Source organism: Populus alba, chromosome 18 (assembly GCF_005239225.2).
Source record: "Populus alba chromosome 18, ASM523922v2, whole genome shotgun sequence".
Taxonomy (NCBI): domain Eukaryota; kingdom Viridiplantae; phylum Streptophyta; class Magnoliopsida; order Malpighiales; family Salicaceae; genus Populus; species Populus alba.
The window spans coordinates 2,054,099-2,122,080 of NC_133301.1; the positions used below are offsets into that span (position 1 = coordinate 2,054,099).

General features: G+C 32.2%; 9 protein-coding genes across 13 annotated transcripts; 4 read left to right on the top strand and 5 right to left on the bottom strand.

The window, feature by feature from the left end:
- The first annotated feature begins 579 nt into the window (after positions 1–579).
- LOC118051265 (uncharacterized) lies at positions 580–2,417 on the top strand. The gene is made up of 3 exons (XM_073406116.1): positions 580–892; positions 1,744–1,802; positions 1,885–2,417. Exons 1-3 carry the CDS (start codon positions 770–772, stop codon positions 2,219–2,221), a joined length of 519 nt encoding a protein of 172 aa, XP_073262217.1. The 5' UTR covers positions 580–769; the 3' UTR covers positions 2,222–2,417.
- A 4,026-nt stretch (positions 2,418–6,443) lies between these two features.
- On the top strand, positions 6,444–10,047 carry LOC118051264 (heparanase-like protein 3). Its single transcript, XM_035061895.2, has 9 exons — positions 6,444–7,018; positions 7,829–7,865; positions 7,937–8,114; positions 8,243–8,391; positions 8,549–8,779; positions 8,925–9,114; positions 9,213–9,338; positions 9,418–9,517; positions 9,599–10,047. The coding sequence occupies exons 1-9, from the start codon at positions 6,716–6,718 to the stop codon at positions 9,974–9,976; spliced, it is 1,692 nt and encodes a 563-aa protein (XP_034917786.1). The 5' UTR covers positions 6,444–6,715; the 3' UTR covers positions 9,977–10,047.
- LOC118051262 (cysteine--tRNA ligase, chloroplastic/mitochondrial) lies at positions 9,537–14,318 on the bottom strand. Of its 3 annotated transcripts, none has more exons than XM_035061892.2 (10): positions 13,910–14,318; positions 13,750–13,813; positions 13,214–13,375; positions 12,859–13,029; positions 12,102–12,383; positions 11,851–11,976; positions 11,304–11,507; positions 11,027–11,128; positions 10,426–10,665; positions 9,537–9,953 (listed from the first exon to the last, which is right to left on the bottom strand). In XM_035061892.2, the coding sequence occupies exons 1-9, from the start codon at positions 14,278–14,280 to the stop codon at positions 10,429–10,431; spliced, it is 1,719 nt and encodes a 572-aa protein (XP_034917783.1). In that variant the 5' UTR covers positions 14,281–14,318; the 3' UTR covers positions 9,537–9,953; positions 10,426–10,428. The 3 variants fall into 3 exon arrangements, with proteins under 3 accessions (XP_034917783.1, XP_034917784.1, XP_034917785.1); XM_035061893.2 differs by having other exon boundaries at positions 13,750–13,817; positions 13,910–14,049; XM_035061894.2 differs by having other exon boundaries at positions 13,214–13,408; positions 13,750–13,817; positions 13,910–14,049.
- A 5,754-nt stretch (positions 14,319–20,072) lies between these two features.
- LOC118051261 (uncharacterized) lies at positions 20,073–25,918 on the top strand. Of its 2 annotated transcripts, none has more exons than XM_035061890.2 (13): positions 20,073–20,475; positions 21,334–21,431; positions 21,537–21,623; positions 21,731–21,878; positions 21,985–22,824; positions 22,957–23,099; positions 23,191–23,385; positions 23,505–23,595; positions 23,696–23,858; positions 24,238–24,348; positions 24,427–24,523; positions 25,270–25,337; positions 25,458–25,918. In XM_035061890.2, exons 1-12 carry the CDS (start codon positions 20,341–20,343, stop codon positions 25,328–25,330), a joined length of 2,169 nt encoding a protein of 722 aa, XP_034917781.2. In that variant the 5' UTR covers positions 20,073–20,340; the 3' UTR covers positions 25,331–25,337; positions 25,458–25,918. The 2 variants fall into 2 exon arrangements, with proteins under 2 accessions (XP_034917781.2, XP_034917782.2); XM_035061891.2 differs by having other exon boundaries at positions 25,462–25,918.
- A 391-nt stretch (positions 25,919–26,309) lies between these two features.
- LOC118051260 (hydroxyproline O-galactosyltransferase HPGT2) lies at positions 26,310–31,377 on the bottom strand. Its single transcript, XM_035061888.2, has 12 exons — positions 30,935–31,377; positions 30,527–30,590; positions 30,376–30,425; positions 30,070–30,260; positions 29,233–29,293; positions 29,002–29,074; positions 28,544–28,667; positions 28,350–28,437; positions 27,732–27,782; positions 27,505–27,576; positions 26,964–27,076; positions 26,310–26,652 (listed from the first exon to the last, which is right to left on the bottom strand). Exons 1-12 carry the CDS (start codon positions 31,060–31,062, stop codon positions 26,630–26,632), a joined length of 1,038 nt encoding a protein of 345 aa, XP_034917779.1. The 5' UTR covers positions 31,063–31,377; the 3' UTR covers positions 26,310–26,629.
- Positions 31,378–34,148: 2,771 nt separating this feature from the next.
- Positions 34,149–37,275, bottom strand: LOC118051259 (ER membrane protein complex subunit 7 homolog). Its single transcript, XM_035061887.2, has 7 exons — positions 37,105–37,275; positions 36,981–37,027; positions 36,106–36,214; positions 35,742–35,805; positions 35,539–35,655; positions 35,342–35,450; positions 34,149–34,497 (listed from the first exon to the last, which is right to left on the bottom strand). Exons 1-7 carry the CDS (start codon positions 37,197–37,199, stop codon positions 34,400–34,402), a joined length of 639 nt encoding a protein of 212 aa, XP_034917778.1. The 5' UTR covers positions 37,200–37,275; the 3' UTR covers positions 34,149–34,399.
- Positions 37,276–38,416: 1,141 nt separating this feature from the next.
- Positions 38,417–42,739, bottom strand: LOC118051258 (uncharacterized vacuolar membrane protein YML018C). The gene is made up of 8 exons (XM_035061886.2): positions 42,232–42,739; positions 41,084–41,473; positions 40,609–40,826; positions 40,093–40,163; positions 39,885–39,986; positions 39,301–39,418; positions 39,080–39,215; positions 38,417–38,710 (listed from the first exon to the last, which is right to left on the bottom strand). Exons 1-8 carry the CDS (start codon positions 42,310–42,312, stop codon positions 38,648–38,650), a joined length of 1,179 nt encoding a protein of 392 aa, XP_034917777.1. The 5' UTR covers positions 42,313–42,739; the 3' UTR covers positions 38,417–38,647.
- A 9,423-nt stretch (positions 42,740–52,162) lies between these two features.
- On the top strand, positions 52,163–56,517 carry LOC118051256 (bifunctional purple acid phosphatase 26). Of its 2 annotated transcripts, none has more exons than XM_035061883.2 (10): positions 52,163–52,345; positions 52,824–53,052; positions 53,143–53,343; positions 53,426–53,537; positions 53,765–53,991; positions 54,175–54,313; positions 54,544–54,764; positions 55,233–55,354; positions 55,441–55,602; positions 56,136–56,517. In XM_035061883.2, the coding sequence occupies exons 2-10, from the start codon at positions 52,858–52,860 to the stop codon at positions 56,191–56,193; spliced, it is 1,437 nt and encodes a 478-aa protein (XP_034917774.1). In that variant the 5' UTR covers positions 52,163–52,345; positions 52,824–52,857; the 3' UTR covers positions 56,194–56,517. The 2 variants fall into 2 exon arrangements, with proteins under 2 accessions (XP_034917774.1, XP_034917776.1); XM_035061885.2 differs by having other exon boundaries at positions 52,838–53,052.
- A 2,797-nt stretch (positions 56,518–59,314) lies between these two features.
- On the bottom strand, positions 59,315–64,903 carry LOC118051255 (synaptotagmin-4). Its single transcript, XM_073406199.1, has 13 exons — positions 64,575–64,903; positions 64,376–64,484; positions 64,180–64,226; positions 63,947–64,067; positions 63,603–63,730; positions 62,679–62,780; positions 62,312–62,386; positions 61,914–61,993; positions 61,217–61,367; positions 60,911–61,141; positions 60,329–60,619; positions 59,978–60,091; positions 59,315–59,767 (listed from the first exon to the last, which is right to left on the bottom strand). The coding sequence occupies exons 1-13, from the start codon at positions 64,677–64,679 to the stop codon at positions 59,621–59,623; spliced, it is 1,701 nt and encodes a 566-aa protein (XP_073262300.1). The 5' UTR covers positions 64,680–64,903; the 3' UTR covers positions 59,315–59,620.
- Positions 64,904–67,982: the final 3,079 nt, after the last annotated feature.

The window sequence follows — 67,982 nt, forward strand, 5'->3', positions numbered from 1 at the left end:
AAATGATGATAATTAGATTTTTTACAAATAATAATATTAAATTTTAGCATTACATTTATATCTATAAATATAACTAATAGAAACTCTTGTTTTGTGATTATGATATTTTAGTTTTTGTCTTTTTACCTAACACCAAAATCAATATCTTCAAAATAGTTTTAGCCATACTACATTTCTTTTCTAGTTAAAGATTTTTTCTTCTTCCAAATATTATCTGCCAATAAAAATATTTATTACAAAAAATATAATATTGTATTAAAACTCTGAAAGCTTCAATTAATATATTTTTTATTTTTTATTTGAATTAAGTTGGAGTTTAACAATTTAAAAGTAATATTTCAATAAATTCCCATCATGTCAAGATAACGTATTTCATAATTATACTAAAAATAAAGAAGAACTAATCTACAAATAAAACTTGCACAAATTTTGTAATAAAATTAATAATTCATAGAGTAACACTATCCAAAAAACTTCAAATTAATCCTGACCATGAAAAAATTAGAAAATAAAACAGTCTAGATTGTCCTGTCCTTTCCTAGATCCAGAAAAGTCAAAGGTTCTGTTTGTCCTTCATTTTTACTACACCACCAAACAGTCAAACAATCCATATCCAACCAACTCCAGAAAATCTCCACGGCTATAGTAAATAACCCTGACTTAAACCCCATTTCAAAACCCTAATTCTCTTTCCTCTTTTTTAATCTCCCACAAATTCTCCCAACTGGGTTTCTTTTACTCTATTTTTTCGTGTTCTTTTTTGCAGAAAATGGAGGGTCTTGTTTGCTCAAACGCTGTCGTTTTGGAGGGCTTCCTCTCTTCTATCATTGAAGCCGTGGTACTTGAAGCAGCCATTGCTGCTTGGAAGGCACTTGCCTTGTCACATTTCATGGTACAATGTCGCTGTTACTCTGCATAGTTTAAGCATTGCAGCTTAAGCTTTTCAAAAGCTTGAAGCTTTCTTTGGTTTTGTGCATGTTTATGATGTTAATTTGTGGATCTGTTTTGTACTGTATTTATTTTTTTATGAGAAAGTTAGGGTTTTACTATTTTTTGTACTGTGTGTGTGTGTGTGTGTGTTCTTGTTTGTCCAGTTTTTTTTTATATAGTAAAATTGGGGTAATTATGATGTGGGTTTTGTTTGTTGTGTTTAAAGGAGTTTATTTTATTTTATTTTTTGGCTGTGGGGTTTGTGTTATGTTGCACTTTAGAGGTGCTATTTTTGCTAGGGTTTGGAGTGAGTTTTTGTTCTTTGTTTATTTTGCTTTCGTGGTATTTGTCTGATTAGTGCCTCTTTTGCTCTTCCTCTGTGCATTTCGCTTGCTTGCTGTTTTGCCTTGTAGAGCGTTGGTTAAATAAATCTTGACATGGAATTTTCTTTTTTCTCCTTCAGAAAAGTAAACCACAACTTTGTTAAACTGGCGAGCATGATATATATAGGAATAGAATTAGAGCAGAAGCCCTTCTAAAGTAAATGATCTAACTTGAGGAGATTGATGGCTAAGAGTGATTCTCATACACATTTTGAGAATGCTACTCTCTTTCGTGCATATCACTTATCATTGGAATGAATTCAACCTTCCTCATTCATGGCTCGGCAGATTTGTTTGTTTTAAAAAGTATGTGCTGCATGAGAAACTCCTGGGTTCCATTGATTTTTTCTCATGGTGCTTGTGGGAGGCAATTTGTTTCTTCCAACTGGTCTCGTAATTGAGCAGAAATTTGGCCTTCTTTTGTTACCAGATAGGTTCTTTGCCTAACAGATCTGGTGACTTCCCAGAAGAGTCAGGCACAAGTCAAGGGTTAGTGATCTGATCTATTTGCCCCGGTTGTTGTTTATGTACTGTAGTATTGGATAAGTTAATAACTTTCTTTGAGCTGCAGGTTTCCATTTACCGGGCTTCACATGAGGAAGAAACCTGATCCTGATAATCAAGATGCCAGTGATACCGAGGATGATGAAGACGATGAGGATGGCCAAGATGATCAGGATGATGATGAGGAAGGCGATGATGAGGATGTGCCTGACAAAGAAGAGGACGGTGAGGATCCGGAGGATGAGCCTGAAGCCAATGGTGATGGTGGCAGTGATGATGATGACGAGGAAGACGATGATGACGAGGAAGATGAAGACGACGATGATGACGAGGAGGATGAAGATGGGGATGAAGAGGAGGATGAGGAAGATATTCCCCAGCCACCATCTAAGAAGAGGAAATGAGGCCAAAATCATTTTCCTCTTTTTTTCTGATCTTGTTTTGTTTTCTCTTGTTAGAGTAGGAGTTTGGGTTAACAGGGAGCGTAAGCTGGGAGGATTGGGTGTCTTATCTGCATCCTGGTCGAAAAGATTGTGGCAAGTGTGCTGACACGTATTGGTATTTCTAATGTTTAAGAACTCTGTTCTTTTTACTGTTGCATATTTCCCTGTTATACTGTGATTCACCCACGTTCAAGAGTAGAATCTTGGGATCCTGCAGGCTGCAAGTGCTTCAGAATCGCCCTCAGCTACAATTGTAGCCGGATTCACTGTGCACTGTTCAATTAATCTTCATTTTAATCAATGAACGCCCATTCAAGCATACCAGATCAAGAAGCTAAAATAATCGATGATTAGATCTATCAAAATATAAGAATGTTAGACAATGGCGCCAATAGTATGGTTCAAGAATCAAAGACATGTGATCGCATTGACAGCAAACACAAATGGTTGAAATAGCATTCCTTGAGCTAGTACTAAATACAGAGCATACCTCACCACACAGCCACAGGCCTCCAAGCTCTGAAAGCCAGTCCTCACGAACACGCGATTTCAGAGTAAATTGGCAAGAAAGGATGTTCTGTACACTGGCTGCTCATGGTTAATGTGACATCCATCATCCCCTATTGACAAGATGGAAGAGGCAATATCTTCAACAGCTTGGAATCCATCACAGACCAGTTTGATTTGGAATCGAGTGCATGAACAATCTTTTAAGATATAGTTACTTTCCATCATGGCTTGTTTTGCACTAGAACTTCTGTTTTAGAGTGTGGTAGCTGTTGTGGTTGTGATTTGAAAAAAATTATTTTATAAAAAGTATTTTTAGTTGAGGTTGGTTTGAAAAAATATATTTGATTAAAACTATAATTGAAATTGAGGTTGAATAAAAAGTTGTTTAATGTATTTGGTTAAAACTGTTTTTGAAATTGAGGTTATAAAATAATTTTAAAAAATATATATTAATATTGATTGTTTTTAATTTAAATATTGTAGATTTAACTATTACTATTATATCATGGAATAAATAATATTTTATATAAAATATTTTTTTAAAGCTAGTTTTTCTAATAAAAAACAATTAAAATTTAAAAATATATTTTTTTATTTTGTTAGGTAAGACCCAGTTCAATTATTTTTAGCTTTGAACCGAACCGGTCTGGCTGGAACAGTGGATCATGCTCTACTGTTTATAGAAAAAAAACCCATGAACATGCTCCACTGTTCAAGAAAAAAAACCATGAACAACATTGTTCATGAGTTTTCCGGTATAAGAAGCAACTTTATGTTACTTATTGTAAACATGTAGTTGTGCCACAATTAATGATAAGCCCCATTATTATAAATCTGTTGTTAAAGTATAACCGACGATTGAGTTGTTGTGGTTGTTTTAAATACAAAAACAACCACGTAATCAAACATAATCTTAAACTGGAAAATTTCTTCAACAGCTTGGAATCCATCACATGCCAGTTTTATCATTAGACTGGAAAATTTTGTGGTCGATTATAGGACTTGGATTTGAGCCTTTTCATCTTAACAAAAAGAGAAAACATACGAGGCTAAGATTATCATCACATGATTCTTGGAAGAAATTTTTTATCATAACCTCTTAAAACCTCGATGAATTTAGGATCAAGGTTAAGGTTCAAACCCCTGCAACAACTAGACAAATCACTGTCAACGTAATTTAACAAAATACACACCCAGATTGCTTCCATGATCACTGGTTAATTAGCCTTGTACGAAGAAAATTAAGCAAGCATTGCAAGTTTACAGTGTCTTTCTAAATAAAATATAAAAAAACATTGTTAAGATTGCATAGTAAGTTAAAAAAGTGAAAAGCATCATTGGATTATAGTGCAATCTCAAAATAAAACGATTACTTAATATTTCTTTCTAGAATTTAATTATTATTTTGGGATTGAAAAGATGAAGATAGTAAGGAATTTTATTTTAAAAATATAAAGACTTCCTTTAAAATTATTCCAAATATTTATTTATTTTTATTTTTATTAACTAAACATGTTTTTATCTTTTCTGTATCCCACCCCCCCTCTAATTTTATGTAATTCATATGAATTTTCTCACCGAAATTAAGTTTATGATCCAATTTTATATAAATTTAAAGTTACAAAACGAGCCAAGCTTTCAAGACTTCAATATTCTCATTGTGGATGAGTCACGAAGAGTTCAAGTAGTCGAGAGAATATGACGAACGGTGGTAGGTCGGATGAGATATGCTCTTGCCCTCCTCCATCTTCGAGTGGAGAACCTTGTCCCCTAGAGTGGTATTTAATTATTTATGGAGCACTCAGCCTGATTTATTAAAAAAAAATAAAAATGATCAGCAGAAAAATAAGATTACATGCTAAATAACTTTTTTAAAAAAAAATTGGACAAGTATTCATCCATAAATTACAAAAACTACAAAACAAAATCCTTAAATAAAACTATAAGAACACAGAATTAAAGAGAAAAAAAGATTATATATTTTTATTGTAAAAACAAATACAATATAATAAAATATTAAGTCAGGTCAACCTTGATAAGAGTATTTGAGTCAATCATGCTCGGTAGAATAATTTTGGTCGAAATTCAACGCAATTATTATAAATATAGGTAGCATTTGTTATTGGGTTAGTTGTTGTTTTTTAATTTTTTTATTTAAAAATATATTAAAATATTTTTTTTTAAAAAAATAATTTTAATATTAACATATTAAAAAATTAAAACGATCAAAATACATAAAAATTATTAATTTTTAATAAAAAAATAAATTTATTTTTTTATTAAATAGTGTTTGGATCGCGTTTTCAAATTCTTTAATACTTCACTTTTAAAAAGAATAGAGGCAATCAAGAGAGTAAAATATTTTAGATTTAACGTGGGAGTTAATGATGATTCCTACTAATCTAATAGTTATGAGTAATTTTGAAGTTTTCTCATCATTTTTACCCATAGCTTCTAAAGAAATTAGCATAAGATGTTTGTTAAATGCCAAAATTAAAATTAGGGATATTAATTAAATTTAAAACTAATAGATAATCATGGGAATAGATTAAGAAAATATAATTTTTTTTTAATAATTATTATTTTGGGTTAAATATTGATATCTTATATTATAATCTAAATAATTGATTATGTATGAATATATATAACATTTACAATATAGTTATTTAACATATGTATTACAATTTTATTTTATATTAAACGATAAATAGTATCACGTCTAAATGGATATTCGAGAAGGATAAATATCTAAATTTATTATTTGATGATAATGAATAAAATAGAAATATTTATTTTAAATATAAATATAAGAGGTTAAAGATATTCCACAAGTTAAAGGGGTAGCAATTATCTAGAGAATGAAAGACTTTTCAAGAAAAGGCAAAACGTAATCCACACTTCATTAATTAAATGCTCCACATCCGCCCTTCCCTATGTTTTCCTAAAAATCCTACCTTCCTCGTAATTTGCTTATTGAATATTCTTCTTTTTCTTCCTTTTTGGGCTTGGAGTCAATATCAGGCGCGTGGTGAGGTCTCATGAGCTCCGAGTCAACTATGATGAGAGATGAGAGAGAAGTTTTGATATTCTTTTTGGCATATGCCAACATCTGTAACCAAACACGAGATAAAGAAAAAAAGGAAGCTTTTTGACGGGTATTCCATACCCAGTACCCACCCAGGCAGGGTCGAAGGAAAACTCCATGAACTGAAGTGCAATTGCGTTAGCCAAATATTTTATCATTTTTTTCCCGGTGAAAAATGATAATGTGCATGATCACAGACAACAATATTGGTCAGAGGGGACACCTTAAACCACTAATCTTGTATTAATTTCTCGTGGATGCACTAGTGGGGACACCTTAAACCACTAATCTTGTATTAAACCACTAATCTTGTATTAATTTCTCGTGGATGCACTAGTGGGGACACCTTAAACCACTAATCTTGTATAAATTCACTAATCTTGTATTAATTTCTCGTGGATGCACTAGTGGGGACACCTTAAACCACTAATCTTGTATAAATTCACTAATCTTGTATTAATTTCTCGTGGATGCACTAGTGGGGACACCTTAAACCACTAATCTTGTATAAATTTCTCGTGGATGCGATGGTCTAATTATTGATGTATCCTCCTTGTATATTCAGAAACCATGTATATGTCCATGGTTGACCTTGGTGGGGATGGCAGTCAGTGTCTGATCCCTATAAAAACAAAGGTGAAGGTTTTTTGGGACCTTACCTTTTTCTCGCTATAATGAAATGGTTTGGTGGAGGTTTATTCCTGCTCTAGTTTCCAAGCCAAAACTAGCGAATATTTTATCTGGTTTGATAGTTTCATTTGGCCTGACCCGATCTGTTTCTGGCGACTCTTTTTTGTCAGATACTGCTCTGTCAAACCAGCGATAGTTTCCTTTTATATTTGCTTAGTTCTTACACTTGCATGGCGGCCTTAAATGCTCATACAGAGACAAACACGAGGCATTGTTTTTATCAGATGGCCTCTCTGTTTACTGTTTGCGTTTTCTGTGCTTGTTTCTACTGGCTGAGTGAAAGCTCAAAATCTGTGGCTTCACAGAGAACAGGAGGACCTAGAAATATTGTTGAAGGCTCTGTTTTTATCAATGGAACAGCTCCGATTGGGACAACAGACCATGATTTTATTTGTGCTACTTTGGACTGGTGGCCTCCTGATAAATGTGACTATGGAACTTGTAGCTGGGGCAAAGCTTCTTTTCTTAACCTGGTAAGCTCGTCAAGTAGTTTGTGAGAATTGCAGCGTAGCTTGAGTTTTTACTGTTCCTTTCTTCTTCTTTTTTGTCAAATATTCTCTTTGTTCTCTGTTCCATGTCAACTTATCTGCTTTCTAGATATCCTTCAGACAATTATAACTGAGAATCCAACTAGCAGATAAAACTATGGTCCATCAATTAATTCTTTCCTAAATCCATTTCTAAGTTCATAATCCATCACAGTAATCAAGTTTAACGCCCTCATAGATGTGCTAGCTGTGCTTTACTTGTAGCTTGCACGAGAGGTTCGTGGTTGCAGCTATACAACCACAACTTCATTCAAAAGCGAATCACTGTGTGTGTGTGTGTGTGTATTTATCATTAATATATGGTTCTTCTCAGTTTTTTTTTGGCAATTACTGTCCTATAAATCCTTCACACATACAATCACCTTACGGGAAGCTGCATATTCTCAAATCTGTCATGGCAAGCTGAAAGTAAAGCACAATAGCACCACTATTTTACATAAAAAATTGACTCTCTAAGCCTTCCAAAAAGAACCGGTCAAATAGAAGTTGACATTTATTAGAAGAGGCTAAATATTAGTGGTGACAGTAAAATATGAAAGAATGTGATAAGGAAATCAATTGTTAATAAAGAGTAAGGTAGGCTATGGACTTTCTCTCTGTCTGTGTGTGTGTGTTATTTTCCTTGTCTCTTTTACTTTTCCTTTTTTTTTTTTTTTTTTTTCAAGTAAGATCATCAGATATGGACTTAATATATTTCTTTTTGCTTCTCTTTCTTTCTTTTCCAATTTTTTTCAGGATCTTAGCAACCCAATATTGTTGAATGCAATCAAAGGTGAGACTCGTTTACCAAGTTTTACTCATAATTCATGGATAAGTTATAACATAGTCTTGATTGAGTTGCAGCCTTTTCTCCTCTGAAAATCAGAATGGGAGGCACTTTACAAGATAAAGTGACTTATGAAAGACTAGGTAAACCTTGTCCAACATTTGTCAAAAGTAGATCAGAAATGTTCGGCTTTTCCCAAGGTTGCTTGCCAATGTCTCGGTGGGATGAATTGAACACCTTCTTCAAACAAGCCGGGTAACTAGCTGTAGTGTTCTCATGAAATTAGTTAAAAATGTGTTTAGTTTATGTTCTTAGTTTCCACAATAGTTGGATTAATATGATGAATCAATATTGAAGTGTTATATTTTGATTTTGAAATACAGGGCTGTTGTTCTTTTCGGGTTAAATACGTTGAGTGGCAGGACAAAAGCTGCAGATGGTTCTGCTGTGGGTGCTTGGAATTCAAGTGATGCTGAATTTCTGATGCGATACTCTGTTAACAAGGGGTACACCATTCACGGTTGGGAGCTTGGTAAGAACTATATGTTTCCTTTTAGCAACTTGAAATATCCTAAATTGAACTCTTAACGGTAGTTCTTAACTTCTTATAAATGTATGCTGTAGCTGCCGGTGGCATTAGTAATGGAAGTAACTTCTTTTTCGTACATGAAACTCTTCGTAACTTTCAGGAAATGAAGTAAGTGGGAGTGGAGTTGGAACAAGAATTGCAGCAGATCAATATGCATCTGACATAAACAATCTGCAGATGATAGTGCAAACTATTTATGCAGGTTTTGAAGTTAAGCCACTAGTCCTAGCACCAGGAGGGTTCTTTGATGCAAACTGGTTCACACAATTTATAGACAAAACACCTAGATCTCTTCAAGTAGTCACCCACCACATTTATAACCTTGGTCAAGGTAAATAAACCAGCAATCTAGAGAAATATTCTGGTGTTGCAGCAATCTAGTTCTAATATTTTTTGGTTTTGGAACTATTCTGTTCCTTGCAGCCCCCATACTGCTTACTGGAGAAGCATGTTTTTTACTTTTTTCTTGCGTATAGGTGTTGATGATCACCTAATTGATAAGATATTGAATCCATCATACCTCGACGGAGGTTCCAAACCATTTAGAAGTCTTCAAGGGATTTTGAAGACTTCAGGGACTCAAGCTGTTGCTTGGGTTGGTGAGGCAGGAGGTGCTTCCAACAGTGGCCATAATCTTGTCACAAATGCATTTGTGTTTAGTTTCTGGTAAGCTAGTTCACACATTTGCTGTATTTTATTTGGTTTTCTTTGTTTGGACTTGAAAGCGTGGACATCGATTGAACTGGTTTTCCATTTACCAACAGGTACTTGGACCAGCTAGGTATGGCATCGTCATACGACACAAAAACATATTGTAGACAGACATTGATTGGTGGAAATTATGGCCTTCTTAACACTGGCACCTTTGTCCCTAATCCTGATTATTACAGGTAAATCTTGAACCCAAGAAGTATACTAAATGAATTTGCTGTTAATATTACTGTTAATATTATTACTTTAATCCATCAGTGCTCTTCTGTGGCACCGTTTGATGGGAAGAAATGTTCTGGCAACAACTTTCTCTGGGACTGACAACATACGCGCTTATGCTCACTGTGCAAAAGCATCTGTAAGAAGATTCGTAAAACTTGATTAGTAACAAAATTTCATATATCTGCTTGGCCAACGCAATCTGTTCTTGCCATCACAGAAAGGAATTACATTGCTGTTAATCAACCTCGACAGAAACACTACTGTTAAAGTCCATGTTTCAACTGGAAATATTACCGGCAATGGAGCTTTGGTAACGCAACAGCAAAATCATACAAAGTTTTCCGCGATGTCTAGGGGTTCAAGCATCGATGTCAGTACAAGAGAGGAATATCATTTAACGGCCCTGAATGGTGATTTACACAGTCAAACAGTGCTCCTAAATGGGAACATACTTTCTGTAAATTCATCTGGGAGTATCCCTCCTTTGGAACCAATTGAAACAAGCCACTCCGACCCAATAACCGTTGCCCCTTTCTCTATTGTATTTGCTCACATTGCTAATTCCACTGTTCCTGCTTGTGAGCATGTAGAATGAAAATTGATCACTTGTTCTTTTTTCATGTATAGTAATAAGATTCAACATATTGGAGCAAAAAGTTTGAGCTCAATGATGTGGAAATGCAACTAACATGGGATTTGAAAAAATAAAATACGCATAATCTTGTTAATACATGAGCAAGCATATGTACCAGGGCCATTATTGACAGATACAGACTTCAACGATTCTACAAGACTATAACTGTTTTAAAGAATGTATATTACACGTATGGTTGCCAAAATTTTTGATTCATGGACTGAAATTTCTAGCCAATCTTTTGTCCATGCCCACATCATAGCATAGAATAGCCATGTCATAAGGCTTTATCCCTCGTTCCAATATCCCAAAACAAATTTCCTGATGTTGGTAGACAGGGAAAGCAAGAAAAAAACTAATTCTTGGAAACTATCATGGCAGAAAAGACAAGAGAGTGAAATTCCACGAACCATTCAAGTTGAAGCAACTTGCTGCTCTTGCAAAGCAAGCGGAATGGCTGGTCTCCAACTTGTGCCATCTGGACTATCCATAAGAGCAATGCCCAAAGCAGCTAAATCCTTCCTAATAGCATCTGATTTTTCATAGTCTTTGTCCTTTCTTGCTACAGTCCTTTCCTTGATTTTTTGCAATATTTGATCTTCTGTCAGCTTTGCACGCCTCAGTGCCTTCTCCCTCAATTGCTGCAGAGCCTGCAGCAGGAAACGGTTTAGCAAATCATAGCTAGAAGGGGAAAGATAAAAGATTAAAAAAAAAAAAAAATCCGAAGAGCTTTTATTGGCACGCACAAAACTAAGCTGAGAGACACTAGACAGCTAAAAGAAAAACTGATGGGGATAATTGCATAAATGGGCAGGCCAGCATTCAAAAAGCTTTCTGGGAGTTAAAGAAGTACAGATGAAAAACAATATTGGAGGAAAATAAATGCATGTTGGTGCAGCAATTTGAGAGTGACATGGATCTTATCTGTGTTATAATTGGGAGAGGGGAAGGGTATTGTAGTCTGCATATCTAAATCAGCAATGCATTAGTGATATTCTAGCAGTAAGCTACCTCATTGTAAGTTGGGGGCATCAACCCTAAGACCAGAAGAGCATTTCTGACCATCTTTTCCAGAGCAGCAATTGACTCTATTCGCTTTGTTTGTTTCTTTCCCTGAATGGATCATTTATTCAATAATAAACAACAAAGGGGTTAGAGGGAGTGAGATAACCAAATTTAAACCCCAAAAAACTTATAACAGCTACTAAGCTATCTACAGCTGACACACCTATGTACAATAAAAGTAACTAGTATCCATAAAAATAAACATTTGTCTGAATCTCATTACCTTTCGAGTGTGTAGCATATCATTAATGATTTTTAATGGATCAGACAGTGCAGACAAAAGAACAGGAGTGTGAAGATCATCTGACATCGAGGTGACAAATGTATCATGAAACTTATTGATGTCATTTTTAGTGTCAGGTGGGATAGCATCCTTCTCAAATGCCACACGATGCTGGCTGAGAATATTTTCACAATCATGTAGCGTCTGCAACCAAATAATCACATGAAATAAAAAAACTGAAAATATTTCTTCAATGAAATAAAATACAAAGACTTCTAGGTTAAAAACTTCTCCTTTTTTGTCTAGGATGTAAAACCATGAGCAAATATATTAAGAAGTAGAAACCAAAAGTTGATGGAAAAATTTATATGCTTGCCATTTATTAAAGAGCTGAAAGTATCCTGTCTCCAGATTGTAGCATCTTTCTATCATAGAAGCAAAGATAAAAAAAAAAAAAAAATAACAAGATTGCACATGAAACCAGAGCAAACAAATGCCACCACAAGGTCTGACTGGTTATGGGGGCGGTGTTTGCTTATTGTAGTACCTGATAGATGTAAAATATACGTTCTGAAGCGCTTTCAAGCTGCACATCAGAGTAGTTGACTGAGGATCTATAGTGGGTCCCCAACAGGAAAAGTCTCAAAGCTAATGGATGGTAAAGATCTATAACCTGGATAAAGATAAAATGCTAGTAAGAATCATGTAGACTTGGATGATAGTTCCAGTACTAGAGTACAGGCAGTAGAATCATAAACTACAACAACACAAAATATCATCCAATATGGAATCCTTTACCTGCCTAATTGTGAAGAAGTTTCCTAAGGATTTGGACATTTTCTCTGAGTCAATAGTGACAAAACCATTGTGTACCCAATAGCTTATATTGCTATCTCTGCATGCAGCACAGCTCTGAGCAATTTCGTTTTCATGATGGGGAAACACAAGGTCCATTCCACCACCATGTATGTCAAAAGTGTGACCAAGATAAGCAGCACTCATGGCACTGCACTCGATATGCCACCCAGGTCTTCCAGGACCCCATGGACTGTCCCAAAAGGGCTCACCCTCCTTCGCAGACTGCCCAAAAAAAGTGTAACAACACAATTAATTAGCCAATATGAATGGACAGTTTGAGTTTCAAGACGTGCCACATACAGAGTTGAACTTTTGCAGGAAATTAGATATACAATGATACAGGTCTAGTATCTGGATGTGTGCTTTTACATCAAGATGCTAACCACCTTTGATTTACACAGCTATGTCTACTAGATTTTACCATGGTTTTTTTTGTTGTGCAGGATTTGGAAGCCCAGCCCAGCACTTTAACACCAGAAACAAGCATTCTACTATGTGTTTCCATGCACATGGCTTGAATCAAGAACAACACGGTACTACAATTAGACAGTACCGCAGCCGGGTCCAGAAGAAAAAAACATATGCTAAGAGGTGAGGGGATTCAATAGCACAGCAGCATCAGCAAAGATAACCATCTTAGATAATTTCATGTCTCACATCAAGTGCTCATCATTATCAGTGTCTTGCAGACACTTACCTTCCACAATGCAAAATCAGCAGGGTTTTTCTTTCTCGAGTCCACAGCAACTCGTTCACCAGCTCGGTTATCTTCTAATTTTCGTCCAGACAATCGCCCGTATTCAGGTAATTTGTCAACCGAAAAGTATACATCCCCATCAATTCTGTAGGCATATTCATTCTCAAGAATCTGCTAAGATGGCATGTCAAGAAATCACTATTCAGAGTATCAAAGAAATGCATATGAACGAGAGAGGATAAATACTGAGTGGATCATTTCACCTCATAAAGACCATGCTCATAGCAATGCACTGTATTTAATAATCATATAGAAAGACATAGAGATTCAAATTCAAGCAGGATCAACAAATTACCCGCTCAATCATATCAATTATTTGAGGCATGTGATCTGACACACGTGGCTCGACAGAAGGCGGAAGGCAATGAAGATGCACCATATCATGAAGGAATTCTTCACAGTACCGTTTACTCAAACTAATCGGATCCTCTCCTAATTCATTCGCTCGAGCAATTATCTACAGAATTTGAAAATTGCAACTCAGCTTATCCTGTCATACCAATATCAAAAAGCAGTTGGCAACCAAACTCTTGCGCCAAAATAACATCAGATCCCCTATCCACCAAACCACATTATAAACAAAAAGAATCCTCAAAACAACATTTTCAATAAAGAAACACTGCAAACTGCCATATTAATCATCATTGCGCATTCAAATGTAGGGCAGTTTATCTCCCCTGCATCAAAATTGTGTAATTTACTTATGGCAACTATTATTCATGCCCCGTCATGCAAACATTTTAATGTAGTTGAAATAAACCAAATTTAATTACAACCTTAACAAGACAAAAAACAAAAAAAAAAAGAGAAAGAGTAAAGAGACCAATTAACCTTATCATCAACATCGGTGAAATTTCGAACATAATGAACATCATACCCCAAATGCTTTAGATACCTGCCTAATTACCAGCCACCAGAAAAAACCCTTGTCAGTAACCATCTAAACATGGATTCTTACAGCTTAAAAGGAGAAAAAAGAAATTGAACAAACCTTAATAAAACATCAAAGGTAACATATACACGAGCATGACCAATATGGCTTAAATCATAAGCAGTGACACCACAAACATACATTCCAACTTTACCCTCGACTTTTGGCTTAAATAGCTCTTTTTTTCTACTCATTGTGTTGTATAGCCACAATTCTGATGATTGACTTGCAGCAGAGGCATCTCCACCGTTGGTTTTGATTGAGGGCTGTGATGATGATGTTAGAGAGGTGAAGAAACGATGTAGTCTTGTCTTCTTGGTGGGAGAAAAATGGGTTTTGATTTTGATTGAATGGAGGAGGTAAGATTTTGTAGGCGGAGGAGAGAAGCAGATTGAGGTCAGGGGTTTGTAGTATCTGTAAAGACTGCCCATGTGCTGCTCTCTCTGTTGCTCTGTTTCAATGGCTCTTCTCTTTCAGCTTCTGTCTTAAATTGTAAAGGCGTTTCTCAACAATATCCCCAATCTATATGGATAAGTTTGATTTGGTCCCCGTTCTATTTTTCATCTTGATTAGATCATCTCCGTTCCAGTGGATTCTCATGGCTTCCTTAACTTTGTTTTAAACTTTTAATTATTAATTAAGTAATTTATGATATTAATTTATTAGAATGTTTCTCGTCAGGTAATTGAATATTGAATATTATAAAAAAAAATGTAAAAGCTGCAAAAGTTTTTATTATAGTTTTGATCTGACAAGTAAGTTTTACATCATTTAAATGATTATTTCAGAGAATTTGATGATTTTTTATTAAGAAAAATAAAAATAGCCTGAATTTCAGGTGATTATTGACTATCCAATAGTTTTGTGACTCGAAAACTAAGAAAATATGTGATTAAGAGTTCATGAAGATTAAATGGATTTTATGAGATTGCCCTTGAATATTCTATTTATTTTAGAGTAAATACATTGTGTGACCCCTCGAGTTTTATAAATTAGTTAAACTAGCTTCTATGCTCTAACTTGGGGCATTGCAACCCTTTACTTTCGATTTCTGGGCACTTGTCATTCCTTCGAATCCGTTTGATATTATGTTAATAAAGTTTTACTTTAAAATATATTGATATAATTTTTTTTATTTTTTTAAATTTATTTCTAATATTAGCACATCAAAATGATTTTAAAATACAATTAATGTATATAAATTAAAAAAAATAAGGTTTTTATATCCCATGTGAAAAAAATTTAAAAACAATCAATGTATATCAACTATATATGTTGTAAATAATGAAGTTTAAAAGATTATTTTAAAAAAAAAATTATCTCACACTAAAAATATATTATCTTATTCTTTTAAATTGAAGTATTTAAAAAAAAAATTTATTATTCTACATTGAAAAACATAATTTTCTTATAATATATATACTAATAGCTTCAAACTTCAGGTTTCTAATTATACATTGATAAAATAAAATTTTTTATTCTAGTGTACTTATATAATGATCTTTAATATGAGTTGGTAGCCAATAAAAAAATAATAATAAGCTCACACTATAAAATTAAACCAAGCAAGAGAAAAATCTTTCGATTGCTTTTATACGCGCTAGCCAACACCAATCCTTATTTGATTTTTTCAGTTTGTTAAGTGTAAAATGTAAAAAACCAAAAAAAAAAAAATTGATGTCTTCCAACCAATGTGTACATATTAAAAGAAAAAATATATATAGTTATATTTCGAAGTTGATCTAGCAAGTCATATAATTTTTAAACAAGTTATTTATAGGTCCAAATTTTATCTAATTCAAATCTAATTATAGTTTTAAATTAACCTATTGAGTAAAACCGGGTTTAATAACTACACCTTTTGTTGGATTGAGCCTTTAGTCTTTGGATTTCCTCTTGTCACTCAGCTACTGGGGCGATAAAACATCTTACCAGAGGATTATCCCATGACCGTTAGGATTTTATTTTTCATGATCGAAATCGTTAGGGATCTTGTCCATTGCATGGTTATGAAATTCTATCACCGATAGGGTTTGGGTCACTAATAGAAAAATTAACTCTATTTAAAAACAAAATTAAAATAATATTGTTTAAAAGTATGGTAATAATTATTTTTTAATATATTTTTATTTAAAAATACATTAAAATAATTTTTTTTATTTTTAAAAATTCATTCAACCTCATCAATTCAAAAATATTAAAAAAATAAAAATATATATACATTTTCTTATAAATCTTTGTTTGGACCGCACTTTAAAACTGAAGCTAAATAATGCAAGGCAGGTAAACTCACAAAAAATTTCAACGAGTAAATATAATGGCAAATGCAAGTAGTGGTAATTTTTCGGAACATACATTCGACATGATTTTTCAATGAGATTACTCGGCTTTTTTAAAGCGGTTTGCACATCGTTCTTAAATGGTGGGTATCTTATCATTTGGAAATGTGATGCAATCCATATTTTTTAAAATTTTATTTAAATTTTTTTTTAATATATATTTTAGATTATTTTGATATGTTGATTTCAAAAATATTAAAAAAAAATTATTTTAATACATTTCAGTATGAAAAAACACTCTAAAAAGTAACTACAACCAAACTCCCAAATAGAATGTTATTTGTTTATATGGTTGCTTTTATTTTTAAAGCAAACCACGTAAAAAAAACTTTTTGGTACATGAGGAAATATATATTTTGTGTTTAAAACACAAGGCAATTGATAGCAGCTTCAGTTACTTTTTCCATATAACGAAGAGTGAATTAATTTATTATTCACTGTGTGGAGAACAGTGGAAAAAGTTTTCACAGTTCTAACTAACCGAGTCTTGTTCAAACTTGAATATATTAAATTATAATCAAAAAAATTATCACAATATCAAACACACGAATCAAATAAAATAGTTGAAAAGCTAGATTTTGTCTTGATTCGCGAATTTTATCTTACGTGATGTTTGGCTTGAGATTAAAAAACAGGGATGGATCATCATAAGAGTAATTATTATGTTTTTTAGAAGTGTAAAAGCTAGTCTATAAAGATGTGTTTGTGTTAATATATTAAAGGATGAATTTTAGTGGGAAGAAATAGAAAATAATTAAAATAACAGTATTGAACTCTTGTTTTGGAGTGCGGCATAGACATTGGTTTGCTGGAATTCAATTTTTTTATTTAAAATAATTTTTTTATATATTTTTAGATTATTTTGATGTGATGATTTTAAAATATTTTTTTTAAAAAATAAAAATAATTTATTTATTTATGAATAAAAAATATTTTAAAAAATAATTGTATTTACATTTTCAAACACTATAAGTGGAAAGAGGGATAAAAAAAAATACCAACGTGATGGCAAGAAATACAAATACATTATAAAAATTTGCATCGTTAAAACTTGACATGTCAGGGCTCGAAATGCCAGGTGATGGTTACTTCATGGACATATCTAAGTAATAAAACGTTCAAGCTCGATTAGTATAAGACTCGCTATGGATTCGTGTTGGGTTGTGAGGGGTTTTTTTTATATAGAAATAATATTCATATTTTATTAAATACAAAATTATAAATTTAGGTAAAAAATAACAAAAAAAAAAAACTCAGTCCAACCTTCTCGTCATTACCAACCTGTAGCTTGGATAAAAAAGGTTGAGCCAAGCTGGGTTCGTTTGCGAGATCCAAGGCCTATGTTGTAAAATATGGATAATCTTATTCGAAATACAACGAAGAAAATGTTAAAGCACATTTTAAAGAAAACATTGTAAAACAAGGAAAGTGAAAAGGAAAATACATGGAAAAATTACCAATCCAGGTTATTAGATTGAAAACACCGTATGTAAAAATGCCAAAAAAACCAAATTCATAGTCAAATAAATGTTGAGTGGCGAAGTTGAAAATGTAATTTCATTTATAAAAAAGAATTTAAAATAAAAAAAAATTAAAGAATGAGAATCAAAATGAAAATAAAAAATAATTTTAATTTATAATAAAAGGGTGAGAGTGAAAATAAAAATCAAATCAACAAAAATGATAAGGGAAATTTTAAAAAAAAAAAACATAAAGAGTGAAATTTTTAAAAAATTTAATTGAATGGTGAAATTGAAAAGAAAAACTAGTTTAATAAAAAAAACTCAAAAAAAAAATCAATCAAGAGAATAAGAATTACGTTGAACAAAATAACACATCGCATGTTTGGATTGAATGAATGTAATTAAAAACATATAAAAAGTGGGGGGAGAAATCAAGATAACAAGAATCGAAATCAAAATCTCAAAACACCATGGACAACTCTAAAATTCTGCAGGGAGAATGGGATTTTTAAGGGGAGAAGGGAGAAAATCAAGGGGAAGAAAAGAGGATTGTTGGCCATGAACTGCACCGACCCCGACCACACACACCCTCTTGTGGGGAAGTGGTCATAACGATGCATCTAATGACATGATGAAAAATAGTTTTTGGTTAGCAAGAGATGTTGCATGCGTCACTCGGATGACTTTGGTGTCTTTCACTTGCTGACGTGTCTTACACACACCAACCATCTTTTATTTTTTAATTATTTTTTATATTTATTAAAATACTAAATTATCTTTTTTTTTTTTGCTTCGAGTATGTTTGGTATTGTGATAACTTTTATGGTTGTAGTTTAAAAACAATTGTTTTATAAAAAGCATTTGTTGTTAAGGTTGGGCTGGTATTTATATATGTTTGGTTAAAATTATGGTTGAAATTAAGGTTGAATAAAAAGTAATTTAATATGACTGGTTAAGAATGCATTTTAAATCAAGGCTGCAATATAATTAAAAAGGATATATATTAATACTGATGTTTTTTAATTTAAATATTGTAGATTTAACTACTGCTATTACATCATGAAATAAATAATACTTTATATAAAATATTTTTTATTGTTCTATTAATCTATCTATAATTCTATCATGTATGAAAATTATCCAACAAGAACTACAGTTTTGATGGTTCTTTGAGTGTGCAACAAAATTATGAAAAATATCATCACGAACAAAATTGGGGTTACAGTCAAATTTTACAAATGCTACGCCATCATGTGATCTCCTTTTAATTTATGCAATATCATTGAATGTTGTTAAACACTAGTTTTTCAAATAAAACACAAAAAAAAATGAATTTTTATACTATTCACTTTTGTATGCAAAAGTGAATTAATTCACTCAGCATAAACGATATAAAAGAAGAGAAGCAGTCTAGAGCTACTTTCGATTAACTTGCTTTTTAAACACAAAATATACTAGGTCCCACAAACAGTAAATTACATTTTATACTTTACCAAACAATTTTTATACATGGTTTGCTTTAAAAACAGAAATAACAACAAAAACAAATACTCTTAAAGAAAATTTTAAAGATATTTTAATTATTTTATCATGTTTTTTTTTTTTTTAAAAAAAAACTTTATTACCCCTCAACTATACAACAATATAACCTACGGGCAAAGACTAAACTACTCCCAATTGCTATTCAAAAGATTTTTTTTTTATGGAAATGACACGGCATTGCACTGTTCTAGAGAACATTACTCCCGAACAAGGTGAACAAAGTTTTTTCAATGAGATTTAGCTCTTATTAGTAATCTATAATAATATCATCTTTTATTTCAAATATACCCTCAACGTCAAGAATCTTGTTAACCAACCAGTGTGGGAATATTGAAAATAATAAAATATCCAGTGTTTTTTATTTTTTTAATGTAAAACTTAGCAAGATTTTTTATTATAATTGTACGATAAAAATGTGGTTGTGATTATTTTTTAAAATACTTTTCATTCAGTAATATATTAAAATAATATATATTTTTTTATTTTTTAAAAATATTTTTAATATCAGTGCATTAAAATGATATAAAAACTCTAAAAATTATTAATTTAAAATAAAATAATTTTTTTTTTTCAAAATCACATTTTAAACTTAAAAAGAAAAAATTCATACCAAACATAAATAATCACATAATCTATAATTCAACTCAAGAATTAAGATTGTCTCAAGTTAATTAAAATAATCTTATTTTATTTTTTTAGTAAACAAAATTTTGATGAGATAAATTGAGACGAAATTAAACCAAATCAATATTTATTTATTTATTTATCTTGGCTCATACCAAAGGCAAGGTCGATCATCCACTATGGTGGTTTGAATTTAACAATAATGACTCCACATGAAAAACCAAAATCAATGATCTTCCAACTTCTTTATGCCATGTCCGGTAATAAGATAAGAATTGTCAGACAGGCAAAAAAGAAGAGAGAAAGACAAGGAAACCCTCGAAAAATTTCAACCTGGCGCTCCTTCATCCCTCCAAAACCAAAATACACATCAAAATATATCTCCCGCCACAACCAGAGAGAGATAATCAAAGCGCGAATCTCCAAACTCCAAAGCAAAGCAAGAAAGAACCTTTCTTTTGTAGAGGTCTATAATACTAGTAACCTGTTCTATTCCTGTCTCAGAAAGAATAGTCTTGCAAGCATGGCAGTTACTTCAAGTCCTGTTGCGTTGAAAGAAAAAGAGGTTGTAGAAAAGAAGAGTCGGTCAAAACGTCCTGGAGTTCGTGTTGTTGGAGGGAGGATCTATGATTCTGAGAATGGGAAGACTTGTCATCAAGTAACGAGTGATTCTTTTGATACAATTTTAGATTATAATAAGTGAACCTTTGTTTTCTTTGCTTGGTTGATGAGAGCATGCTAGAAAGTAGAACATGAAAGAAGCCTAAGCTCCAAGTTTCAGTTCTTGATTGTTTTTTTTTTTTGTTTGCTGGGTTGATTCGAAGAGAACCCATGAATCTACTTTGTATGATTTCTCTGTTGATAGAATTTTAGTACGTAAACCCTTTGTGTTTTTCTGTCTGGCTGACGGGAAGATGCAAGAAAATGAAAGAACCCTAAGTTTCGAGTTTTAGCTCCTAGTTTTGGTTATTTGAAGAGAAGCCATGAATTTACTCTCACTATTTTTTGTTGATAGAATTCTAGACAACAAGTAAACCCTACCATGGTTTTCTGTTTGGTTAATGTGAAGATGCAGGAAAGCTAAAGAAATCTTAGTTTCAAGTCCCTTTTTTAGTTTTCGGCTCATTTAACAATGACCCATAATTGCTTTTGTGATTTATTAATCTCTTAGTATATTCATGATTTATTTGTCTCGTAGTTAGTGTATATGCTCAACTATGCTCTTTTTTGCCCTGTATCTCCTTGCGATTCTGTTGGTTGATGATAGAATGTGGGAAGGTAAAATGAAAGTGGAATTCGGGATCTTTTCTTAATGATGTCAAGAACACTTGTTTTGGTCAGTTGCATTAATTTTGTTGTTTCACACGAAAGCGAATCAAGAAAGTGGTTTGGTAATGTTATTATCTCTAAATTGGTGGTGGTCGTACAATTGATGGGCTCATTGATATTTTTTCCATGTCCGTTCTCTTTGTGATTGATATCTTTCTTTGTCCTTGTTTGTTTAAAATCATCGCAGTGCCGCCAAAAAACAATGGATTTTGCGGCAGCATGTGCAATTCAGAAAGGAAACAAACTATGTGCTCTCAAGTTCTGCCACAAATGCCTATTAAACAGGTTAGCTTGGTGACGCAATTCTCCAATAACAAGCTTTGTCAAACAATTAAGGAGGTTTTCGCATTTAAGTTTTTTCTCAATACATTTTGGTTGGTGGTGTTTTAGATACGGAGAGAAAGCAGAAGATGTAGCATTGTTGGATGACTGGCAGTGTCCCAAGTGTAGGGGCATTTGCAACTGTAGCTTCTGCATGTAAGTACATCAATGTTTGACTTGTACATCATGTTTGAAGTTTAGTGATGATATTATTGAATATAACTAGTCTTCTTGGTGAATCTAATAGAATAAAGTTTTTCCAGGAAGAAACGAGGCCACAAGCCCACTGGAATACTTGTCCACACAGCCAAGGAAAATGGGTTTTGTTCTGTCTCAGAACTGCTGCAGATTAAAGGTTCTGAAAATTTGAATCACAACAAGGATGTGGAAGCCAATGATGCGTCATACAAGGTTTGGAAGTGTTTGCTAATGATGGTCCTTTGTTATGATTATTAGGCTGCTTCATCCATGGGATTTCTGATTTGCCATACGTATACGTCAATTGATGCTTTAACAGGAGTCTACAGTCGCTTCTCCATGGATAGGGAAGGAGAATTCTTTTGATGGAAACATTGATACGAATCTGCATCCTCAGAATTTAACACCCATCTCTGCAGAGAAGAAATCTAAGAAAACAAAACGGAAAGGACTGAAGGAAGGTGGTAATGGTAACAGGGATGCTGAAATCAATTTAGAGGAGAGTGGTCAGAAGAAAACAAAAAGGGAAGGACTAGGGAAAGTTAGTAATGGCAGTACGAAGGGTGCTTATAAGAAGCCTCTAATTACTGAAGATGTTTATGAAAATGAAATGAAGACCAATGAAAAAGATAAAGGTGATGTTGCAAAGGAAAAGAAGTCTAAGACAAGGTCCATGGAACTTTCCAAGGACAAAGTGAAGGAAAACAAGAAGGATGAAGATGTTTCTGAAAAGAAAAGGAAGACTAAGGCACATCCTCAGGAAATTTCTAAGAAAGAATTGAAAAAAGGAAAGAATGAAGATGCTTTTGTTGAGAAAAAGAGGACTAAGACACAGCCTCAAGAGGTTTCCCAGAATGAAGTTTTACTTGGTGCAAATTGTAATGGTGGAATAGTTTGTGGGTTTAGAAGTGATAAAATTCAAACGGAGACCAATATGGCTGGAGACTCATGCAAAGTTGACAGGTTTCCTGCAGAATTTCAAACCAAATCAAAGACAGCCAATGAGAGGCGTACCATGAAACTTCAGAACAAAGAAATTGACGTGGACATTGAATTGCCTCAGGGAACCTGCTTAACGGCTGTAGCAGGCATCGAGTTACCTCCCGAGACTGTTGGTAATGCATTGCAATTCTTGGAATTTTGTGCTAGTTTTGGTAAGGTATGAACAAGTCTTTTATTACTATCAAACCAAATGAAGCTAATTGTTGCCACCGTGCTGTAGTTTGTTTCCATCTTCCCTGTTCGTTATTCATGACTTTGTTGACTGTCCTTGTCCTTCCCCCCTGATTAGGTTCTTGGTCTGAAGAAGGGGCAAGCTGAAATTGCACTCAGGGAAATAATAAATGGACGAAGAGGGCGTCGGTTGCAATCCTATCATCTAGCCCAGATTCATGTTCAGCTACTGTCTCTGATTCAAAAGGATATGGGAGAAGAGTATGTAATCTATTACGTTGTCTAATTATTCTCAACCACTTTTGCTTCCTGCGGGGACAGAAGAATGATAATTTTGTGATTTCTTGTTCAGATCTCCAACCCTAACTACAACAAATGAAAACTCATGGTTTCAAGCTCTCAGGAAATCTGTCTCGAAATGCCATTTCTTATCAAAAGAACTTCCCCCTAATTGTTTTGACTGGGGCAATGAAGGATATGATAAGTTAAACAGCTCAGAAAAGCTTAGACTCTTGAATCTTATATGTGATGAAGCTCTTAATACCAAGTAAGCGACAAAAACAGAATGAGGAAATGGGTCCTATACATTTGGTTCTACAATTATCAATCTGTGTTGACAAAACATTTTACTATCTTATTTTGATTGTTTATAAATATGTTTTCCAGAGAGTTGCGCAGTTGGATTGATGATGAAAACTCTAAATTTCTTGAAAGACAGAAGGAAGCCAAAGACAAAGTTCTTGCAGCGAAGGATAAGGTCATAGTCATTGTAAATGGCAATGTTGGCTTTCCAGTGATGTCAGTGAATCCATCCTTTATTTGCAAATTAATTATTTTCTCTTATTTGTTTGGAACAGGAGAAAAAATTGAAACAGAAGATGCTAGACGAGGTGGCCAAAGCTATTATTGAGAAAAATGGTGCTCCCATTTCTGTTTCTAACCATAAAGAAATGGTTTCACGAATAAAAAGTGAAGCTGCACAAGCCCACTCAGAAATGCTGGAGGCCATGGCACTGAAGAGTAAGTGCATTTACACTTTTGAAGTTGACGTGATTGCATAAAAATGTTTGCTTTGATTTTATTAATACTGTTAGATATACAGTGGGCTTAAGTGGTTTGATAGTCTTCTGGGTTTGTTGCTCTACACTAAATAATTGTTATTCTGGCCATTGAAATTTGGTGCCAAAATCAAGATCAGGCAAGGGATAATTTACAGGAAACTGAAGAATCTGAGATCAAATTATATTTTTTGAAACATCTATCATGTGCTTGCTAGTAGGATTTGTTATATCAGTTCTTTGCATTAATCTATTGTTCTTTTTTGATCGTACATGCAAACATGCAATTGATGTATAATTTGCAAACATATATATATTTAACCTTTACCTGCAATGATCAGAGGGATTATTATCCAATGCTGTCAGAACGGAGCCTGTCCTTCTGGACGGTGATGGCCGAGCTTTCTGGAAACTAAATGGCTACAATGGTCAATCAGATATTCTGCTTCAAGGTCAGGATGCTTGGTTTGTTTGCATTTGTGTATATGAAGTAAACATGCTGCATATCGTCATTTATTTTTCTTTTACAGATATGGGTACATGGAATTCTGTTGCACCAAGTGAAAAATGGTTAGTATATGCTGATGAACAGAAACTGGAAATTGAGAAATACATCACTTCCTCGAGGTAATGACATTAATTGATACATCTTTTGCACTGAGAAGTCATCTTACAGTTTACTTCTAGCTCCCCATGTTTTCCCCTTTTAGAAATAATTTTTTTAGGGCTGGAAAGCTTGTAACCAGTAGGAACTTGCTAAACATTTACCTCTTGGAGATTTGATTTTTTGTTTAGGTTGGTGCCTAACACCCACAAGCATATAACTTAATTAAAAATTACTAGAAAGGAGAGGTGACTTGTGAAGGGAGACATGCTAATGCCATATGAATCTCATCTCTAACATGCAATTCTAGGGACTTCTTTATCATGTAGAAATTAGAAGAAGAAAAAACTGTTGGCCCCTTTTGATCTGAAATTAAACTAAACTAGAATTGTCATCAGGTTATTGTCGCCATTCATTTGTTGTGCTACCGCCTGCCCAAAACGCACCATGATCTGTTCCTCTTGTGCTGTTCATGTGAGAGAAAGAAATGCACGACAACTTCTTGTTGGGATGCATGTTTGAGCTATCAAAATCACACGTTGTGCCTTCTCATTTGTGTTTTTCTTTAGGAATCTGATATTATTGTGTATATGGGTCTACATGTAGGTATTTCTTGCAGGTGTCCTGGGCAACAAAGTTGACTTTATTCTTGAAGGGCAATGCTATAGCCTATAATGGATATATTTGATCTATTTATCGCATGTTCTTTTCTTTTTTATTTCTTTTTGGTTGATATGCTTGACCGTGTTAAGTTCTCTTTTGATTTCAGGACAAAAAGGCTTAGGGTTCAAAAAGCTACCGAAAGCCCTTCAATCGACGCATTAAAATAAGATCGAGGTGAGAAGAGAGTCAACAATAGACGTTTTAAGCAAAAATGCTCTGAGTTCCTCAAAATTGCTTACCATGTGTAAGATTAGAGTTCTTATTTTTTTTTTATCTCTTGTTTGATATGCAAAGCCAGGGCAACCTGTCCCCTCAGCTCTCGCATGGTTTGATCGCTACATAGTCAACGGCATCTGGAGATTTTGACTCCTTTTTTGCATTCCTGGGATGATGATGAAAGTTCAGAGGAAGAACTGTTGTATTTTACCCTCCCTGTAAAGGCTATTTCCTCTTGTACACATGCGCAACATTGTTAGGTTAAAGCTTTGCTTCGTGGACTTCTTGCTTGGTATTTTGTGCAATTGTAGTAGGATACACGTGGCGGCAGAAAGGAACTCCTCAAATCCTGTTAGAAAACAGTGGCTTGCACATCTGTTGCCATTACTAGTTTTTAATGTATCTTTTATGTAAAAACAGGTGTAATTCTTGGATTAGCTGCCTGTGTAGAAGTTCTCACTTTCAGCCTGTTGATCTAAAGGAAAGATTTTCTTTTCTTTTATCTTTTTTAAGCACAATGGAATGGTGAAGTTGAGACTTGAGAGCATGCAGCTGCATTTCCTTTGCAAGTACAGATTTTTATAGTCCCTTAATTTTTTAAAATTGATCACGTGAATCTATTTTAAAATAAAGATTTATCTTTTTTAAAATACGGTTTACATTGAAAGCAAATAAAAAAGATAAAATAAGTTAAAGACTACAAAAACAATTTAAGCTCCATAGTCTACACTCTCCTTGCTTATAAATTTTAGTTTGGTCTGCATTCTATTATCTTATTTATTTTCAAAAAATAGTGTTTTTGAAAAAAATTGAAAATTTTTAATTTTTTTTATTAACTTTAATTTAATATATTTTTAGTTAAAAAATAAAAAAACATAATTGACATGTATTTTAATACAAAAAATTATTTGAAGAGCAACCATGACAATATTGTTAAAGAAGCTCTAAACCATTTGCTAGTTAATTATGAAGGAATCTCTTGGAGGGGATGGAATACAGCACGATCATCTATAAGTAGAAATAAATGATGCGTTCACAAACTGCGGCGCTGATATGCACTTTGCTTGTGTTAATCCTAAAAGAATGTGGCTAATCTCTGCACCTAAAAAGAATTATCTGATGAATGCTAGAGGTCTTGGTGAACATGTGAGCTCAGCATGAAGTATGAAATATAGCAGCATGTGTCGCTGAATGTGCCAATAAACAACTGTAAAAGCAAGTTTAACCTGTATGGAAGCCTTTCTCTCTGATCAAGCCAGGGAACAAACCTTGTCTGCAAATGAACAGCGACATGTTTGCGGTTAGCGCAGGTTGTAAGGTAAACTGGTATATTAAAGGTAGCCTGAATATATACTTTAATGAAACTTTCATTCGTGGGAGAAAAGAAGTATCACTCTGATAATTACAAGTGTGGTTCTCTCTCTTTTCTATATATGCTTTTCAAGCTATCAAGTCTAGAGACGATAGCTATCAACTCAGAAAGGAAAAGAAAAGAACAGGTCTAAGAAAAAGAAAAAAAAGAGAGTAAAAGCTTGAGAAAAACATGTCCACTTCTATCAAAAGGCAATCATATGAAAAGCTTACCTTGTTTAATGCTACTGCAGCAAAGACGATTGTCATCTATATAGGTTGCTTGGAGACCCATCATCCAGGATCCCACTGATGTATCGTCATGAGCATAAGTCTTTAGAGATGCGCTGCACGTAATAAGTAACCTGGATTAGTTTGTAGCTCACGTGGAGAGTGATGAAATTGTATGATCTTACAGTAACTGAAGTAAAATTCTGCACGTGAATAACACAAGGATGGGCTCTACTCAATCACCAGGACTTCTAATAAGACCATCTGAAGTCTGGTTCTTATACTTCAGAAAAGCATGCTGGGAGACTTCTATCCACTTCACATATGGCTCAATGACCATCATACAAAGAGAGGATTGAGGGCTTCGGACTGCTAATGTAGTAGAACTATACGATCTAATATTGATCCTAGAGTTCCTATCATCTACCAAATTGCAATGAGCTGCAACCCCAAGTCCTGAACCAACCCAAGTCCATCCTCACCACTAAAACTTTAAACATGATTTCAAACTAAAGCTTTCCCAGTTATAGAATTTATAACCAACCTGTTTATGTCAATATACCAAGCTAATTTTTTGGAGAGTATAAGAAGTGAACCAGCCGCATGTCGGAAGTACCTGAAATGATAAGAGATTGATGTTTATCCAATTTCTGGTCATTCAAGCAGTCTTCAAAACCATAAAGTGATGGCACAGATATCAACCAAAATTATCAGTAATACATATATAGGAAACATCTTATTGTGTTGTCATTCACAAGTTCAGCCACTTACGATTTTTCATCTCCAAATTTCCACCATTCAGATTCATACCATGGGCTTTCCCTGAAAAACAACAGAAGGTTATATATCGTTGAAGCAAATTCCAATAACCTCAAAATTGAAATTTGAAATGTTCCGGGGCTGAGAAAAGCTAGGAACCTCAAGCTGCTTTAGAAAAAAATAACAAATTTTCACATGACTTAAAAGTAAGAATGGGCAAATTGATGACTTTGCCCAAATGAAAGTATGAATGAAATGCACACATGCGTGTAATTGTTGGATCAATACATAATTATAAATGCAACAGAAAAATGGAACAATGCAGGCATGTATCTTTCATGCTTTCCAAACTAGGTAAACGCTCTTGATGGAAATGATATATTAACTTTGCATAAATTCTACCAAGCAGATCAGAATGACAGCACTGAAACATGATGGTGGATAAGTTAGGAGAATAATGCCGTGTAATATGAATTTGATTATTCCAAATATATGGTGAAGGAAAGCCCAAAATTTCCATTAAATACTTAATCAATCTGTAAAGCAGTTGTACCGCATATTTAGATATCTGCAAAGTATCTAGGTAGTGAAACATAATTAGGGAGAAATAATATTAGATAAAACACGTACTCTTCAGTTACAACTTCTCCAGATTTCATACAGCCAATGTAAGCACTAGCTTGACTGCGACGATGTTCAAGAAGTTCAATTAATCCCTCTACACAAGAAAACACAGCAAACAACAATGAAAAATAGTTTTAATGAATAAAAGTTGAATATCCTTCGTGTATGTTCAAATAACCAGATAAGACACTGAGATATACCAAGATCAAGGTTAATATTGTTATCAGCTTTTACATAAAATTCCGCATCCCATGTTTGCACAGCAGTGCTAAAGAAGGACTTCACTTTCTTGGGCAATTCTTCTTGAGCCTCCTCATGACCTTCCTGAAACAAAATTAATGATAAGTGCACTTAAACTCCATCCAGAAGAATCCAAGTAACCAGTGAGAAGAGGAACACCATGCAAATACATTTGATTTAAAGAAAGCAAGTGAGCTTTTTGCATCCAGAGTTAAGTTCAAAATCTAAGGAATATCCAGTGATTATGAACAGGAAAAGGCTTTAATTTGAATCCAGGACATCTAATAAGGAAAGGATAAAACTTTGAAAGGTCAGTGCTAATATTCATAACTACTGAAAGTACATAATACTAGAAAATGTGCATGTGCACATTTAAAAAGATAAGCTATGAAATACAAATTTGCATTGCAGCACGTACAAGAATCAAGAAATCCTTTGTTGAACGATTTTCACCATTGATATTTCGATCTAAGCTATCCCCTCGATTAGCACTGCCAGTTTAAAAGTTATCATAAAATCCATGGCATTAGTAGGTACCTCAACCATAATACTGGTAGTGAAATTGAAATCAAACCAAGCAAATTGATTCATAGAAAAAATAATAAATCATACACAAATAATACAATAAGACTACAGTGCAAGGGAAAACCTGCGACCAATCACAAAACGGATCACTACTCCTCTTTCCTCAAGTTTTTTTAAGGCATCACCTACAAAAGAAACAATAATGCTGGTCACTTACTTTTCAAGAAGTAAAGTATATATGACTATCGTTCACATTGTGAAACCAACAAAAAAAATGATAGACATCCTATGTGGCATGACAGTGTCATAAGTAACAACATTCTGGTTACAGGGATGCAAGCAGAAAATCACAATAAGAAGAATAAGGATTTTATTTATTGGGTTTATTACCTTCCTAATTATAAAAGATTCTAACCAGAATTTCTTACATTTAGATTGGCCATATTTGGTATATAACATTCATTTTAGATATTTCCAATTTCATGTCTCTTGGTTTAAGAATCTAATTATTTTTTTTTATCAATGCTTTCTTTTATGTGCTTTGAGTTTGTTCTTTATTTGTTGCACCATGTAGGAAATCAAGAATCAAGATGTTAAGCCAGCAAGGGTAAGTGAGATCTATGATAATAACTATGTATTTGACAAGGAAGGGAAGATAGCAATGTAAGGCAACAGTCATTAAATTCCCACAAACTTCAATAAAAAAGAAGGAGAACAGAATGACAACGAAGGTTTGTAAAAAACAGAGGAAATCATTACATAAAAGGGAATCGTCAAGTAAATATTCCACTCTTTCAAAGTCAAAGTATAATGCCATTAGTTGTTGCCTTATTGGATGAAAATCAATGGAATAAAAAAAATCCAACACAGTACAAAACCAAACAAAATTTGCAACCTTAACAATTATTCAAAAGAGAATATACTACAAAGCCATCATATTATCTATCAAACATCAACTAACCTCTTGGCATCCAAGACCCTCTAAACAGCTTCCGCTTCAAGTGACTACCGAATCCAGTATATACACCAATGACTGCAAGAAACTTTTTACCCGACGAAGACTCATTTAGTGACAGCCGACTTTTTAAGTACCCTTGACTCTTAGCCAACGTCAATTCCATTTCTGCCTCCACTACCCTCCTCTCCAAATCCCTGCAATTAATTAATCACCATCAACAACACCAACTCATATCACAGTAAAAAAAAATTCAATTTTGAAAAATTCGAGAAAAAAAAATAAATAAATAAAGAAGACAGAAAAACATACTTGCATCCTAGCACAACTAGCTTATCTTCGACTGTAAGCAACTTCGGTCTCTGCAAAAAAACATGCGAAAACATTACAAAAATTAATATAATTTTTCATTTCTCTTATGAATGAATAAATAAAAAATAAAAAAAGGGATCGATACATGAACCTGAGCTACATTTCTCTGTAGAAGATTAGAAAGTAAAGTTCTGTTCTCTGCGTCTTGCCATAACCTAAACCATAGCCAAACAGAACAAAACAGAAACACACCAATTACAATTAAATCCATAAATCTTAATTAAAATTAATTTATTTAGTATACAACTCTAATCACCACGATCTCAATAAATTATCGCTAAGACATTCGCAATTACAAATTATATCCATTTTTTTCTATGCCAAACACGTCCTAATAAATGCTCATATCGAATATTTTCCAAATTCCATCAATAAAATTCAAAATTAGTATAATTAAATACACAAATTCTCAATAATTATAGCAGCATTATTATTATTATTATTATTTGATGAATCTGATATCGAGAAACAAATGAAGAAATGATGGAAACAAACAAACCGGCCAGCAACGTAGAGCCAAGCGAAGCAAGAGAAGAAAGTTAGGAAGAGAGAAGTTTTAGAGGTCTGTAACAGCTTCGATCTCCATCGCCGCTCTGGTTTTGTCGATAACGGTATACTGATCTCCATGTCCAAGGTGAGAGAGATACCGTATGTTTATACGTACGCGTAAGTAAGTGGATCGTATATTAACAGGTAAAGAAGAACTATGCGATTTGACGGAGGAATTGGTATGTTGGTTGGTTCTGTCGGGATGATTATTATTATTTAACAATGGAGGAGGGGGAGCGTTTAAAGAAATAACAGTGAATAGTTTTGCTTTGAATTTAGATTGTGGAAGCCGTTAGAGAAATTATCGGATGGGAGAATCTGTAGAGTAGTGATGGTACTGAAAAGTCAATTCAACAGCAAGATTAAGTGGATTTCATATTTGTAGAAAATATGAGTATTTGTCATAATAAAAAATGGAAAATGTTTTTTTTTCCTTACTAAAATATTTTCTTCCACTTCTTGCTGTTACTTTTTGTATTAAGTTTAAATGAGTGTAAATCTAGGATTAATGTAGAAGATTCTTTCTGTACTTAAGCATGTTTTTCCAGTGAAAAATATTTTTTTAAAAAAATTAATTATATTTTTTTTAAAGAAAAAAAGTGTTTTTAATTCAAAAGTAAATTAAAATTTTGTTGTTGATATTTTAGTTTTATTTATTTTTAATTTTTAATTTTTTTTCTTGGTAGTTTTATTTATTTTTAATTTAGTCATTTAATTCTATTTTATTGTATATTATTTTTGTCAATTTAATCCTTATTTTATTTTTATTTTTTTCTTGATTTTTTTTGTAAAATTTTTATTAATTTTGAATTTTATCCTCCAATCCAAGTTTATGGTCTGTTATTTTTTTTTTTTAGTTTGGTCCTTAATTTTATTTTTTCATCTTGTTAGTTATTTTTATTTTCAATTTAGCCTTTTAATTGAAAATTTTATAGTTCCTCTCTAATTTATTTATTTATTTTTATTTCCATACTTATTCTTTTAATTAATAACTTTTATTTTAAATCTTTTTGTGTGATTGATTATTTTCTCAATTTTATCTTTTATTATTTGATTTGTTTGTGATTGAGCTTTGATATTTTTCTATATACAAAACTTTTAGTCTATTCAGGCTATATGTTTGAACTTTGAAAAGTTAATACAAATCGATATTTTTTTTTCTTGCCTTATTTTGTTTTTTTGATTTTATAGTTTGATATTAGTTTTTTTCTTAATTTAAAAATAAAAAAACTCATCATTTGACATTGATTACTATTTGTTTTATTTTTCATGTTCTTTTGACTTATCTTTTTTAAATTTCATTCTTAATCATTTGGTTTATTTGATTTTTTTATAAGATTTGGTCCTTAGTTTTTTTATCCTTTTACTAATTGAGTTTCCTTTTCAATTTCATCCATAGTATTTGATTTCAATTTATTTTTAAGTCGAATTGGATTCTTTTTATTACTATTTATTTTTTTAAGGTACTTTTTAATTGCATTTTTTTTTTTTGGTAATTTCATCCTTCAAATTTTTTTATGAAGGATGTTGCTCTTTTTTTTTGTCTTCTATAGAGTCCCGATTTTATTATTGAGATCACAAGTTTCAAAAGCTGACACATGTTGATTTTAATCTTTTTTTATATAGTTCTTTTATAAAATTAATTTATTTTCAATTCTATCCTTTAATATTTATTTTTTTTTGAATTGGTTTTTGTGTATGTTTTTTTTTTTCACTTTCCTTTCTTTAAGATTATCTCAATCTTATGTCCATAGTTATAGATTTAGTAGATTAACTTGAGTTATTTTAAATTTTTTTCTTTACCTTTTTTAATTTCTTCACTCCATATCTTTTTGTTGAGAATTTTTCTTTCTTATTTTTTGGTTTGTCTTAAATGCAGTTAGCCACAACATCACAAGTTTTAAAGGTTCACATGGATTACCTTTAATTTTTTTAAAATAAATTGATTTTCATGTTTTTTTTTTCACTTCATTTTCATATTTATTTTTTTATGAGATTAAATATCTTAATCTTAATTATCTCTTCATTAAATATCAATTTATTTAATTAGATTCATGTATAAAAATTTTAATTTATTATTGTGAATTTTTTTATATAAAAAAACAAGATTAAAAAGTCTATATATTCAATTTTTTACTAATAAATATTTAACTTGCAAGAAAGGACAAGTCACATAACTAATACACACGTATATACATATGTACATATTGAAAATGAAAGAATAATATGGATGATTTATATTATATTGTCATTCATAATTCATGAGATTTTGTTATCGACTAAATTATAATTAGTTTTTATAATTTTACAAATTAAATTAAATTAAATAACCTATTTAGTTTTAAAAATAATTAACAAATCCTTGTAATTTTAATGTATTTGTTACTTGATTTTATTTTAAGAAATATAAAAATAAATAAATAAATAAATAAATGTGTGATTGATGAGGGGAAAAAAGAAATTTTTTAGAATAGAGAAATATCAAATTAAATTACTTTTCAAATAATTTTGCATGCCAAAATGTATGTCAATAATATTTTTTTTATTTTTTAAAAATTATTTTTGACATCAGCACATCAAGATTTAAAAACACTAAAAACATATTAATTTAAAGTTAATAAAAAAATAAATAAAATTTAATTTTTATTAAAAATATTTTTAAAATGCAGAAACAAACAAGTCCTAAACATAGCACTGATTGTCAAAAGATTAATTAATTATTTTCCTCATGATTATTCCAGCAACAACTTTTGTTGATCACCCAACTTCATCAAATCCAGTCAACTCATAGTTTTGATCAAAACAAGGAGAGAAAAAAAAAGGTCAACTCATGAACTGAACATAGAAGTAGCCCTTGCTCTCTTCACGACACTAGCAGAGCTTTCTGTGGCAGTCCCTAAGCTGTTTACTGGGTTTTTTCTTCCACGACTTCAAGTTACCATGATTTCAGTCAAATTTAATTATTTTCTGTGACTGGATTGGGTGAGCAGATAACAAAGGAATGGAGACTATTGTAACAATCACCCTGTTCAAAAAGATGATAGAACAGCCCACACAGATCACTCACAGCATCTGTGTCCAATGGAATAACTTCTTTTAACTTGGTTCTTTGCAAGAAGCTTCGAGTTTAAGAACCAACATGTCAGAGACACAGCACATGGAAATTAGGGCTTTGGCTTTGTCTATCCATCAAGCAAACAAACTCGTGAGTAATGATGTCAGTGTTGCACAATTTAGGGTTTTTTCCAAGTAAATTCATCCATCAGAATTGTCAACAAAGTACAACTAGCATCTCCCAACTACCAGATTGGAGTGAAGATATGACAGACGATAGCAATAATGTTATAATACTTCTTTTAGCTTCTGAGTAAGAAATGGATGAGCCTAATTCGAATAGAAGGATCGCATTTCACCTCTAATTATTGCTCCTTGCAGCTCCTGGCAACATACTTGCTAGGGATGGAACTCCTTGGTTTCTCATTTCTTCTTGTGCTCTCTTCATTTCTTCGGGATCTGTTGTCAAACATAAACAGATTAACACGGTTGGTAAAGTACAAAAAAAAAAACAAAACAGTGGAATAATATGTCATCTATAGCAGTCGAGTTAACAAGTCTGGCATAATGTTGAGGAAAGCTCCACTAATCTTCAAATGTGCATTTGGTCATATAATACATGAAAAGACAAGCTCCAAAAAAATATAAAAACATGTGTAATGGAAGTCCAGGTTCATGTCAACAGTCACATAAACAGCAAGTTGTCAAACTCGTTGATACAAGGTTGAAGGCAACTGGGCATGTGAAAAAAGGCTTGTCCAAGGAGTCTTGCATGTGAAAGCTACATGTTTGCAAATCACATGAGGCCAATAATTGCAGAAAATAATTAAAACAAATTCTTGGAGCTGAAGAGGTCACAAATTAAAGATTGAGAAATGGTAAAACTATGTCATTTCACTTGCTAGAAATACTCAAATAAGATTTTCTTGATAATTTGTTCGGGAAAATAATGTCTATGGCTGAACGTGTCAAGAATATCAAACATGAAAATGAAAAGAATCAATGCATGTGAAAAAGAAGTAGCCATATAAATGGCTATTTAAAATCCTAAAATTCCAGAATAGGAACACAATTCTCCATGACTTCCTGAACCAGTTACAGCAAATTAGTGGCTAATGGATGCAGCGGAGTAAAAATCATGTTCTTCTGCCAGTCAAAACATTGCATTATTAGGCAGTACTTCACCTCATAAACCCCTCAAGTGACAATATGCATTCAAAAAATCAAATCTATGAGCCACGTCAACTATCAAGTCTAGTGCAATTCCTCAAAGCCATACAATTTGTGAATAAGAGTACTTTACCAATGTTTTCCATTAATTTTGGCATCACAAACATAACCAACACCATGAATCCCATCATGAGACCCATCGGACTTTTGACAACAGACATTATGGAGAAGGGCTCCCTAATCTGCAAGAGAATAAGATATTTGGCGAAAAGGTAGGTTAGTAATTCCTTAAATAACTATATCAAGATGAATAGAGAGAGAAGGATCAACCTCATAATACTGCTCTTCCTTTAATGGCTCTAATACCATTTCACTCAGACTCCTCCTTTTCTCTGTTAGTGTTGCCTGAACCTTACCCGGGAATCTAGCACTAACATCGACTCGGACCTAAATGTTTTAAAGAAAATTCAATAATGGGAATATAATACTACATGATAATTCACTAATCAAATTTTACAGATTGAAAGACTTACTGGAGAAAAGAAATAGCCGGTAGCAACCACTTCAATTAAATGGGTCCCCGCTGGCACATTATGACTTTTAATAGACAGGTCAAGGAATGAAGTAAATAGAGAGTGCTTATTAGCATCCCCTTAATGCTATAACATCAAGGTTTACATGTGAATAGAGTTACTCGGTCAAACCCTCAGCACAAATACCCCCCAAAACCTACAACCAATGGAAATGGGTATGGTTTTCAAATAATTGATTTGATTAAATTACTAAAAGGGCATATGAAGAATTGAATCATGCTATTTAAAAAAAGCATGCCAAAGCTATCACCGAGTCAAGTTCGAACAGAACCATGCATAGAAGAAGGAAAAAACAGTAGGATACAATGAAAAATATCCATCAGGCCTCAGAAAAGTAACATGTTGGCCACCATTTAGTACAACTTTGACATTGGATATCTTTCCATGACCTCCAAGTCGTTTTGCATCAATACCTGCTTAACAAATTCAGGAAAAATCTAAGATGAACTAAAAAAGAAAAAAAGATACAAATAAGAAACATAGATGTAAGAATTACACAAAACAAAATATACTCGTTAGTGCTGTTCTAGACAAAAATAAGCCACAAATCAACAATCTATTGATAATTTGATACTATCTTCGCCGAGGGAGAATATTATTGGACCTTGCACAGGCTAACTAATCCGTGTCATAGTTTCACATTATATACATTACCAATATTAGTGACAAAATCATAGTGATATAGTTTATTTTGCAAATTCTACTTCGCAGACAGAGGCTGGACTTCTACTTCTAAAGAAATCACTTTCATGACCTTATGCTATGCATCGGTTTACTCCCACCTCTCCCAACAAAAAAGAACTCTTTCTCACAATCGAACTAAGATTAACAACAATTCACCAAGGGTGGACTGGAACAATTAAATTCACCCGAATCCCCGACCAAGATCCCAACATTAAAATCCATCACCCATTAATACCCTCATAAAACAACAAACAACTCTTTTCTACCGTAGATTTTACACATTTCTCAAAACAAGAGCAATAGGATTTAGAACTAGTTGGGGCATCTAAAAATGGCTCACAAAAGGTCTCAACAAACCCATTATTTTTCTACCTAACAAACCAAGAAAAAGACACCATCTTAAGCATAAAATTATTGACTGGAGTATTGAGTTTAAGGAACATAACAAGAAAAACTTAACATGGAAGAAACACGTAAATTGCACAAAAAAATTACCTGGGATCTTCACTCTACCGTTGATTGCGTAACCATCACCAGAAGACCTGGTAATAACGAAAACAATAACTTAATTAATATCAAAATATGCAATCAACGTAAAAATAACAGAGAGAAACCGTACACAGATGAAATTGCGAGGGATGGAGAGAGAAGAGAGAGGCATAGTTGAACGACGAGGAGGAGAATCACCGATCTCGATCTTACGAACGATGCCATGATAGCAGCTTAAAATCAGAGAAAGCTTCAAGCCTCCAGCAGCTGACAAAAACTAGATTCAGTCCTTTTTAAAAAATAAATAAATAAATCAATTTTGTGTGGTTTATTGTTACGATGGTAATTACTAATTACTAACTTCGTTTTTTTTTTTTTTAAAGTATTTTAAAATTTTTTAATTTTTTTAAATTAATATATTTTTAATATTTTAATAATTAATATCAAAAATAATTTTTAAAAATTAAAAAAAATATATTTTAATATATTTCTAAATAAAAAATACTTTTAAAAAAACTACAACCATACTATAATTCGAGAGGAGGAAAAGGCTCTAATCACAAGGTCGAATCTCGAGTCTGTTAATCAATCCAAGCAAACATTATTATTGAGACTACAACATTTTGCTCGTTACCCAGCCAAACTCAACAATGTCAATAAGATGATTAAAACCCTTATTAAGCCGAACAAATTTAGTAGGATTATTGTTTTGTCCATTTCAACTCGAAACCTCGACAAGCTCTAAATTCTAAATTTTCTAAATTAATCTGTTAAACCAAAATTGATTTTAACATCTATACTCTCGAGACTTGAACCTACATATTAACTTCAACATGTAACGAACAATATAAAAAAAATTTACACCGAGCATCCTAAGATTTAATATTTTTCAACCTGCCTATTACCTTAAATTCTTATCGGCGACCACCTCTTTCAACGGCAGCCACTACAGTCACGCCGCCAATCACAGTATCACTAGTTCGTAACGCCAACAAGACATGAGCCTCATCAACAACGACCTATTTCAATGTTAGCCACCAGAGTCACGCCGAACACAATATCACCACCACACATTGTCATCAACAACATTACCATCAACGACAACAACTACATGAAAAGGAGAGAGAATAGAAGAGGGATGAATCTTAAAGTTGTCGAATCTCCCTCCATATGCCTCCGTCTGCCTCACCACCGACCAAGAAAAAAAAAAAGAATTAACGATGTACCTAATCCTCTAGGTGACCCTCTAAAGATGGTGGGTGGCGTGCACCCACCATCTTTGCAGTTAATGGATTCTCTGGTTTTCAAAATATTTTAAGGGATGTTATTTAGTATTGTATAGTTGTAGTGCACTGCAATAATGAAAATTTACTCTTGAAATTGATCAGATCTGTATACAAAATAAAAGGTATAATATTTAAAATATTGGTTGCAAAGTACCAAAAAAAAAAAACAGAATGTTTTTTCCTTCGAACAAAAATGTGTTTTACAAGTGGGGCACCTCCCTCCAACAGACATGATCATCCCAAAATACAAAACTTGTGGTTTACATTTACACTTGTGATGACGGTACATTTGTGTAACAACAACACATATCGACGATCAAATCAAACTGGAGAAGAAAGGCCCTGAGAAAAAAGCAGGATTGCTTTAGGCCATGATTTCACTGAATGCTATAACCCTAACTTTTTCGAGAACCAAGTAGAGAGATTAGCTATCACGAACCCAGCAAAAACCTGCAGCACATGACAAAAGAACATCAAATTGATAGGATTACACTGTCATTTATTCCACAAAGACACAACTAACAAACTCCAGCTCCTGTCTAAAAAACAAGGCAACGGGTCATTTAATCAAGCAATATCCAAATGCCATCATCACTTTGTAACAAAAGATTTTATATGCATGGAAGTGATGACCAGACAGTTTTTACTAAACTAATAGCAGCTTTCCACCCTTTTCATCATAAGATGGAAGGAGAAGAAAATGACAGACATTAGCTAAATCTCAGTACTTTAATTTGTGGCAGATATAATGAAAATCTTTTTCCATGATGTCGAAGAAACTTAGCTCAGAAGCACTTTTATGATAATGGAATTCATTACCTGAACAGAACCAAGGATGTAAATTGCTGAATAATGACGGCCATGAATCACCATATCAGCTAGCATAGCAAGAGGGATGGTGAGGGACATGCCCAAGGTGGCCACCAATGGAGTTGTCCATACAACACATAATGCCCTAGCAGGAGCAAAGCAACTTTAGCATGAGAGGCTAGAATGATGAATATGAAGCAGTGATATAAAGACGGGTTGCTTTCATGTACCAAAAGTAGTCAGAGAGGACACTTCCAACAAAGCCGTTGGCAAGAACTATTTCATCCATTTTAGCAGAGTGCGGGATTGTAAACTTGGGTTCAATTCCCAAGGCTGTCAATGGCCAAACTGACAGACCAACAGAAAACAATGATTCAGTCAATTAGGATATGATACATCCAGGCAAAGAAAACCCAAGAGGAAAAGAGAACGATGAAATCAAAATGATAAATTGTTTTTAATTCAGATTTATTGCACATCAAAACATCAATATATATATATATAAGATTGAATCAAGGCTTGAAACGGAAACCAAATGCAGAACAGAGCCATCACCACACAAATTGAGAAGTAAGACAAGATTGCTTTAAGAATATCAATATCTAAACTCCAGGTCTGTAATGACAAAAAATAAAGTTTCTTAGTTGAACAAGTAAGTCTATCTGAGGTTGAATGTTGACTCCGCAAATGACTATTATTCTGTGCCTAAATCATCAAATCACATCCTAGAAAGCTATGATCCCATGATTCTAGCTGGTCTTATGCATTGTCACTTCACCCAATAAAAGGACATTGAACAAATAACACATCTTACCAAGCCACCACAGAGCTAATAGAGTAAACAATCCTATATATCCGAACAACTTTTGCACATCAACCCTTTCTCCTTCTTCTCCAGCAAACTTTTTAAGAAGAACTGCAGCAACGATCGAAAAGTGAAACACTAACACTAATTTGGCAGAATTAAATGACCACCTATGCATATTGAGACAAAATATATGAAATTAACCAAGTGAGCCAACCTGTAAATAGTCCGTATGACACGGCTGAGAGAAGCCCAAAAAGATCCCCAACAAGAGAACGTTTGCCATTTCTAAACACAAATATCAACCATCAATGCCCACAAATGAAGTACAGAGAGCAAGCTTATTAAATAATAGCTGCCCAAATAAAACATTTCAAATTTGATGAAGTTATAATCCTGCATAAGATGATACTGCACGTAGAGAAACCACGGTATTTGCATCAAATGTGTTTAAGTATCAGTAGACTAGTTGACTCAGTGCTCTATAATGTTTTCAGTGCAGGTAACATTCCCTTAGAAGACAAACGAACCTTAACTATCACTTTTCTGTTCATACTTTAGAAAAAATGAACTGGGAACCTGAATTGGAAAGTCTTTTGGTACATTACTAGAAAGGTACCTTATAAGGGCACATTGAACAGCACCAATGATGTCCTTATTTCGCTTTATGCTGACAGATAGGGAAGTTAAAAGTAAGGCAGCATAACCAACAAATACAGAGCAGTGGACTTACGCAGAAGCACTTAGTTGTGCGTCATCAGCAGCCCATGTTTTTCCCAAAGTAGTCATGGCAACCCCAGCCATGCTCACCAGGACAGCTATCACCTTTGCTGCATTTAAAGAATCTTGACCCAAAAACGCACCAATGAAGAGAGTAAAAAGTCCAGAAGTTGATGACAAAACTGTAGTACTCGCAACACTCGTTCGTGCTAGTGCAGCATTTGATAGGTACTGCCCACAACAAAAGAGGTTAACTAAGAAACTTCTTGAATTCCTGTTAATTTTATGAACTGAAAGACTTTACAAAAAAGAAGACTGAACCTAGCATACATACATGGACAAGCAATATAGAAACATTCTTATCTTCATTTTGTACATGCATTTTAAAGCAATGTTGGTATTTTCCCTTGATCAATATTAGATACATTAAATGGATTGTTATGGTGCCAAAAGGCATAGAGGAAAAGCTAATCCTGAAGAAGCCTTACCTCTGTTACAAACCAGATAGGGGCAATATAAAAACCACACATAGCAATTTCTCTGGCTGTGAGCTCTTTTTCATGTTTCAGAACATTCAAATCATCCTTGTGTCTAGAAACTAAAGGCCTTCCTTCTTCTGAAGATGTAAGGTCCAGTTCACTGCCTTTTTTCGTCAAAGTTCCCTGAAGTTCCAGTTCAAAGATTTTGTGACTTAAAGGAGAGCTAAATTCATCGGATGACCCATTTATGTTGGCTGCATCATTACCACTTTTAGAAGTCCGTCGTTTTAGCAGATTACATATCCAGTCTTTAAGGAATGCCAATGGGAGGTAAACCACCATAAGAGAAGCTCCAAGATAAGTCACTGCAAATGGTTGCTTATAATCTGCAAAGATATCCTGATGGGCAAGGGCAATGCATTTTTATACCAATACATCATTCATTAGGCCAAAAAACTAAAATGCACGAAAACCTTATCATTTAGAGTTTTGTCTCCATAAATTTCAATAAAAATTCAAGTATTCTCTAGCAAACACTATCACGAACATAATTCCTACGGTTATCCACCTACAATCCATTCCATTGCGAAGAAACCAGACAGTAAAGAAAGATAGTAATCATGTTATTACAGATCTGTGTTGTTTTCTATTATATTCACATACATCACTTCCGCTCTTTCCATCACCAACTCGACTAAATAACCTACAATTATTTGCCAGATAATTTTTATTTTCTACAAAATTCGGCATTCCCCTTCTTTTCACCTCATTTCTTTGTAAACCAAAGAATCTTTCACCGAAAAAACTCCCAAACCACCCATCAAATGTAAAAGGGTGAATCAATGCAGCTTAGTTTTATAATTAAGCAATCTCAAAATTGAATTTTTAACACAAAACTGTATTTCTTTCACAACAACAATTCCAATAACAACAAAAGAAAAAACAGCCATAGCATCTCAGGCAAAACAAAACAAAAGCAAATGCTGATTTCAAGTTTCAACAACTGAGCCAATTGCATAAACCCTGAGATAACATGAGCATAATGTGCATATACACATCTAATCAACGACTCACAAATTTAACCAAAACACATACGCAATTCAATTCCCAACAAAAAAAAAAGGAAAAATATGTGAAAAAAACAAAGTTAAAATTACCTGGGTAACTTCAGCAGAGGTGACCCATATAATAACAACAGCAGCTATCAAGAACAAGCCAGCTTTATATCTCCAACCCATGAATGCTTCACAGATTTAACAAAAACCCAGATAAAGAAAACAGCCAAAGAATTTCAGAGATCTGCAAAATTTCTCAGATCTTAATTTGAGTATGTAATGGTCACCGACAACGTTCGCGGGTATAATCAACTGTAATTAATAACTATAAAATCTTGCAAGAAAAACGGAAGGTCAAAGGTGATGTTATATCTCTCTCTCAGGCTTGGCAGGCCTGTGCTTCGATGCTTAACCAGGCGGCTGGTGTAAATTGCGAGTTAAGAAACAAAAAACAAAGGAAGAGATTCTTGCCAATTAAGAGAGAATTAGCTTGGGAAAAAAAAAAAAAAAAGGGAGGGAGCAAAGGTAGAGAGAAAGACGTTTAATTTGTTAGATATTATTTTTTTTTTTCTTTTTAAGTTTTGGTGGTTTTTATTCTACCGTCAGGTATTTTTCAATCAATTTTTTACATCTAAGGTTAGGGTGGGTGTGCTTGTTGTGGCGCAACAACTCCTGAAGAAATGTATTACGTGTTTTTTTTGTGAGGTACACGTACACCGCACTTGATAAACAAGCACTCTCTAAAATTATCTATATTTTGAAATATTTTCAACACAATTATTTTTAATAGTGTTTGATAGGAAGTCGGGATGTGGGAAGCAAAACGAATAATTTAAATACAGACATCATAGTAAATATTATTGTTATTAAATTTGATCTTGGTCTAATTAGTTGATTTTAGACGTGACTAACTTATTTTTAAGAACAAGTTTGGTTTTTAAAAAAAATTAATTTAAATTTAATTATATTTGACCTAATTTAATTAATAGATCAGTCTGTAATCTAATTATCTAGGTTGATTTTAATATTTTTTCAATAATATAGTTTTTTCTTTTAAAAAATCATTAACTAGGGTTAATCAATGATGTGGGAGGATTTTTAGGGATTTTTCTTAGTTATTATCATTTTTTATTTAGTTTAGAAAAATATTTTTTTATTGTGTTTTTTATCTATTTAGTCTAGTAAATCAAATATTAAGATTGATAATTTTATTTTTTTCCCTGGTTTTTTTATGACTTTTATTTCTTTTCAGGTTTTCTAGTTTGATTAGGTTGATTATTAAGCTTATTTGAGGAATTGATTAGAATTGTTATTTGCTTGTTGTGTGATGGAATAAACATGGCCAAAAAAAGTAGTATAATATGATGTTATTGTGTAGGAAGGGATGAAGAGGTCCCCTTTTAAGAAGAGACATTTAGGAAATGATGATAGAAGATATGTAGAAACATATTGCATAATTGAAAAGAGATGTTTAGGAATTGATGATAGGAGACATGCAAAAATAGGTTGTAAAATTAACTTTTTAGTTGGTGAAGGTGAAGAGCCAAAGAAATCGTGAGAAGAGTGATCACAAATCTATGATTAATTTTAAGATCTCATTTAAAAGGCATGAGCAACAAAAATAGTTTCTTAATTGGGATGAATATGATGTTGAAACTAAAATTTTTTATAATTTTAGTTCACTTGTGGATTGAAATCAACCTTTAAAGTTTGACAAAGATAATAAAAGCGATGCTGAAGAAAAAGATTTAGATGCAAAATTCTTGGTTTGTGATGTCCAAGAGAAAAGGATATTGTTCTAGAAGTAATTTTTTATGAAGCAAGTGAAGGATGTGCCTTAAATGTGTTTTATGTGAATTTTAGGATAAATAAGGTCAAAATTAATGTTCTTGTGTTTCAGATAAAAGTTATGAAGCATATTTTCCAAGTCCTCACATGACTGCAAGATTGGTTTTATTAGTAGGAAGGTTAAGCATGTCATTGATAAATATAGTGTTTCTAACAGAATGGCCAATCATGTAAAGGATTGAAGGCTTTTAAATGGACATTCAAGTGATCAAGACAGTAGCAATTTGAACTCACTCAATGGGTTCTCTCTAACCCAAAAAGATTGATGCATAATGATTTTTAGATAGATATTATTTTTCTTAGTTATTATTATTTCCTATTTATTTTGAAAAAATATTTTTATCTATGACATTCTTTTTTCCTATTTTGTTTAGAAAATCAAATACTGAAATTGATAATTTTATTTGCTTTACTAGTTTGCTTAGAACTTTTATTGTTTTTCTTTGATTTTTTGGCTTCTTAGTTTGATTAGGTTGGTTTTTGAGCTTATTTAAAGAATTTTAAATTTCTTAGACAAACATACTACATCAGAGTTATTTATTTATTAATAAAATTATGAATCAGATTCAATGTGATAACACTATTCCATTTCAATTATATCTTTCTAGCTTGTTATCTTATTGTTTGTCTTTATGTTTATTATCTTATCTTATTAGGTTTAATAACTATGGTAAATATCAAGGTAAGTTCAAATGCAATTAATAAATTGATTAACTATCAAGTTATCAATTCCTTTTATTTTAAACAAAAATACAATATAATAATTTATTTTAAGTATACAATTGGCATGTTTAAAATTCATTAAGAAGAGACTAGATGCATCATCTGAGAACGCAGTGCAAATAACGTTCCATAAAATTTATTTTTTTTGTTTAATTTTTTTTTATATTTTCAAATCGTTTTGATGTACTGATATCAATAATAATATTTAAAAAAAAAATAAAAACATTTATTATTTTAAAATATTTATAGACAAAAAATACTTTAAAAAACAATTGCTATTACATTCTAAAACACTCTTTTTGACAAGCAAAAGTTGACTCAATGACACTTCACTTTAAAACAAGGGTAACAATGTGAGATAAATAAACATGAGGAGCAAACATAGCAAATTAATTTTCTTACATTTAATGTATTTCTTTCCTTTTTTTTTCCCCTCGCATGTAGACCCTTCTCTCCAAATTTGTTTTAATAGCCGTCCAAAAAGAGGCCACACAAAAATAGTTATTGGTCATTAAATTTGGTGTAAGAGATAATCATTGAAGATTCTAATTTCAACACGTCAAGGAAGTTAAAGTTAGACTATATAACTGGATTGATTTTCAGTTTACCAACTTATTATGGTAAGACAATTAAAGGAAATAGATAGTATTTATTGTCTCTCAATTTCCTTTTTACTATTTTTCAAGTAAATTAAACATTTAAATTGACAAGATTAAGTGCCCATAGCCACGCTGTGCAAACATTAGAGCGCATGAAAAAAAAATAAAAATTAATGTGTTTTCATGCAAAATATGGTTTGTTTAGCGAGTGGCCAAACAAGCTATAATTATAGCCTAGTTGAATTTTAATCTATTTATACATAATTTTAGGATCCAACGCGGTTCAAAATTCGAGTTTCAGGTTTTGATCAAGTTATTGGGTTTTGACTGAGTCACCTGGGTCAAATCTCTTTTTTTTTTAAAAAAAAAATCAAAACGATATCGTTTTAATGATAATAATAAAAAAAAAAAAGTTAACGGGTTGTAACTAGTTTTTTGACCGGATCATCAGGTCACATCATGTTTTTTTTTTTTTCAACCCGGCCCGATTCTAACCTCGAATTGATTTACTGAGCCAGGTTTCAAAACTATATATATTTCAAAATAATGGTTCGTTGAGATCAGACCCCATTGATGTCTAACAATGGTTTTAGATTAACGAGACACGTTCACTGCATAGATTATTACTAAATTAGTGGATTTACTGTGAAATGTAATTGATAAATCAAATAAAAGTTATATTTTAAATACCAAAAAAAGGAAGAAGATAAAGCTAGAGTGGTGTTGATGCTGCTGAATGTATCATCCATTTTCATAGTGCATATATTCTGGCTTATGCTTGTCTTGCGGTATCCATTAGCCCTGTTTTGAAGAACGAGATACCTCTATATGCTTGGAAATATATATATATATATATATATATATATATATATATATATATATAGAGAGAGAGAGAGAGAGAGAGAGATTGCTGCTGGTTTTGAGTGTTTTTAGCCTGAAATAATATTAAATTAATTTTTTTTAGTGTTTTATGATAATTTTGATGTATTAATTTTAAAAATAAACCAGAAAAGATTATAAAGCCTATTCTAAAACAATTCAATGTTGTAAGATGAAAGATAAAAAATATTAAATTATAAAAATTATAAAAACAACCCGAGTCAATCTAGATTAACTTGCCAACTAAGCAGTTTAAGTGACGGGATTAGGATAAACAAACATAAGAGAAATTGAGGAAAATTCATAAAGCCTAATGTCGAAAAAACTCAAACCTTGAAGGACGAAAATAAAATATAAAAAAATTAATTCCTTACTAATATAACATTGAAGGAAGAAATAAATATAAATATATATATATATATATATATAAATTTAAAAAACTTTCCAAAGTAAATTCAACAGAAAACAACAAATAAAACGAACCGATATAACTCGGGTTATTTTTAGAGTTAATGAAAAATTTTATAGATTGCAAATAAATAAAAATAATTGAGCTTAATATCTGATTGAATAAATGCTAAAGGATGAAATTGTAAAAACATGAGCTTAAAGAAATAAATTTTTTTTTAAAAAGCAAACCTAAGAAGAATGAAGATAAAATCTGATAAGAAAAAAAAAACAAAAAAGAGGATGAAATCATAAGAAAAAAAAACTAAAAACAATATCAAACAAAACAAACTTGGCTCAAGTCAACATAGGTTAAGTTGCGAAACCTAGGACCCAATACATGAAATCAGAATAATCTAGTAAAATTATGTAATTGAAAAAAAATCAATTATAAAAAATAACATAAAAAAGACTTAGGTCAACTCGGCCAAACCTTTCAAACCCGTGACCCGGGTCCCGAGGTTGAAATCATCTCGTAGAAGGTAAACCTAAAAAAAATAATGAAGTTAGATTCTCAACCAACAAAATATTAAGGGATGGAGTTGAAAAAGAAAGTCTAAATAAAAAAGAATCTAAAACAAAAAAAAATATTAAAATAATAAGAACCATATCTAAAATAAAAACAAAATAAAATAAAATGTTGAGGGATGTTATTTAAATACAAATTCAATTAAAAAAATGACCAAAACAAAACAAAATAGAAATAAAAAGAATAAGGATCAAATATGAAAAATAAAAAAAATCTCATAATGATGAAATTAAAAATAAATCTCAATTCCATGAATTATTTAAAATAAAATAAATAGTAGTAAAAAGAATAAAAATCAAATTTTAAAGAAAAATAAATGCTTTGAAACTTTGCACGACAAACACATAAATAGAGTAGGAGAGAGAAAATAAAAGAAATAGGTTTTCGATACCAAATTAAAAAGATGTTGATCACACGTGTCGTGAAAATTAAAATATTATTATGAAAATCGATGTTTGACTAACCAAAAACACATTGTTTAAAAAACACGAATGTAGCCATGTGTGTTTGTCTAAAAACAATTCGCTACCAACTTTTTAATATTAAATATTAATTTTTCTTTGCTAAATATCAAATTTAAAATTAAGAGCAATGTAAATATTTTATTGTGCTATTAAAAGAGAAAAAGTCAAACAGGCCCCTCGTACCATTTTAATTTTTTTGTGCTTTAAAGGGTATTTTAGTTAATTCAATATAAAAAAAATAAAACTACCTTATTACACCCACTACCAATTCCAAATTTTTTTTCCAGGGAGGGAAAAATAATAATATCAGGAAAACCTCATTCCCTTTGAGGGTTTTTTTTTTTTTTTTTTTAATATTTCTACCCAAATATTGATATTCTTGCATTGAAAGCTAGCTTTCATCCCCTTAGTTGACGTGTCACAACCTCACCTTGATGAACACGCACCGTCCAATCATTCTTTATGAAAAACCACCTCCATCCTATTTCTACCTCGCTTTTCTTGCCTGGCCGAGAAATTCTTCATCTCTCATAAACTAATAGCCATTACATAAAAATTAATCTAGGTAATTCAAGAGGATATTTAAAAATATAATAGTAGTTATTTTTTAAAATATTTTTTACTTGAAAATATATTAAAATAATATATTTTTTTATTTTTTAAAATTATTTTAACATCATTACCAAAACAATAAAAATAAATATATAAAAATATTATTTTAAACAATTTATTTTTTTTAAAAAAACCCTTTTCTAAACCGACAACTATTACTCCCATGGAAGCTGACGATAAAACTTTCAAGAAACCACCATGGAATTGGCAAGGCTTCTTTAAAAGGAAGGTGGAGCCCATAATCCGAAAACAAATTAATTACACATTGTAGGTACAGGTAGAGAGAAGGAATTACAATTATAATTCAATACAAAATACTTGAAGCATGCTGATCGACAAGAACGCTTTAAATAACATATATATATATATTTAATTTGATACTGCAATTTTTTTCGTGTAAGGTAGAGTCTTATATTATACACTAGAGACGGGTGGGTGTGATGTGTTTACTGTCTTGTTTGTTTCTATATTTTGAAAATATTTTTTAAAAAAATTTAAATTTTATTTATTTATTTATTTTAAATTAATATGTTTTTAGTATTTTAAAATCATTTTAATATGCTAATATTAAAAATAATTTTTAAAAACTAAATTTTTTTATTAATATATATTTTAATATAAAATATTATTACCTCGCGTCCATAACGGGGCAACATATCTTTTATCGGGTTCCAGTGTAACATCACTCTAGGTAAGCACATGCCTGTAATTATTCGACATGCCTGTCGAATTTTTTTATTTATTTATTTATTTACGTGGGTGTCCGGGCCAGCTTGCGCGTACCACGACTAATCCCACGGCTCACTAAACATCCTGCAAACCCAGTGAGCATGTAAGGCATTGCGGAAATGACATACATGCACGGTGAGGTTTGAACCCAGGATACAGAGAAAGGGAATAAGTCCCTTCAACCGCTAGATCAAGACCTCAAGTGCAGGATGATAAAATTATTTTTTAATCACATGAAGTTTTGTGACCTCCACACCTTGTCGATGATAAAATTTATTAAAAATAAATAAATCTATCACATCATTTCACTTATAAATTAGATTAATAACCACAAAACACAAATGTAAAATACAATAATTCTTACTTGATGATATATACAATCTATATAATTTTATTTAGGGATAATAACAATAAATCTCATGTTGTTTGGTTCAGATTGGATTATCCTTTATAGGTTTAAAACATAAATTTTACTTATTGAACTTTATATGCATGCTAATATTTAATATTCTAATAAAAAATCAACATAAAATATCTAATTATTCATAGAATTGTCATTATAATATATTTAGTTGGTTAGTGTTGACAAATTAGACCAGCGATAAAATACAAATTGTTTAGTTTATTGTTATAAAGACAAACTCAATAAAAAGTTTTTTTTTAGAAAATACTAGTGTTTATATAAGTTTAAATTTATCTGTATGCAAAATAAAAATTCAAGAGAAATATGCTTTCAATACAAATATAATAATGGAATTCTAGTATACATACTAAAAACATATTTAAACCTGTAATTAATATCAAATCAAAGTCCTAGGCATGCATACCAATAACATAAAATATTTAAATTAAAATTTAAAAATATTATTTTTTTGTTGAAATGCTTTAAAATAATGAAGTTTTTGATATTGTCAATGATTGATAATTTATTTTTTAAAGCTTTTGTTATGCCTTACTTGTTGCAATAAGAATGTTTTCAACAAGCTTTTAAGATTCTAATAAACAATACATTGTTTAAATATACTTATAAACAAGGTTTATGAAATTAAGTTGATGGACTCTATTATCTTTTAATAAAATGAATTTAAGTTCTAGATTTGAAAGGACAATTAAATTTAAAAATGAGAAGAAAAACATTAAAAACAAGGAGAAAACGAGTATGTAAAATATATAAAAAAAAAACCTTGTGTCAAGCTCTCCATTTACCACCTTTTTATATAATGAATTTTAGAAACTAAACTGGTACTATTATCAATTTTGACTAATTACCCTAAATCTAGAATTAAACCTGAATGTTTTGATTATAAATTTAAAGTTATTTTAGCTGAAAAAATTATTTATGTTTGTAGAAAATACTTATGGAAGAGATTATTTATATTCTTGCATTTATAGGCTGGACTAGACAAAATATGGCTGGCAAGTATAATTCTTCACGAGCCAAAAAATTTTAAACCCAAACGCAAGCCCATAATTATTATACAGTTGCCAAAATATAGTCTTTTGTGATCTGAAAAATTACTTTAAAGTAAACTCAAGCCTAGCCCACGTATATATGATGTGTCTCGTCTAAAAAAAACTTGAGTATTTCTCGAGTTTAATTTTAACTTTTCGATTTTCAATTTTATGAATAATAAGAGATTTTTATTTTTTTTCGAATTAAATTCTTTTGAAGGGTATTGAGTTTATTAAAATATGCCAATTAAGTATTATTTGAGATTAATTTTTTATATAACTATTATATATATATATTAATATTTCATTAAATTCCAATAAATCTTAAACTTAAAAATAAATAGACTCCATTTACAAATGTTAGTCCCTGACCTGTATAATAAAGTTTTAAATCCACCCAGCCGACATTTCCCATCACTGAATGACAAGTTACAATGCCCTTCACTAAAATTCAAATTCAACTGCAATCAGATCCATGTGCAACAATTGACCAAAAAAAAAAAGAACAGAATAAGCCTGGTGTGTGTGTGTGTGTCTATATATATATATTGTGACTACACACCCCAACATAGCACCAAACTCTAAGAACCAGATAAGACTTTTCAAGATATTTATTGCTTTTATTTTTACATTTTATTTTTTTAATTAATTTTTTAATATTTTTAGATCATTTTAATATGCTAATATTAAAAATAATTTTAAAAATTAAAAATTTTAAATATTTTAAAAAAATAATTACTATCAAATTCTCATATATCCTCTTAATTCTTTTTTATTCTTACACGAGAAATATGTTAAAACAAACCACACGTTGATGAGCTATAAATGGTATTATACATAATAAATTATTTATCAAATACCTTGGATTTCAAGAAAAATATTTAATAGTGGTTGCTTTTAAATTTTTTTTATATTATATTATCAAAATAATTAAAAAAATTAATTAAAAATAAAAAATAAATAAATAAACTTTTTTTAAAATATTTTTAAACATAAAAACTAACAGTATTTCAATAAACTTATTCTCGTATCCACAGTTTAGAAAAGAAATGAGAGAAAAAATATCCAAGAAATTAAACTCACTACTGTACAACAAAGACTTGGCGAGAATTACAGTAGTCATGATGAAGATGACTGGTTCTGGAGGCATCCTCTTGTGGAAAACCTAAACCAATGATAATTTAAACGAAACCTTGCTCTCCTTTTAGATGTAAAGACTTGGAACTCCACCATTCTCTTTACCTTTTCTTACCATATCAAGAGGAGGCAATAATTATTATCTGGTGTTAGGGCAGTAATTATTAAGATTTTGATTTTGATTTGGGTAAGATACGAAGAATAAATTTTCGAGGAGAGAAAATAATGTTCAAAAAGAGAGAAATTGTGCTTGGAGGGAGATTTTTTTATTTTGTTGGATTTTTTATATTCAAAATATATGAAGGTTGATTCATCAAATCTTAAAGAGAATGTTTAATTGAGATAATTTTTATTTTTATTTTTTTTACAACTATATAAACTATAAATTTAGATATAGATATTTAGTAGAGATTACCGAAAAAAAAAACTATCATTTTTCATGATAAGTTATACAAGATATTTTTTAAATATTTTACAAATGTTTTTGAATATTATATATATTGATTTTATCGACGTCTAGAAAAAACTGGAAAAAAAAAAAGAATTATTCGGCCTCACGCAATTAATCTAATGCAATTACTTATTACTAACATGGCAATAGCGGATTGGTGAATCTCTTTACCTAGCAAATTGCTCTTGAAACTTTGAAAACAACAACTGCTCTAAGCCTCTATCTGTTTGCTGGCATCTTACTCTTTTGAGAAAAAGTCACCGTTTATAACTGTCAAAGATCTACAACAGCGTACCTCTGTCTTTGTCTCTCTTCTGTTCCGTTCTGTTCTTCGTCATTGATTCAGGTACCCCTCCTGTCTTTCAAAGCTTTCTGACTCATCTCTGCTTCGATATAGCAAGGAGGACTCGTGTTTATTTCTGCAACCTTTTAATTTTATTTTCTTAAAGATTGCTTGCAAAAAATTTATAGATTGAGGATTTTTTTTCCTATGGCTTTCTCATCTTTACAAGTTAAGAATGAAAGCTTGTAAATGATTTTATATTGAAGTAACAATTGCAGAGTTTCTTGATTTGATTCATGAATCAAAATTTGTAAACCATAGAGGTTAATGCAGTGCAATATAGTTATGATGGGTAGATCTGAAATGCAAGGAAGTTGCTTCCTACAGAAAAAAAGATAGGAAAGAAGCCAAACTAATTAAGGGTCAACCAGTTCAATTTTTTTTTAACGATGATTTGCACTTCCTAATTTGGGTTAGTTTAGTCTTACTATTAGTCTAAATGTTTTCTTTGCTGTAGTTGTATTCTTACTGAATTTATTAGGTTGTGTTTCCCAGGGATTGCTCTTGAAAAGAATATGCTGCTGGCTTCTAGATTATTGCGGCTGCAATTGTTTCGATTTGTAATTATATTAGTTTTAGTCTTAAGCTATGTGGAAAATGGGAATGCGGGTTTAACGAGCACTTTTGTTCGTACGCAATGGCCAGCGACCGATATCCCTCTTGACAATGAAGTTTTTGCAATTCCAAAAGGTTATAATGCTCCACAGCAAGTGAGTCTTGCACTTTTTACTGAATTTTAGTTGAAACCCCTTTTTTTTTGGTGAAGTTAATTATGACCTGATTAGCTTGTTGATTGTTAGGTTCACATCACTCAAGGTGATTATGATGGGAAGGCTGTAATAATCTCTTGGGTTACACCTGATGAACCGGGTTCTAATACCGTGAAATATGGCACTTCAGAGAATAGTTATGATTTTAGTGCTGAGGGCACTATTACTAACTACACCTTTTACAAATATAAGTCTGGCTACATTCATCACTGTCTAGTTGACGGGCTTGAGGTAAAATATTCAATTGAACTATGATTTTGTTTCTCTTCTTGAATGGTCTCAGTTTTGGGGGTTAACATTTCTGTCTTTTTAGTATGATTCCAAGTATTACTACAAGATCGGAGAAGGTGACTCCTCTCGTGTGTTTTGGTTTCAAACACCTCCAGAGATTGATCCAGATGCTGCCTACACATTTGGAATTATTGGTAAGATATGTTGCTGCTTTTTAAGAATAACTAAGTTGAATTTTGTTTCTGAATACCTGTTGAATTTTGCTTTAGCAAGATATTTTTCAACCAACAGTCCATTGTTTCAATATCAGGTAATACGATACTGACAATGCAATGTGGTGGTTGGAAGAACATGTTTCTTAGTTTTGGACCACATGTTTTTATATTTTTCTCACCATGTATTGGTTTTTGTATATTTTTAGGTGATTTGGGTCAAACATATAATTCTCTTTCCACTCTCGAGCATTACATGAAGAGTGGGGGACAGAGTGTTTTGTTTGCTGGTGATCTCTCTTATGCTGATAGATATCAATATGATGATGTTGGTATTAGATGGGATTCATGGGGCCGTTTTATCGAGCAAAGTGCTGCATATCAACCATGGATTTGGTCAGCTGGGAATCATGAGATCGAGTACATGCCAGACATGGTAACCTTAAGCTTCTTCACCTCATGTTTTCTTTTCTAGTTTTTATGCTCTTGCCATTGATCTATTGTTTCTAGTTTTATTAATGCGCTAGTTTCAACACGTCTAATCTTTGGCATTTTTGTTGTTAATGTATCCTCTTTGCTTTAATGCTTGTCAACTCACACACAAATCATCTTGTTCCAGGAGGAAGTCCTTCCATTTAAATCATTTCTGCATAGATTTGCCACCCCTCATACAGCCTCAAAAAGCACCAATCCTCTTTGGTATGCTATACGCCGTGCATCTGCTCACATCATTGTCCTCTCCAGCTATTCTCCATTTGGTAATCCTTAATTCACTTTGTTTTGGCAGGAAGTAGCTAGTCTATTCCAAAACTTAAATGATACTATCTGCTTAAAATTTGCTGGTTTCTTACCAAAGTAGATGCGATGGCAACTGTTGTTGACATTTTAATGATTTCTATTCTTAGTTCATATTTCAAAAGACTATTTGATGTTACTATAAGTCGAATGTTTTCTGGTTGTAATGAATTTGCAAATGTTTTTTAATCAGTAAAATACACTCCTCAATGGACGTGGCTTAGAGAAGAATTGAAAAGAGTCAACAGGGAGAAGACACCTTGGCTCATTGTTGTCATGCACGTGCCCATCTACAACAGCAATGCAGCCCACTATATGGAAGGTGAAAGCATGCGTGCAGTCTTTGAAAGCTGGTTTGTTAGATCCAAAGTCGACTTCATTTTTGCTGGTCATGTTCATGCGTATGAAAGATCAGTATGTACTTTCCTCTTTTTTATGCCTTGTAGACCTATCAATACATCATCATATAGGCATGTAGGTAATCAATTTGTATATTTGTACCTTCCTCTTCCACTAAATGGAATTCCCATAAGATCATTCTCCTGAAACTTCACTGAATCCCGAAGAACATTTTTTTACAAAGTTTTCATTGGAAAAGAGGAGATGCTACTTTTTTAAGTAGGTCCTTGGTGATCGCAAACTGGCATGCAGCTCCTATAGTTGAGACCCAACCCAGCCGCATGTTTAAAGAAACAATTTTAGCCCACCCTGCTATTCATATTCTAAGAAGTCATGTTCATGATGCATGATTCTCCTGAAAGTGCCTTGGAGTTGCAACCCCTCATATTCTGATCCTAATGGTGCTGTATATATCGTTTTATGCACCAGTTTTGAATTTATCAAGTGTTTCCTTTTCTCATTGAGAGTATCCTTGATTTACAGTATCGTATCTCAAACATACATTATAACGTGACAACTGGTGACCGTTATCCTGTTCCTGACAAATCAGCGCCTGTGTACCTAACTGTTGGGGATGGGGGAAATCAGGAAGGTCTTGTTGGAAGGTGAGGCAAATCTAATTGTTTAAGCTTAGGAAAATCTAACTAATTCAAATATGGGTTACCTATTAACTGATGAAATTTATAATTAGGTTCTTCGACCCACAACCAGATTATTCCGCATTCAGAGAAGCTAGTTATGGCCATTCTACCTTGGAGATTAGGAACAGAACACATGCATTCTACCAATGGAACCGAAATGATGACGGAAAGCCAGAAACAACTGATTCTGTGATATTCCATAACCAATACTGGTAAGTGTGATCTCTTTGCCTTCCTTTTGTTCAAGAATGCTAGATGCTAGTGTTTAGTCATGGTGGTATTTCTCAAGCATCAGATAAGTATTATAGCTGCATTGGGAAGTTGGCATTGCGTACTTGCATTTTTTGAGGAAAGGTAAAGTTTCTAATGAAGATAGAGGAAGTTTTTTCAAAGATATCAAATATCAGATGAGCAACAAAACTGATGCAAAAGTCTTGTATAATACAAGTGATTGATTCATTCATAAGTGCAATATGCGGCTCCAGTATGTTTTGTGTGTTTTATTTGCTTTCTAAATTGAAAAAAAAAAACACCCTAAAAACCAAATAAACAAAGCACATGCAAGTTTGTAACACTATTCGTAAACATGATGCCAGTAGAATAACTTAATGATCTGCCTTTGAGTAACAGAATATTAATAGCATATGCTTCAAAGCGACGGTTGCACATCATTGGCTATCCGATGTTCATAACTTCTTTCATGAAACATGATTCGATTTAGAGCTCTTGATGAATTGTCATGCAGGGCAAGCAATCTGCATAGAAGGAGACATCTCAAGGCTAGGGAACATGCTAGTTACTGAAGATTTTGGATAGAAAGGTTTCATAAATTTGTGCTTTGTGCATGCCGTGGCAGAGCAGTAATATTTTGCACTACTATATTATCAAGATCGGGGGATGCTAGCAACCTGTGCTGTTCGCAGAAATATTTGGGATCATGTTATAGTAAACGGCCATTTGTTGAATTTGCCAGCAATGAATATATCATTTTAAGGAATTAGTTTGTCAAGTTTCATTTCCTGAAATATTCCTTGATTTCTTGGCTCAATAATGACACATTGTTGGTCACTATCGCTCTCGACTCCATTGTAAATCATCATATAATAAAGTGCTATTTTCATTGCTCAGATTCACTTCTTTTCTTATCAAAAGAACTTTATCAGCAGATGAATCCAAAGAAGTGCATCAGATCCTGCAAAACTCTTATCAGCTCAGCTCTGTGAGCTAAGTAGGTCATCTTTGAGGTCTAGAATGAGAGGCAACGCTCACACTCGAGGTAATATTCTGAAGACCTTACATCAGCATTGGGGTGAGCAAGTAAAAAAATCAAGAAAACCGAGAAAAAAATAATAAAAAAAATGAATTGTGAAAAAAAACTGATTAAACCGATTTAAATTTTGAAAAAACCGACCGGTTCGGTTTGGTATCGGTTTTATAAGCTTAAAACTGAACCGAACCAAAAAAATTGAGCCAAACCGGAAAAAACCAAGCCAAACCAAAAAAACTGAGCCAAAATAAAAAAAAACTAGGCCAAACTGGTTTGACCGGTTTTTTTCTCTAAAAAACTGAACCAAATCGAAATCAGCGGTTTGAATTGGTTTTGATTTTTTTTTTTTTAAATTTTGATTTGGTTATTTTTTTTTATCAACGTGATATAAGATTGTATTTGAATTGAGCTTGAAATGGGTAATTGAGGCTTAAATGGAGAATCTTTCCATTGTTTTGAATTTAGAAATTAATCAAGAGATGAGAGAGCTATGAATTTTTGAAGGAGTTAGTCCACAAATGAACACTCTTTTGTTTTCTAGGAATGTCCACTAACAATATCTTTAATTCAAAAACTTGATCAAATCTATATATTATCACGCGCACAATTTTCACACTGCTAGCAATTAATGTCGAATTTTATCCTTTCATTCCTTGAATGCATTTTATAACCTCGACAATATTACAGGGCTTGAACTTGTCTCACTTGGCGGGATATTAATTATTGGAAAAAAAGGGAAAAAAAGAAGAACACAATTGAGTAAAAGGATAAGAAAGGGATATACATTGACAAAAATCACAAGGACTAAAATCTAGCATTTTGTTGATCCATAAGAAAATAAAATTTAAAACATTAGAGATTTATACCACATATTAAAATAAAAAGTGGCTTTTTGAATGCCAAATACTATATAAGCTATTAATACTAAAATTTAAATTTTATGTTCACAATTAAAAAACAATTCTCTTCTAAAAATGCATTGACAATATAGTTTTTAGACCCGATCCAGTCCAAGACCCGGATTCCAAGTTTTGACCAGGTCACTGGATTGCCGGGATTAATTCTCTTTTTTTTTTTTAAAAAAATCAAAACAACGTCGTTTTAGTAAAAAAGTCAACAAGTTATAATCGAGTTTTTGATCTGGTTGTCAGGTCCTACCGAGTTTTTTATTCCCTTGTTTTTTCTTCAACTTCAAGACAACTGGGTTTCGAGTAGACCCGCTGGACCGGGCGGATTTCAAGACTATAACCGACAATGTTTGCATATTTTTTTATATTATTTTTTAATTTGTCTCGCGCATCAGAACGCAAGCCAACTAGTCATTTCAAAGTAAAATTTAACTAAAATCCCTTTTAAACCAAGCTTGAGGATTAGCAAATTACAAGTAAATCAATGGAGTGGTTGATTCATAGCTAGGAGGTTTAATCTTCGCACGACTAAACTCAGGCTAGTTTTTTTTTAGCCTAAGCTGATTTTTAGAGCCCAACAAGCTCACAATCTTGTACTTTCTGAACTTATGGCTGCATCCTTGCCTATTCATCCTCAAGAACAATCCGAAAACCCCCTGGTAGTTTCTGTGATAGGAAACTCGAGCATAGCTGAATCTAACAGTTTATCTGAAACATATAATCACCAATCACATGGCTCCTCTCCTGTGGATCCCTTCTTTGATACAATTACATCACCAGATTTCTCTAACAATAACTTTGCAGACTCAAGTCATATGGGGTTTGTGAGCAACGCCCCTCTATATCAGCAGGTTTAGTGCCTCCAGCAGTGGCCAAGATCCATCCGGCTGATGCTGTAATTGAAAATTTCGTAAAAGGAAAAGTCCTGCCTCAAAAGGGAAAGCTGTTGCAGGCTCTAATGGAAGCACGCCCTCTCCTTCAAACGCCACTTCTTGCAGGTCCGCTTCCACGGTGGAGAAATTCGCCTCCATTGCAACCGTTCAATATTCTACCTGTTTCCATGAGTAATCAGAATACATTTGCAAATGCAAGCTCTCTTGCTCAAAAACCATTGGCTTCACCATCTTACATTGAGTTGGATCGCGGATATTCTCAAAAGTGTTCTTCCATGTTAAATCTTGCTAGTTCAGGTCTAGACAAGGGATATCTGTTAAATTCTGGTGCTATCCATCAAATTCCAGCTGGAAAACGGCAGAGATTTCAGTGAGATCAAATTTCAATGGTTCAAGGAGTACATTAGGTTTATTTATTTATAAACGTATGAATGACATAACTAGTACCCTTGGTTTAATAGCTTGGTTCAATTGTTTTCTTGTCCATAAAATATTATGCTTATGCTTCCTCCTTCTCAAATCAGATTATGTTTTGAATTTTGAGTCCCTCTAGAATTTGACAAAATCGGAAAAGTTTTTTTTTTATATAGATATAGTGTTGCTCTCATCAGATATTACCCTTATGGAAGAGGATATCAAAGCAATTTCATTTGAAACAGTCTTTAGCATTCACAAACTAATTAACCTGTAATATTGAATACTGACAGAGCATGATGAATTGAAGCAGAAGCTTGTACACTTCACTATTGAATCAGAGTCGATTAAAGTTGAAGCAAATGAAGAAATGAGAAAGAACAAGGAGGATTTGGAGCATTTAATCCATCTCTTAAAGATTGTTACCAAGAAAGACCAAAACTTATCTGCAAATACCATCAGCCTCCATTGCATATATACACATACATGTATTCTGAATTTAAACATATCACAGAATGTAATCCAATAAAGGGAAAAAAAGGGTAAAAATGGTTAGACATGAAGAAAAGAATAGCTGGACTTTCCTCATCCTCTTCCTCTTCTTTCCTTTACATTAATCTTTAACATCCTTTACAACACAGCATCGAGGAAAATCGTAGCATTGGCTTCTAGCACTTGCGTGCAAAGAGAAAAACAGGCAAGAATATCTGCACGGAGAAGCTTGAAAAGATACCCTTTTAGTTATAGATCAAGAATCACGAAACTTTAGCTGCGGTGTCCACTGGAGATGCAGAAGCAGCTTTCCTGATTTAGCACCGTCTAGTGGAAAGCTGTCTTGAAATTCTCCTTCTAATAGAACCCTGGTGAGTGTCATTATGCATCTTCCCATTTTATCCTGAAAGATTCATACAGTTCGTCGAAATTAGAATGATATTGAAAGACTATTAACAATGTTGCAAGAATAATGCAGATTCCTTGCAAAACTTTGAAAAAAAAAGCGCGTGCCCGCACACAAAACAATGCCTAAATACCTACATAAACAAAAGCTCAGCGAGACAATTATATGACAATGAGCAATATAATGCACTTGGTGTGGAAACATTACCTTGCCAAAAGTGTCATGGTCCCAGACTTCTGCAATTAACATATCGTGTAATGCATCCTCCACAACAAATTCAAATGTTTGATTCCAAACTGGATTTAGGTTCTTAGTTAGGACCTGTGAAAGCATAAGTGGATGAGGTTATGGAACATATAAGCATGGTCTTGCCTGCAAAATATAACTTTAGAAGACTCTTCTTTGTTATAATCAGTAGAGATCTAGTTAGCCAAAATTGCACTTTCGATGTACCAGATTCGTTGAACAAGTGATGAAATGAGTGAATGATAAGAAACAAACGAAAAAATAAAAAAGGAACATGGTGGTGATCATGTTAATCAGAAACCTCGAACTCACTCTAGTCTTGGCTTTTTTCTCAGATTTCTTCATGATAAGGACAACATAGGGGTCGGCCTTTCCATTCAAGTCAGTTGCCGGCAGGTTTTCTGCAGCTATAACAGTAACTGATAGTACTCCTCTCACGATGACATTTTTCTTTGGAGATGTTCTTCCAGAATTAGGATCACCTGTTCCATCAGTGCCACTCCTAATGGCCTTTTCTAAAGTGGTCAATTGAAAATCAGGGTTAAAAGGATTTTTGAAACTGCTCTCTGTGCCGTACGGACAGTACAAAAGCTCCAAGTGCACCTGATGAAAAAAAGAAGATGGCACTCATAAGCAACTGCAAGTTCATATATTGCTTTTGAACAGAGAAAAATCTGTAACAAAAGCAGGAAAAAAACTGACTCTGGGAAATATCATCATATTAGGTTTTCAACTCAATTGAAAAAACTCGTTTCTAATCCCCTTCTGAATTCGTAAGAAATTACACAATAGTTTAGTCGTAGTATGATCTCCTACGCACTCGATATATCATTCTAACTTACTTGAAACCAATGACGAGGATGGGAGATTTCAATTGGCATACTAGATTCTTACCTGACCCCTGTACTTGTTATCTCTCTGGATCTCTAAATCTTTGACTAGTTTCAACCATACATCCTTCACTTTACCAGGCTCAAGATCCTTTAGTGCCACCAGAGCACAACCAATGAGTTCAGCAGGCTGAACTCCTTCATCATCGAAGACTCTTACAGTCAAGTGTTGAGTTGATGCATCTTCAACTACGAACTCAAAGTGTTCATTCCATATGGGATTCAATTGGTTGCTCTGAAATTATCGTAAGAGTTATGGCTGATCTAAACAAAGAAAACCTAAGTGGTGAAATATGGGAAGCTGTCTTACAATTGTTTTGCTGGTTTTCGTTCTGCTACGTAGTGGACGTATAAATAAGACAGCAAAAGGATCAGATTTTCCGACAATGTCTTTATTTGTCAACTCCTTGCCCTGCACAAGCTTCACGTCTAACGTTCCAACGGGCTTCAACTCCAGGTCACTAAAACATGAAGTAAACATTAATAATTGCAGTTTCATCAGAAATCCAAAAATTTACTTCTTAGTGTGAATCAGCTGGATGCATTCAGGAATTGTAACTTTGTTGGGGCTCGATACATAGAGAGACAATGTGTTCAACGAAGAAGGAAGCATTTTATATCAGAAATAAAAATTTAAAATTATCAGTGAACTTCTGGAACATATAATGGATTAGTACACTGTGGTGATACAGAATCAGCACTATTGTAAGACAGCCAACATATCTATTTCCGATCAACATGAATTTAGACTAAACCAAAACAAAAGTCCCATAATCAGACATGGATAGAACAATAAAGGATAAGGAGTTGGTCTAGCCTGTGCACGAAACTCAGGAAGCGAGTGAAACTCAAGCCTACCTATCTCAATATGGATTACAGGTCTGAAGATTTTGGCCAATTGTACCTTGATCATAACTAAATAACTGGCCGGCATTATTGGAATTGAAATATTGCAAAAGGATCACAATAAATATTATAATCTAGAATTCTAGATAGAATTAGCGCACCTATAATCCCCAGGTAATATTGATACAATTTTCCGAACTGGCCATGTTATAGAATCTTCAATAGCATCCTTTATGGTTTCCTGAACATAACAATACAGCAGTTTCGTTAGACCTATGATCATTCACATCCATAGTCCTAGTAACCGAATAAATAATGAAAAGTACAGTTCTGGAAGAGTATTTCAAATTAATGTTTAATCACCTACAATACTTTGTACGAGATGAGAAATTCTGGGTCGTAAAATTTGTGATCTAATCAGGATTAATCACCCTCCATCAGGTGTGACATCAATTTTGATCAAGTAATGTGGTCTTAAAGCCACAAGACAATCCTTGAGAAATGCATGCAAGTACGTGAGAGATGAAGCAAAGAACCAGGAAATAAAATTTGTTCAAACCTCAATAGCATCAGAAAGGCCTGGGATTGCTGATATCTCACCACCAACAACTTTAAGCGTAAAATCCAGCTTTTTCTGCAGTCATAATAAAATTTATATATTGAATTCAAAGAATTCCATGTTCACGTTATCCAGAGCATATTTGGATATGGTTTTCTACATATTTATACATAAATGTTTGTTACTGCATATACTTCATCTACTTTTAGAATGAGCTTTCATATATAAGCATTTAAGTTTGTGCACATGTGCATGAAAAAAGTTCATGTATGTAATCAGCATTGCCTTCAGAATGTTTCTTTTTCCTTTCCAGAATGTTGATTGTGATAATTTTAAGATGGTTAAAAAGTAACAAGATAAAACTCACCTTTTCTCTCAAGGAATAAGAAACAGCTCCAAAACCAGGAAAATCTTCGGCTAGTGGCTTGAAGATTAACCTGAAAACCCCAGTGAATCCAATATTTTTCACCTAGATGAAGTTAAACAGGAAAAGATATATAAATAATAATGAAGATCTTCCACTAAATGTGCACTAACTTAGACAGATTTTGTATATATCGTGTGAGTTAATTGGACAACAAACATGACATAAAGGGTTAAACAGATGAGCTTTCTTGGCAGATACCAGCTCTCAAACTGGGAATAAATTCCCCAGAATTACAAAAGAATGTTTAACATAGTAAAATCACTATATCTCAGTAGAAAAAATGTGACAAAGGGGCTTGATTTCTGTATCAAAGCCAAAAAAGAAGGAAAGAAAGAAAAGAAAAGGGAGCTGAAATTAGTATCAGTCTTCTTTATCAAAAGAAAGAATCAGTCTGCAGTCTGCACTTAGAAAGTTTTATTCTATTTATATCCTAAGATACTAGAAATCAATGCTTTAGTTAACTTCAATTAAGGAAAAGCATGATTCTTAAATCAATGTCGGTGAAACTTTACTACACATATATTGTAAGTAAAAGAGCCAACTTAATCTAATAGCTTAAGATTTTAGTTAAGGTTTCAATATATGATTTTAAATTACTCTTTAAAATACCCTCTTAAATGAAAGCTTTTTGAGCTTGAAACTTGTATATATCTACATTATTTTATGCTTAATTTCTATCAAATAAAATAAAAATGGTGATATTTAAACTTATGACTGTTTGATTAACAAGACTCTGATATCAATATTCCAAAAATCACCTCATCTAAAAGCTTAAGCTCTTAGATTTAAATGGTTTTTTCACATGTACATTACGAGGTCAGTAGAATACTCTACGAAAACCGAGCAAACCAAGTTGAAGATTACCTGGACGGGTAGTGCCACACCAACTCTTGTATTGATAGCAAGTACAATATTTGGATTGCCATCCCACTGCATCTCCAATTCCATGGTGATACCCTTCTCTCCACTTTCCTCTTCAATAATGCAAACTCCTATAAGACATCCACAACTCGCACATATCATCACTCTGTTCCTTTGCATGCCCAGGAACTCAATTACTCAAATGACTAACAAAAGGGGGAAAGAAGGTTTCTTTCTCGATTTCTAACCATAAATTCTGTGTCATTATTGATCCCATGATTGCCAACGTTTTGGAAAAAGAAAAATCACCAAGGACTTGAACCGATTTTGTAATCAATCAAACTAACCTGTAAATTGTGGAGCCACAGTGCCAAGGGTCAACTTGGAAAACTTCATAGATGAAAATATAGCTGGCGTATATTGTTCAAGAACTGGCTCAACTTTGCTTCTTATCAGGTCTGATGCTGCCTATACCATTATATAACCAGAAACCACAGAAACTCGCAGCTCAATATTACTTATAACCCAAAGTGTAGCAAGAAATCCACCATGAAAAAGGGAAATTAATCAAACTTATTACCTCGTCAACATAAGGCCAAATCTTGTCAAGGTGAGCATTAAGCCAATTTAACTGCAATTCATGAACAAACCAATATCAGAACCATGATAAAAATCTCTAAATCAATCCCATTAAAAAAAAAAAAAACATGCGGATTCCTAGTGATGAAACTCATAAATCCAATGGTTGGATTACTGTTCATATCATGTACAGTAACTTAACTTCTGCCTCTGTGAAAAGACAACCCAAGGTGGATAAAACTCATCAGGAAGAATTTTTCTTGAATCCTGGACTGTCATTCTTGCAAATGCTGCCACTGTCTTAGCCTAAAAAAACACAAACATTAACGCAGACATTAAAAAAAAAACAATCCACCATGAATCGTTAATGAAACCAAGGAATCAGATGGGATTTACCAATTGAGAACGACGCACGGATCTGATATTCTCGTACTTAGCAAATGCTACGATGAGACCAATCCCAACAGAGATTCCTATAATCATACCAATAAAGAAAGACATTGTTTCAGTTTTTCTGTCTCTTGTATCAGTTTCAGGTCTTTTTTAGCTTCAGCGTGGATTTTCAAGCCATGTTGTTGGTGTTTGATCAAAGAATGTTGGTTTTTTGCGATGGGAACGTAGGGGACGTGTGAAGATGAAGAAAAACTAGATGGTTGTGTTGTCTTAGTTAAATTGGCATTGATTAATCAGTAATCTTTTGGTTTAAGTTTCCCTTCTGTAAAGAATAAAGTAATTTGTTCGTCTTCTTTATGTTTCTTCTTTATAAATATCCAGAGAGAAGATTTTGCAAAATTGGTCTAATTAAAATTAAAAAAGACAAATATAAAACATATTTAATTGAAAAAAATAAAGATGAAAACATAAAAATAAATATATTATGATATAGTTTTACAATAAATTTTTATTATTTTAAAATAAAAATAAAAACATAAAGAAAACCCCCCCTCTCTCTTTTCCCAAGTTTTTGTAGTTTCTAATTCAAAACAATAATTAAACAATAAAGTATCTAATTGAAAAAAAACTCAGGTGGTATATTTTAATAGAAAATGAGTTCATGTGGGAACTGATTCTTTTGGTCAGCATCTAAATCTTAACTTTTCAGCCAACTATAATACCTGTCTAACTGTCTTCCAGCCACGTATGCACAGTGAGCGAGACATTGGTAGTCATCTGCACGCCACGTACGTGGCGGTATCAGATCTCGTCTTCCTTAAAAAAAGCGTACATTGGTGTCCAGTGCCCACGACAACGTTGAGAACATTGTGGAATCCACGACACCTGGGGTTCTTGGTCATGTGATTAATAATCTGTTTTGGTTGTTTGTGTTTTAAAAATATGTTTTAAAAAATTTAAATTTGTTTATTTTTTTTTAATTATATCAAATTAATATATTTTTAATAATTTTGATATGTTGATGTTAAATATAATTTTTTTAAAAATAAAAATATTATTGACATGTATTTTAACAAAAAATATTATTTAAAAAATAACCATAATCACATAAAAAAAAACAGCTGAGGGAAATGATGACAATTTTTCTGTTTTCGAGGAGTTATTTAGGATTTTAGTTGTGCAATTTTTTTAAATAATTTTTATATTTAAATTTTTTTTTAAAGATATTTATTAATTCGTTTTGATATATTAATTTTAAAAATAATTAAAAAATATATTATTTTAATATTTTTTAAATTAAAAGTATTTTAAAACATAAATTCTACCATTAGTCTAAATACCCTTAATATATTTTAAGAATATATTTCACTTAAAAAAATATCAAATTAATTATTTTTTTAAATCTTTTCATATAACTTATATTAAAAAAAAAAAAAAAAATCAATATAGTATATTTTTAAATAAAAATATTTTAAAAAATATTGTACCCCCACATGCAATACCAAATATGCCACATCCAACCCTCCTTTCCAAAATCAAAACAGCGAAAATATTCTTTTGCTACTTCTGAACTTCGTTGATAATGGGTATAATTTCCACACAAGATGAATAATTTTTACATTGGATGTAAAATATTGTTTGTTCATGTCATACCCTATTAATTAATTAATTAACAAGTTATTGATTGGATAATTTTAAATAATTGACATAAACACAAACAAATGATCAATAAAACCCTCAAATCATAGATTGATCTCGCAAACAAATCCTTCAAGCCCAAAAAAAAAAGAAAAAAATAGAGAGAGAATTTTAGCTGCCTAATCTTAAGGAAATGAAATATACAAGCCCTCCATTCCTTAGCTACCTTAATCACATGGAATCACGGCATGCATTTTGTGTGCATCAAGCTAAAATTATCTCCCGGATTAGGTTAAATGGATTCCACCACCTCAGACTCGGGAGCTTACGAGGAAAGATTTTCGTGACTGATTCATAATTATTTGAGTCTTCAATTGATAATTTTAAAGGAGTCAATTAATAAGAACTAACGATTCAAGATTATGGTTGAATAAACTAAATATATTAAATATTAAAAAATAATATAAATTACATTTTAAAATTTTATCTAATTAACAATTTAAAGTTTTAGATTGAGATGATTTTTTGATATTATATCATAGTTTTAATTACGAAGCTGTTCTTATTACTTTCAAACAGGTCAATTAATAATAACTAACTAGATTATGGTTGTGGTTGAATAAACTAAATTTATTAAATATTTAATAATAATAAATATTTTAAATTTTATTTAATTAACAACTTAAATTTTTAGATTAAAATAATTTTTTAATATGATATCAAAGTTTTGATTACAAAGCAACAAAGTTCAAATCTTATCATCTTTATTTAATAAATAAAAAATAATATGAATTTATACAAGAATTAAGTTAAAAAATTTTCACTGGAGAGATATGTTAGAAAATAGTATAAATTATATTTTAAAATTTTATTTAATAACTTAAAATTTTAAATTAAAATGATTATTTGAGAATATTTAGAGATAATTTTGTTTAATGAAAGTTAATTATGATAGTAAACACTAACAACAGAACTCGAATCTCCGTAGTAAATAAAGGGAGAAGTAAGATAAAGATTTGAGCTGCAAAATTCCGCGAATGAGTCATCTTTGTGGAAAAAGGGACGTCTGGCTTTGACAAAGATCTTATGATCATCTTTGTAATCAATTACACAGAACATATTGCATGGCTTGCTTTTGCTTAGCATCTTTCCGTCTGGGAATATGCTGGATTAGATTAATTACCATCTTCAAGAATCAAGGCATTTGGTGAATTTTGATTGGTTAATTGACTCTAAGATAAAGAGATAAGATAGGTAATTGATTAGCTAGATTGAGAGTAATAATAAGGAATGTTTGTTTTTGAAAAAATATTTTAAATTTTTTATTAATATATTTTTATTTTCAAATTATTTTAATATGTTGATGTTAAAAATAACTTTTAAAAAATAAAAAAAATATCATTAACATATATTTTAATATGAAAAATTATTTTTAAAAAATTTTTTAATTATATTATCAAAAAACTATAAATATATATTCATGCTAAGGAGGAATAAAAGTTGAAAAATAAATTAAGTCCACGTTGTGCATAATTTGTTCTTTGTTATCTACTTTCTGGCATGCAAATCTATGCATTAGAGACATTCCTTTTACATGTCTTGTCCTTTCTACATTTCTTGCAAGGTTTAATAATTAATTTGATGCCTAAAAATATAGCCCAACTAAAGCGTGATCAAGAGCACCCGATACCATCTTATTTCCAATCATTTTTTTTTTTTGTATGTTTGCTCTGTTAAGAAAAATGGAGTTCTTTTATTTTATTATATATTTAT

Bases quoted from the DNA above. Each gene is read 5' to 3' on its own strand.
- LOC118051256 (XM_035061883.2), top strand. From the start codon at position 52,858: ATGCTGCTGGCTTCTAGATTATTGCGGCTGCAATTGTTTCGATTTGTA. The intron at 53,053-53,142 runs GTGAGTCTTGCA...GTTGATTGTTAG, and splicing joins GTTATAATGCTCCACAGCAA to GTTCACATCACTCAAGGTGA. The intron at 55,355-55,440 runs GTGAGGCAAATC...ATTTATAATTAG, and splicing joins CAGGAAGGTCTTGTTGGAAG to GTTCTTCGACCCACAACCAG.
- LOC118051261 (XM_035061890.2), top strand. From the start codon at position 20,341: ATGGCAGTTACTTCAAGTCCTGTTGCGTTGAAAGAAAAAGAGGTTGTA. The intron at 22,825-22,956 runs GTATGAACAAGT...CCCCCTGATTAG, and splicing joins TTTGTGCTAGTTTTGGTAAG to GTTCTTGGTCTGAAGAAGGG. The intron at 23,859-24,237 runs GTAAGTGCATTT...TGCAATGATCAG, and splicing joins GGAGGCCATGGCACTGAAGA to AGGGATTATTATCCAATGCT.
- LOC118051262 (XM_035061892.2), bottom strand. From the start codon at position 14,280: ATGGGCAGTCTTTACAGATACTACAAACCCCTGACCTCAATCTGCTTC. The intron at 13,030-13,213 runs GTAATTTGTTGA...CCATCTTAGCAG, and splicing joins TAATTGATATGATTGAGCGG to ATTCTTGAGAATGAATATGC. The intron at 12,384-12,858 runs GTAAGTGTCTGC...TTTTTTGGGCAG, and splicing joins CTGATTTTGCATTGTGGAAG to TCTGCGAAGGAGGGTGAGCC.
- LOC118051255 (XM_073406199.1), bottom strand. From the start codon at position 64,679: ATGTCTTTCTTTATTGGTATGATTATAGGAATCTCTGTTGGGATTGGT. The intron at 64,485-64,574 runs GTAAATCCCATC...GTGTTTTTTTAG, and splicing joins CCGTGCGTCGTTCTCAATTG to GCTAAGACAGTGGCAGCATT. The intron at 60,620-60,910 runs GTAAGAATCTAG...TTTTTTCATCAG, and splicing joins ATAACAAGTACAGGGGTCAG to GTGCACTTGGAGCTTTTGTA.
- LOC118051259 (XM_035061887.2), bottom strand. From the start codon at position 37,199: ATGGCATCGTTCGTAAGATCGAGATCGGTGATTCTCCTCCTCGTCGTT. The intron at 37,028-37,104 runs GTACGGTTTCTC...CGTTATTACCAG, and splicing joins TCCCTCGCAATTTCATCTGT to GTCTTCTGGTGATGGTTACG. The intron at 35,806-36,105 runs GTATCCTACTGT...GTCTATTAAAAG, and splicing joins CCTGATGGATATTTTTCATT to TCATAATGTGCCAGCGGGGA.
- LOC118051260 (XM_035061888.2), bottom strand. From the start codon at position 31,062: ATGGAGATCAGTATACCGTTATCGACAAAACCAGAGCGGCGATGGAGA. The intron at 28,438-28,543 runs GTATATCTCAGT...TTTCTTGTGTAG, and splicing joins CAATATTAACCTTGATCTTG to AGGGATTAATTGAACTTCTT. The intron at 27,783-28,349 runs GTACGTGTTTTA...GTTGTTTTTCAG, and splicing joins GGAGAAGTTGTAACTGAAGA to GGAAAGCCCATGGTATGAAT.
- LOC118051258 (XM_035061886.2), bottom strand. From the start codon at position 42,312: ATGGGTTGGAGATATAAAGCTGGCTTGTTCTTGATAGCTGCTGTTGTT. The intron at 39,987-40,092 runs GTTGGCTCACTT...TCGTTGCTGCAG, and splicing joins GTCATACGGACTATTTACAG to TTCTTCTTAAAAAGTTTGCT. The intron at 38,711-39,079 runs GTAATGAATTCC...CATGTGCTGCAG, and splicing joins ACATCCTTGGTTCTGTTCAG to GTTTTTGCTGGGTTCGTGAT.
- LOC118051264 (XM_035061895.2), top strand. From the start codon at position 6,716: ATGGCGGCCTTAAATGCTCATACAGAGACAAACACGAGGCATTGTTTT. The intron at 8,392-8,548 runs GTAAGAACTATA...CGTAACTTTCAG, and splicing joins CATTCACGGTTGGGAGCTTG to GAAATGAAGTAAGTGGGAGT. The intron at 9,339-9,417 runs GTAAATCTTGAA...TTAATCCATCAG, and splicing joins CCTAATCCTGATTATTACAG to TGCTCTTCTGTGGCACCGTT.
- LOC118051265 (XM_073406116.1), top strand. From the start codon at position 770: ATGGAGGGTCTTGTTTGCTCAAACGCTGTCGTTTTGGAGGGCTTCCTC. The intron at 893-1,743 runs GTACAATGTCGC...TTTTGTTACCAG, and splicing joins TTGCCTTGTCACATTTCATG to ATAGGTTCTTTGCCTAACAG. The intron at 1,803-1,884 runs GTTAGTGATCTG...TTTGAGCTGCAG, and splicing joins GAGTCAGGCACAAGTCAAGG to GTTTCCATTTACCGGGCTTC.